The sequence below is a fragment of the Chiroxiphia lanceolata genome, chromosome 3 (assembly GCF_009829145.1).
Source record: "Chiroxiphia lanceolata isolate bChiLan1 chromosome 3, bChiLan1.pri, whole genome shotgun sequence".
NCBI classification, from domain to species: domain Eukaryota; kingdom Metazoa; phylum Chordata; class Aves; order Passeriformes; family Pipridae; genus Chiroxiphia; species Chiroxiphia lanceolata.
This window is the reverse complement of record NC_045639.1, coordinates 22,127,037-22,199,125: the sequence shown is the minus strand read 5'-3', so window position 1 is coordinate 22,199,125 and position 72,089 is coordinate 22,127,037. Positions and strand designations below refer to the sequence as shown.

Sequence of the window (72,089 nt, the reverse complement as noted above, 5' to 3'; positions counted from 1 at the left end):
AATACATACTTGTTGTTTTGTTTTAGCAATCACGATGGGCCTCACAATACTTTGCTCCTGTGTCTTTTTCCACTCCCTGCTTCTGTATCATTCTGACCAGTTCATATCGCTTATATCATTCCTTTACACCGTTCAGGCAGATCCTTGTAGCAGGAATTGGTAGTGAGATGGAAATTTGAGGGTGTCATCAGACTGGATTGAAATGGCTCTCCTTTAATGGTGTGTATGAAATAAGTGGGTGTATTCAGTTCAGTTTCTGAACGTGCCCACACTACAAACTGTTTGGTTTTATGTTTCCCACCCTGTGCAGGCCAGCAGCAGTCATGGTCTTCAGACCCAGAGCTGAGGAGGATGATGAGGCTTCTCTGTGTCTTTACACCAAGCTTTCAGGCCTGTATGGTCATGAGTGTCATGGTTCAGGGAAATGGTAAACACTGTTTCATTAGCAGGGAGCAGTATTTCACACCGTGTGTGTTGAACCAATTTCAGGGGCAAATAAAGCTGGACTGTAATACTGGACTCCAGGCTGTGCAAATGAGAGCTGTGAGGAAAGAGGCACTAGACTCAATTCAGAAACTGTGTGAAAGTCAAGGATCCTCTTGAGCTTGATGCCTTGTTCACAGCTGTTCCTTGTTTCTACCTCCTGCTAGAGGTAGATACTCTCCCACTAGGGCACTGTAAGGTGCACCTTAGTGTTTTTCCATTCTCTCCTGCAAACAGAGGGAACAGCAGCAGACACTTAAGTACTGAAATGCTCTTTATGTGGGTGCCTGTCTTGCAAGGAACTGTGCGTTATTTGAAACCTACTAGATGCTTATTTTGATGGATTTGAGCACCTGTCATGAATGATTCCATGTAGTATTAAGTCTCTGAAGCATTTGTAGCAAAAAAGAACATGTTTTTGAGGACATAAATCACATCTGCAACGTTGCTGGATAGCAAGAGAAATCAACCTTTCCAATGATGCCTGGGCATTTTGCTAGACTGGTCTGGTTCACATCTGTGAATTTAGATCCCCTCTGCTGCCACGTCATGTGTGAATTCCACAGCAGACACTTATATCTTGCAAGCTTAGCACCTTTGATTTGGTGGCAATACTTTGCATAAGCCTTTAGAGTTTGGTATCTTCATACTGTACACTCAGTAAGCCCTAATATTTGTAAGGAGGATGTGAAAGACAAATCAAATTAATTTCAAGTAACAAGAAGTCAAAAAACGTGTCTTCCCTTATTTTCTTTCCTGTTTGCCTAAGGATTATTTATTGTGTTTGCCTTGATTCCAGCCACTTAATTTTTCCAAACAGATGCAGCTGATTGATTAATGGCATTTCATGTTTAAAGTCAAAAGTGTCAGCAAGACTCTTGCACGCCTGTGTCATTCTCTCCTAGAACAATAGCTTCGGCTGAGAAGCAGGGACTTGTGCCAAGTATTCTTGAGGATAGGAGGTCACGTGCCACTTTTCTGCTAGGAGACAGATATATATAAGGACAAGGGGAGGCAGGAGTTTGGGGGCTTGGAGGGCTAACTCTGTTCTAATAATAGGTGGATCACATGGTTGCTAAGTCACCTACAACAAGGCTTAGTTTGTGGAGGTGAATCAAAGTGTCGGGAATTAAGGACATTTCTTCGACTATCCTATGACACACAAAAATAGGCCAAGGGAAATACATATGTGATGAAGAAAGCATCGACTGTCTAGGCCAAAACTCGTCAGAGGAACAGCGGGACTTCATTTCTCTCACCTGTTTTTGTGATTACTCTTCTCTTTTTTTTTAATAATCCTGCATGTGAAAATAGCATACAGGTGATCCAGGTTCTCACCTAATACATAATATTATGTATTTGCTTATAGTAGGAAAGAGACCAGGGACTTAGCTGTTGGAAACACCTATAGCTTGACTGATGCCAATTACACCAGTCAGGATCAGTCCTATCTGCTTAGCCTAGTGTGGGAACTGGGTGAAGAGTTGCAAATGGAGAATTACGTACTCATGCACCACATTGGAAACCTCTTGCGTATTCTAGTGTCAGTAATAGAAAGCTTCTATATTTATGGATCAAAATGAAACTGGCATAGGCTCTCCTTTGACAGCTGTTTCAAATATAGGGCTCATCATGTTGTAATTCTTTCCCAGTGTACGCTTAGAAACATGTAAAACAACGAGAAGCCTGAGACCCTATTGTTCTCTTCTGCGCATTCTGAGCATTCTGTGTAAATGTATCTCGGATCTTGAAGGCCAGATTCCTAGATACTGAAGTCAGAGACCAAGCTTTGTTTTTTATTGTCAATGGCATTAATCAACAAGTGGGGAGTCCCTTTTGTTTCCCTGACCTTCCGTATATTTTCCCAGCTTCATATGCTGGGGTTCAGAGGAAACTTCCTCTGAAACTATGAGCCACTAGAGGCCTCCTGAATACTTGAATTGATTTTGCTTCCAGGAAGACAGTCTCCTAAAAAGTACATCAGGCTTAGAGAAGAAAATGATTCCCAGTTTGCCAAGCCGGGCTGACACACAGTGTGGCGAGGGTGAGCAGAAGATAGCACAGCTGAAATAAAGAACAGAAATGCACTTGAAATTCAGCTCTTAAAATAAAACCCATGTAATATTGAGTCACGGTGAATTACTCATTTCTATTTAGCCTTTATCTGTTGCAACCTGATTAGAGAGAGAAACTACATTCCTTTATTCAGGCATGAGGCCAATATTCATATTAGTCATTTTTGGCCAAAATAAATTTTACAAACTTTGGTCAAAATGCTTAATCCAATAATGCAAATGTAGGGACTCTTTAAATAAACCACCCCACAGCGATCTCTCTGTTTATTTTTCGTTTACATCCTCACACCTTCTTTCTCTCTTCCTGTAGCTCTTTTTTGCTGTTGCACCAGCCTCATTTGTGTTTACCTCTTTTGCATAAGCATCCATTGCAAAACCCCCATGGATATCAGAGCTACTTCGATGACACAGTTGATGCTTCGTCTCTGAGCTATGCCAGGTTTGCCCATTGATCCAGGAGCATGTTCCTGTTCATTAATGCAAGGTCACCCCTAATTCCCTCCTTCTGCTCTTTACCTCTCAGCCCTCAGGGGGGCAGATACTTGGAGGAGAAACCCGTTTGCTTTCTGTGTCAAGAAGCTGGTTGGTAGCTTGCTGCTAATTACTTTGGCTACAATAATTCTTAACCCGATTACAGTGATACAAATTAAAGCACTCTTGGCGAAGGGCAGCTAAATCCACGTCAGACACCAGAGCCTTGGTTTATTTAGGGACATCTCATTTCTTCTGATCTTGTTACCCAGTTTTCCATCTTCTTTGGGTAATCCTGAGTAAATCTTTCTGCAGTGGAAATCAGCACCATACACATAGGCCCAGATTATTAGAAAGACCTTTGAAATTGTCTCATGAGGTTCATCCTGCAACCCTTTGGGAAGGTCAGGTCCTCCCATCCCAAAGGATGAAGAACAACTAATGATTTTGACAGCTCCCAATTGTGCATTTTTACAGGACCTAATATTCAGAGATGTTGCCTGCACCCCATCCTTAAAATCATCCTCTGCAATGTGTTTCAGTGTTGGATCACCAAAACAACTCACTCTTGCTAAAAATAGAGGGCTATGTACTTGTACAGTCTTTGGCCTTTGCTTATGCAAATTGGACAGTTGTCAGATAACCTCGTTCCCAGTACCTTGTGTGCAAAAACATTGTTTTCCTTTCTGCATTCATTGAAAAATGTGGTCTTTTTAAAGAAATGTGTGTTGGGATGTGGAAAAAATTATTTCCTTGATAAACTGGCACCATCTTCAATAGACAAACAGCTTCTTTCTGCATCCGTTTTCTTTGCTGTGGTGGGGACTCTTTTTGTTCAGTTTGTTAATGCTGGGAGGTAGGAAGTTGGACTCCTCTCTGTCATATGTTGAGCTGGGTCAGTGAAGCTGAGTTTCAGAACTGCTATGGTCAGGTGCTATAAACGATGAAGTACTTCTGCTAAAATAGTGTTTCCAGTATCCTGTGAATAACATACTGATCACTGAATTAGTTCCTTAGTGAGAAGGAAAGAAATAAGATTAAAGAGAAACCTGGGAATAGATTTAGTTCTATTTTACTTCTTTTACTCTGGCATTTATCAAGCTGAACTCCCCACAAGTCAGAACTATATAAATATTGAGTAAAGACTGCAGGATTTAACAGTCAGTTCATGTCACATAATTATTAGCCTCTGGCAGCGTCTTATTCACTTGTAAAGCCACTAACATGAATGTATTGTACCAGATAACAATATTGCCTGGTATTTTATTTAGCGGGTCTATTCTGTTGCAGCTTCTTTTCAGAACACCTCAGCTGTACAGTATGCAAAAACCAGAATATACATTTTCTTTACAGTAAGGTACTATGCTACAGTACAGTTGATCTCAGTTTGCTTAGCCATGATATAACCTTCTCTGTTCTAGTTTCACATATCTTCTGTGAAATTAAACACTGCTGTTCACACTGTATTACATAAACATAAGAATATTTTACAAGGTGGCTTGAAAAGGTCATGTAGTGTGGTGTAACCTTATACTTAGTTTTTTCCGATGAGTTTAATACAGTTCTGGACATATTTCATTGATTTATGTGCATTTTTGGGTAGAATGCGCTGTATAGCTAAGAAGGCATTGAATGCGTTTAGTGAACTGGGACTTTCAGATAAAATAAAGCTTCCTCCAAATAAGGCTGAACTTGGCATGACAGGAAGGTATCCACTGCCTTGCTGAGAGCCCGTGCTTACATCTTACATGTGTCTGGGTTAGCCCTTTGTAAACTTCCTGACTCATTTTCCACAGATTTGTGTTTCTAGGTGTTAGGAGTAGAACTGAAAAGTTGAGACCAAAATCTGTAAACTGTGTTTGAAGAATTAGATATCTAAGCCCATACCTAGTGTGTTCAAAAAAAAACCAAAACAAAACACTCCTGGTTTTTTGTGCAGCTGCTGTGCTCTCTGAAACAGAGATTCAGACACCTCTGGGAACAGGTGACTTCTACTTGCATATGTAGACATGGACTTCAAGTTTCTAATTTTAGATGTTTGAGATATTTGACTCAGCACCCCATTTGCTCTACACCAGAGCTCTCAGGACATATTCCTGTGGGCATTTGTACCCAGCCTTGGTGTGGTCGTGTTCACCTCTTCCCTCTGTTGGTTCTGCCTGACTCGTGGCTCTAGGCTCTCCTGCGATTTACAGATGCTGGTTCTGATGATGTCAGTGATTTCTTGTGACCTTGTGAAAGCCAGTAGGCTCCTGGGCAGGCCAGGATCCATCTCCCAAAGGAAAGTTGCGAGAGGTCAGATATTCCACTCCTGTCTCGCTGAGCTCATCCATCCAACTTCTTCTTTCCTTTTTTTCCCCCCCTCCTGTCCCTTTTTGTTTGGTTTGACCTTGGTCACTGATGACAAGGCTGCTTTTCCTGCCAAACCAATCAATAAGCTAAACAGAGAGAAGATGAGTATTTAGAATATGGGAAGCCAAACTCAAACACAGATAGGTTATCAGCCTAGCCCAGAGCAGACTTCTAAGCAAATATTTCATTAACAAATTTTTCATGGCAACTTGCATGTTAAAAGAAAAAAAAAAAAGAGCAACAACAGGAGAGGGAACAGTAAAGGGGATAAAGTGAAAGAACTGGGCTGGAGCCATAGGGCTTAGGCTGTTGCATTGCTGTCTTTGGTTACCAGTACTTTCCACAACACACTGCTTCTCCCTAGAGAAATGGTAAGCAGGAAGGGTGAAGACCTTGCACAAATGGAGCTTTGAAGCCTGTTCTGTGCCGCTGCACCCTCTGCTTTCCTCTCAGTGAAAGGCTCAGGGTGGGTGTGTAACGATACCATATGTTTATGGTGGAGCGACATTCTGGGCACAGGCTAGAATTTATAACTGTTTAATCCTTGGACCTCTGGCAAGGGTTGTATACATTTTCTGTTAACAAACAAGAGCCTGAGCCAGTTTATCAATAAGTTCCTGGTTAGCTTGGTGACCTGTAGAAAATATATTTGTAATATTGCAAAACCTTGTGAAAACATATCCACAGACCTCACTTCAGTGCCTCTCTCACCTCTTCCATGTGAGACTGAGCTTCCTTTTTTTTTATGTATTATTGCCCTTCATGTAAAACAATAAACACAAATTAATGCATCTTGTGCAGACTGGGATATTTTGCAGCATTCTTAGCATAGATTAAGAAACCCTCACTTTCATATGTCACAGGAATGATGAACAGAGACTTAACCATTTTTTTGTCTTGACAGCTATTTTGAAAGGTTGACTGAAGGGCAGGAAAGTTGCTAAATAACTTTACAAATATTGTAGAGGAGAAAAATATAGGTCACTAAGCAATAAACTCCCTACATCGTTCTGGCTAAGGAAGAGACTGTGAATATCCATCCACCTTTTACTAAAATGAGACCAAAATTCAAATCCAACATAAAGCATTACAGCTTTAAGTACTGAAAATATTTATTATTTTTATACCAGTAATCCAATAGCATAATCTCAAGAACATCAGTGCTCCAGGAATGTCTAGAAACACAATGGATTTGCCTTTATTCCTTTATCCAGATGTTTCTATAAAATACTCTGGATACTAGGAATCTGTAGGGGAATTAAAGATTTATTTTTAATACTTGAAAAACTTGAATTTCTAATAACTATGATCCTTTAAAATGTTTTAACTGTGGATGTAACATGCTTTGTCTCTTTGATGAGCTTTCCTTATATCTTTTAGCTTGCTCTCCAAATAATGGACAACTATTTCTCACAGGCAAGATAGTCACAGGACACAGACACTTTAGTGATATCTGTGAATATGAGAATTAAACTAAGTGTTGGCTTTCATTCAGAAATTTATCCTTATTCAGCAAAACTGATTAGATTTTGTCTGTACAGCACTGTATAGTTATACCTGAGCTAGGGAAGGAATCACCAGCATATCAAATAAATCTATTTAAGCATCTATTTAGCCATCCCTACTTATTGAGGACTATTGCAGGGTGGAAAGTCTTCCTATATTATGTTACAGTCTGTAATGTTGTAATTTTATCTCATTTATGAAATAAGATTAAACCTCTTTTTTTTTTTTTTTTTGGTTACAGATACAACACTATGAATATGATTCCTGAGCCTTGTCTGCAATAGTCTTGTAGCTTCCAGATAGGAAACAAACACCAGGACCCTTTTCAGGATCTGTGTAGTAGATGTTGAAACAATGTAATTTCTGCTGTTTATAAAGCATTATGGATTTAATGACTTGTTTAATAATAAGACAGGTGTAATAATCATGCAGCATTTTATAGGCAGACATCTTTAAAGATACAACATTTGAAATAGCAGATAAGAAGCTGATTCTCTGAGGAAATCCAATGTAGAAACTTCACTGTATGTCAATATCCAGTTTCATTTTGGAGTTTTCTATCATTTGTCTGCACCTAAAAATCTTGGACAAAAGTGGAGCACTAGCTAGTATGTTATGTAACTGTTCTAAAATACTTCTAGATTTCTAAATCTGGTGATAAAGAGATGTTTTTAATGTAAACATAATGAAGTAGGAAATAAAATCTTCACAATTTCTTCACCATATGAATACAGTTTGTGAATTTAACATCAGTTTGGGTCAGTTTTCTTTTTAATGGCAATATAGAAATTTAATAGATATGATCTAGAAATGGGATTAAAAAAATTAATCAAAAGAGATGAGTAAAAAAATCCCAAAAAATGCTGGTTGTCAGTTTAAAGGCAGTGTTCTGGCCAAAGCCATGGACTTGGTGCAGGAATTGCTGACTGAAGCACTTTGATTTCCTAAGACAGATTAGTGGCTCATGATAGTTTCTTTTGGCCTTAAAATCTGTCAATACATCAATTTGGCAGGTCATTGGCAAATGAAGAACAATTTGGTAAGGATTATGGGTGGGAGGGAGGTGGTAAAAGAAAAGAGTGTAGAGAAATTGGTTGTAAAAACACAGATACTGACAAGAGAACATGGGACACTTGATACCATTTTGGTGATCCAGTTCCTGCTACCTCAGTTTTCCTCGATGACTTTGGAAGCTTTTGTGCATGTTTGTTCCTCTCTTCTGAAAATCCTGATAAAAGGCCTACCTTAAAGTCATGGCATGTGGATGAACCAGATCAGAGCAAGACAGGAATTCCCTTTGTTTGCAGATCCTCCTGAGCAGTGTTGGTGACTAGGCTGTGTCTGTGGCTTTTTGATCTGAGGTGTTTCTGGTCAAGAGATAGGCATTTTATTTGTTGCGTTAAATACGTTTTTTTTTATGGAAGGGAGATGCCTTACTTTCATCTGCAACTGCAAAGATGAACTCTATCCTACAGCTTTAAGGTTTGACACCATTAGTTCCTTATCACAATCAAGCAATTGCTCACCACTTCAGCACATGGTGCTATTGTTTACATTAACCTTTTACAGGCAACCTTCTACCACGATGCAGTCTTAAGACATGTCTGTAAGGACCAGAGGCAGAGATGTCAGCAGGGGCATGCCTACACCTCTGCATTGCCACCTCCCCTACTCCTGGGGCAAATCAGAAAGAGGAGGGCAGTCAGCTGTAGCAAAAGCTGCTCTCTGCAGCAAGACACCAGGCTTCTCACAGTTTTCGGGGTGGAGGCAACCAAAGGCAGACAACTAAATCTTTCCTCTTTTCTCTCAGTCTACAAGAAGACTATATGGCAAATACCCAGCTGATGTGTTGAGAATGCCTCCTGAATTCACTTCAGAGTGCTTCTGTTCAAAATGCAGTAAATCATCAAATTCAAGTCTGCCACAGACCACACAGTGAATTAAGAATGCTCTGCATGTAATACTGACTTGATCTCATCTTACACATACCCCAAAGCAATAGCAAGGGGAAAATGCTGTGAAGCATTTTTTCCTTTGTTAGTGCCCTGAGGGCTCAATCTGAACTTTGTAAGAGACAAAAAAGAATAGCTAGGAAAAATGGTGAATTTCTGCATGCCATAAGGACTGGAGGAGCTTATGCTGTCATCTCTTTCTGCTGTGAGGGGGTGCACAGATGTGACAGTGAGTAGGGCTTTTCTAGCCACACTCAAGTCAAACATGACCCATATTGCATCTCTTTTAACAACCATCTTCCACAGGAGGCAGGAAGATGCCATCTCAGTTGAAGATTTTTTTTTAATGCACTTCTTAGGCTGTTAATAAGACTGAGCTGCTTTTTTTTAATTTTCCTTTTTTTTTTCTTTTACCCAGAATTGTTTATTTTGTATTATCTATTTCATTATTCAAAGGTACTCTCTGCTGAATTGTCTCTCCCCATACACAGCTGAATGGAGAATGAAGGCTTTGGGGTAGGGACCATGTTCCCTCTTGCATTTAGGTACAAGTGGCTCTCTATGTCTGGAGTTCCAAGAAAAGGGCTACTATAAACCACATCAATAAAAACAATCTTTGGGAATAGCTGCAGCATGATATCTCACATGGAAACTCTATGAAAGAAAGGGTAGGCTGCTTTCAGAAAATTATTCCTTATGAAAATCTGTATTACTTGGTAGTACACTACACTATGAATCTGAATGAAAGCTTCTGCAAATTGTTATCTGTCTGTATGAGGGTGTTTCAAGATATTACCACAAAGGGTAGGACTAGGTCTCAGAATTCAAAGCATCAGAATTTATTTGAAACCTGAAAATTTGGTTTCTCAAATTTTTCTACTTTACATAGATTTTTCTGTGGCACAGAAAAAAATAAGCCTGGGAAGAGGGATGGGAAATAATGCTGAAAATTCTGTTGATACTGTACCATCTATCATAAGAAATAGTATATAAATGTTTATATATGGTAGAAAACTTTACTGCTCTTGCAAAGATGTATGTATGTGATGAACTTCTGTTCTGAGCCATTTCACTGAACTCACAGTAAATCAAAAGGTCTGTGTTATCTGTACAGGAGGAGGGCCTTAACTGCAACACATGTTTACAAGAGTTAGAATATTGATACTCCTTGTACTCTATTTGCCAATCTATAAAACATGTAATATTCTTATATTAAGTTTTGTGGTTTAGCCCCAGCTGACAACTAAGTACCACTCAGCTGCTCATTCACTGGCTCCTCCCCTGCTGTGGCAGGGAGAAGAATCAGGAAAAAAAATTAAAACTCATGGGTTGAGATAAGAACAGTTTAATAATTGAAACAAAGTAAAATATAATAATAATAATACTATTGATAATAACAGCAACAACAATAACAGTAATGGAAAGGAAAGAAAGTGAGAAACAAAACTCAAGAGAAACAAGTGTTCTATGATACAATAGCTCACCACCCACTGACTGATGCCCAACCTGCCCCAGAGCAGCGGCCACGGGGTGTTTTGTGGTATGAAATATGCATTTGGCCAGTTCAGGTCAGCTGTCCTGTCCATGTTCCCTCCCACCATCTTGTGAACCTCCTCACTGGCATAGCATGGGAAACTGAGAAGTCCCTGACTTAAGGTAAGCGCTGCTCAACAACCACCAAACCATCCATGTGTTATCAACATTATTCTCATACCAAATCCAAAACACAGCACTGTACCAGCTACTAAGAAGAAAACTAACTCTATCACAGCTGAAACCAGGACATAAGTTTATCTTGTTAAGGATTATATGACTGAATGCTAATGAGAGTGGGTCTGCGGTGTTTGTGCAGACTCAGCAGTGCAAAGAGCACAGACCATGGCTTTTTCTTCTGTCACCTCTTTGGGGAAGAAAGCAAGATACTCCAGCCCTATCCACTGCAAAATTTACTTCTATTGGCATGTTGTTATTCTGGGTGCTGACAGGAGCATGTAGTAGAAACTGTGCTCCCTTATTCCCTGTTTCTGAGCTTACCCTTGCTGTGGGGTGCAGTACGTGGGCAGCTCACACTCTCCTCTGAGACCAGTGTTGGTCTCCAGGCATGACCTCGTTGTGGGGCAGTTGTGAAAGACAGCTTTGGCCTCAGAAGCATTGTGGTAGCCAGGGCTGTGGTTTGTACATGTGAACAGTGTTTACTAAGAGAAAATTTTATCTAAAAAGAAAAATGGTCTGTATTATACTGAAAAATACTTTATAAAGATTAAATCATTTTCATGAGAGCTAATCCATCTAATCACACACATCTATCCTGCAGGAACTGCAGACAGTGGGTGCCACTTGTTCATTAGAGGCCCTCAGGGGAGGCTCTAAGTTTTCATAGCACTACTGGGTGCTGGATATTGTATGTGGAGGCTAGAGGAGACGAGAGGAACATCACCTACAGAGACACCCTGGGTGAACTGCTGTGTGTGGAAGTCCATGCCTGCTGCCTTGTTCAGCAGTTCTCAGCTTACATAATCAAAACAGCTGCTTTCAGTGCGAGTGAATGGAGATAAAAATGTAGATTTATAATCATATAATTTTGTTTATTTTCTGCTCTAGATGTCTGGACATCACTGCTGAAAATGATGCAGACCCAAAGACATTTTGAAATGTCTTTTACATGACGTCCCGTTTCAGCTCAGACAATAGGTGATCTAAAATACAGGACAGATTGTGAACTTGCTTTTCCTCCACTTTGGTGGTGCAAACAAGACATTGAGCTAATTATCTCCTTGATAGACTATTACCCCAATGTGGTAATAGCTGATATATCACCCACTTGCCCACCTCCTCACATGTGGAGGGAGTATCAGTACAGCAGTATCAGAAAGGGCAATGCAGGGATATGCTCCAGTCTGATGATCCTCCTCTGGCTGAAGACGCCCTCAGCCTTCAAGATGCTTCCACTTCCAGTTTACTCTCTGTTGATCCTAAGCATGGGAAAGGCATGAAATTGGCTGAGAGCTTGGCGTACCCAGGGTGACTTGGTCACAATGGTGTTGCATGTGATAAGTTTTTCTTTTGAGCTTGCAGACAGTTTTCCAAAATTTCAGTCTGAGTTTCAGAAGTCTGTGGGAGGAGACGAATGAAAAGTAATGGAGAGGACAAGAACATTGATGAGAAACTGAAAATGTGCAAAACTGAAATTAGTATATACCCAAGGGCAATCCGATATGCAGGCTTGAAAGAAATACATTCACACTATGATGAACAAGCCCACCCTCAATTAATCAAGTGTAAAAAAGAGGCATATGTGAGCTATTAAACATCAAGTACAGAGGAAGACCAGAAAGATTACAATGTGAAGTTCAGAAAGTAATAAAAATTATAAGAAAAGCAAAGGTAGAGAATGAAAAAAAAGATTGCACAGGAAGTTGTGAAAAATGATGACTTTTCTCAAGTACACAAGAAAAAAGAGGCCTCAGAAAGAGACAGAAGAACCTTTAAGACATGGCAGAGAAAAATTATTGAAAGGAAAACTAGGTATTGCTTAAAATATTCAATGCATTTCTTGCTCTCATGCTCTGAAAAGAAGGTAATGGTGGCAGACACAGGTGTCAGAAACAAGCATAAATTTCCCTAGGGAGGAGAAAGAAACACTGAAGGAAATCAGGAGCATGCCAGAACAGGTTATTAAGAAATTAGAATATCTGAAGACTTGCAAAATAACTTGTTCAGATGGGAAGCAATCTGCTTTCAGTAGAAAACATCAAGAAATGTAGGATAACCTCAGGCAGGCACATTTAAGACCCTTTTTGTAGGAGAATGCCTGGCTAGGGTGAGAGCTGACAGACTACAAATTTTAGGCTTCCTTGAATCACGAGGGCTCTGTGGACTTCGTGGGAAGATTCTGGTGGCATAATGTTTGTGACCTTGCTGTGGACTGCATCAGAAGTGTTCCTATACAAAAAAAAAAAAAAGTGGCATGTAATATGGGAATTTAGCTTCTTAAAGCAGTATTTCCATTCTGGGGATTATGGACTCTGTGACAAACCGGACTTCAATTACTTGGCAGGATCCTTAGTCCTGCAGCCTTCTGGTGAAGCAGCCTGCAGTTCAATAGCAGATTTGTTTAAATTAAATTTATATAAAAGTTTACTTAATTAAGTACCTAAATGAATAAAACAATTAGTATTATTTATTTTGATACTGAAATCAATTTAATTGATGCTATTTTCCTGACGTTCACTCCCTACTTGGTTCAGTGCTGTAACGACAATGCAGAACTGCATTGTAGGAGTTGCCATGGGGAAGCTGGAGTCTTTGGCAGTTGGGTAGGGGACAGTTGGAGCTTTTGGCACCTGGGAAGGCATGGGAGGCAGTTTGGGATTGTGGAGTAAATGCATTGGCTGGATGCTTCTGCTTAAATGATCATCAGTGGAACCATTAATAATGTTGGAATTTAAATTGTCAATTTTTGTTTCAGCATTAACACATTATTGAGGGGAACAGGGCTGTCCACAACTCTCAAAGATAAGAGTTTCAAGTTATCTGCCATGTCAGATAACTATTGGTTTATGGTCCATTAATGTGTTCAAGGTTATCTTCACAAGCGTGGCGGTCGGCAAGATAGTATGTAATTTTTGTTTCAGAAACACAGTTGTGCAATAAGGGAGAGATGCTTTGGCGTATTCCACAGTACCAATATGACATGCTACAGGAAATTCAGCTAGTACTTCAAAAATATGTCTAGGGAAGATCTGGAAAATTGCATGTCTATGAATTTGATTGATTTTAGCAGTTGGAAGAGAATAAAATCATAAATCAGAGTCTAAAGGAAGGAAAAAAACCTAAGACACTCCTGATACTACTGCTGGTACCATCTGTAGGTGCATAAAAGAGATCATCTACTGAAATTTTTAAGGGAAGTCATGAAAGACTGAAGGAGGAAAGGCTTGGATGCAACTCATCTCATCCTCAAGAAACCTTTTTGATCTGATATCACACAGAAGACTGCTTCTTAGGTCGGTAGGCATGGTTCGATATGAGATACATCAGTGGATAAAGAACTGGTGTGGATATCAAAGAGGGCACTTGCAAATGGACGGAATCTAGGTGGATTAGGTAGCATAAGAAAGAGGGATAGTGGGGGGGGGGGGGGAAGAAGAGGAAATGACCAGCACTGATGTTCTAATCAGTAAGGAAGAAGGAGTCAGGATGTTACAGGGATTGTTCACAAGCCTTTAAAAATGTTGCGTGAAGAAATTTCTTGGGAAATTCAAATGCCATGATAGCCTCTTCTTCCTCCAGACCATTTCCCCTCCCTGGTGTTATCAAAAATGGGCTGAGAAACATTGTTACTGGAAGGAACAAAGTTGGAGAGGGCTCAAAACAGGCAGGAAGTGATAAGACCTACTTCTCCACACTGGAGAAAACCAGAGCATCAGCTGGACTGCTGGCAACTGCAAGACAGCAGTTTGAGTGGTTGTGGTAAAGATACCAACTCAGAGATATGTGAAAGTTCATCCATATTTGTATATCTAAATAAAACCTCACTACAAACATTTCATTTGTATTTTCTTTGTGTTTCCTCACTTTTTAAATTTGTTTCATATGTGCTTCAGACCAACCTTTAAAGAGCACAGTAGTGATTCTATGACAAAAGACATTCAGTACTTCAATATTTATCATTTTTATTACAGTAATGCTACAGATGGTATACGCTATTTTTGTATGATTACTGGCCAGAATTAGAAAATTGAACTAATATGAAAAGAAATAAACTGAAGTTTCTGGTTTTACTGGCAATTGCAAGCAATGTGTATCTAGGCTGTCCATATTTTTGGATCTCAGGAATTCTTCCTCAGGGAGTGCCATCCCCTTAGCAAAACATCAGCTGTCACCTCTGCACGCTGACAGCCCTGGCTATCGTCTTCAAGACGGGCACATAAGAATGCTAAGATAACGCCCCTGTGTACTCAGAAGTAGGACAGTGAAGTAATCTGATCTGTGACAGATTCAGTGTCAAATGTTCTGAGCCTGGACAAGTTCATTATGGGTCTTGGAGCGTGTTGGAGCTCTGTGAGTGTCGGAAGAATGACTCACTTCAATTAAGATTGCATACACAGTGTCTGGAAGTTTGAGTCTAAAAAAAGTCTCATATGTTGCTTCGTGGTGACTATTCCCTTGGTTTCTGAGATGGTTTCTCAGCTTGTGTAAGCTGGTGGGACCTTGCTGAGTTTAGTAAAACAATGCACTTTAACAGCAACCAAAGACCCGGTGTATGTTCTTCCTGTTACCTGTGAAAAGATGTTTTGGTTTAAAATGTAACAAGCAACCATGTGAAAACAGTGCCCTTGTACTCCTCACTCATTGTAGGAGCAGGAGCAGTCATCATATGTGCCAGACTGCAGGAGGACTCATGTGGCTGAATCTCCAGTGGTGTTTCAACATCCAGAGCGGCTGTGGAAGAGCAAACAAGACTCTGTTGGGCCTCCAAGTGAGCACAGATCCCAGGAAGGTCTAAACAGTGGAAACTGTACCACTGCGGAGGCTCTTAATAGCAGAGAGATGGCAGATAGATTTTTAAGTCTTAGGATGAAATGGCAGAGTTGGCAATTGCAAAAATCATCTTTGGATCTGTAAGCAGAACAGAAGCTCATATGGAAGGCACACAAAGAGAAAAAATTATACAGAATGCCTCATTATTTACATTACTGTTTTTCAGAAGGCTAGATGCACTTTATTAAGCAAAAGCTAATAAATCTATTTTAGTGTCCTAATATTGTTCAGATACCAGTTGCTATTCCTAACATTGCTGAGTAATATTTTGACTTCACTCCAGGGCTAACAAATAGTTGCTTTACAATTCTGATACACCATATCTTGAAATCTGTTATGACTGTTGCTGCTGACTGGGCTGGGAACAAAGACTATGTATGTTCATTAACTTGTGTGCTAACAGTTATTAAATCTCATACACTTCAGAAGCTACTCTGAGCAGGTGAAGTAGGGTTGGATAATGAGGGAAGGGATCAAGGGCACATTTGTCCCATTGCTGCTGGACTGGAGCACCCCAAGCTCACAAGAAGGAAATTACAGTCATGCCCCAAGACAGCTCAAAGGCTCAGCTGGCTCAGAGATGTAGAGTGCCTGGTTTTTTTCAGTTCTTAGTCCAAGCACCCTCAAAAGATAGGAAGTATTATATTAGGTCAGATGATATAAGAGATGATTTAAATATAAGATATTTCAACCCCCTCCTTTATTTCCAAAACATTTTTATCAAAAATAAAAACAACAACAAAAAAAAACCATCCAAAGAAACAAAAAAAAATTTCAAAATATTCGTTTTTTGTCTCCCATTTGAGACTCTTTGTATTAATGAATAATTTTAGTTGACTCAAAACTGTATTTCTCAGCAAACAAATTAATTAATTGAAAAATTCCATCCACTCCAAAATGACCTGAAGCTGATGTAAAATATTATTAGTAGCATAAATAATTTCATGCTTCTTGACCTGTAAAGCCATTCAGGATACTATCAATAAAGTCTTAAGTACTTCCATGTCATTATAAAGGCTAAAGGAATATATTTTGGTACTGGGGATAAGTATTAGAGGGATACTGAGAAGCTGCTAGTCTGTTTAACATCTGTCTTACAAATAAGCTTCATATGCTCTCTTTCTAAATTCTTCTCATTTAATTTGCAAAAATAATCAAGAAGGAACATTTGCTGTCTTTGGACCAAATCTTGAGGCCTTATTCAGGCAAATGCCGACTGAATAATTAGTGATCTTTCCAGCAGAAGGAATATCCGACTGACTGCAGAGTACACAGAACAGCTTGACATGGTTTAGGCTACAGCTTCATCGCCCATTGCTCTGAACACAAGGGGATCCGCTGGGTGAAAAACCACTCAAAATTAACTTACAGTTTGGCTTATTGCCTTTTAATAGGATTCTTGTGAAGTAGTAATTGAAGTAGCGGTGTCTTCCAGGGATGATTATGCAATGTCATAATATAACAAGGTTTTTTCATTAAAAAAGATACTGATTGTGAACATGGTCACCTCATGTTCCCCACAGTACTATTCAGGTCCCAAACACCTGTTGGTGGTAGGGCAAAGGCTTGTGTACTTCTTCCCTCTTGCATGAGGAGAAGTGCCAAATATTGAACCTTCTCTCAGGCTCTCCTCAGCCCTGCACCTCTGGATCTGCCAGATGGTGAATTCAGAGGGAGCAAGACCCCAGTTAATGCAGCTGCCCCTAATCTTTCTTTGGCCTTGTATCACCTCCTTCACTCCCAGCTCCCCTCTGAGTTTTTGCTCTTCTACTTGTTCTTGTTGCTTGTGCCCTGGACATCCCCAGGCTGCAGTGAGCAGCCCCCTAGAAATTTAACAGGATAAAATTCCTGTTACTTCTAAGGTACCCATGAGTCTGCATCTTTCTTGTCTCTTGTGTTTTCTTTGATTTATACTCTGGACTATGTTTGGAGGATGTGCCTGTCCCAGGCTGTAGCAGACAGGCTGATTCATGAAACTTCAACACAAAAGGATGCCAATGCCCTAAATCCACTAGATAAATACGACAAAAGACTAAGCAAAGAAAATGCATTAGGAAGTAGAGAAGAATGGATACTGCTTGCACATTTTGCCTGCTAACTTGAAACAACACAAAGAAAGAAACCGTGAAAAGAAATTCAACTCTTTTTCCTGCTTGTGCTCTTTTAATTATCCTGTCTCTTGTGTAGCTATTGTCCTTACAAATGCTTTTACTGATGTTCAAGATGTGTCCCTGAGTTCATTCTAGCTTTTGTAATTTCACCTTGGCTCTTATTTGTGTCTTTGCACTCTCTCCCTCTATTTTTCCTCTCCACCTCCACCTACGTTTTATTTTCTCCTTTCCACTCTTTTACTAAACTTCAACCAATACCAGGAAACAAAACTTTTTTTCTAAGAATCAGAGCGCACTCTGATCACTGCCACATATGAGTATCTTCCTTTCAAGAGGTTTGTTTGGCCAGGTGAACATCTGTTCCTTAGTAGTCTTATGAATAAACAGCAATAATTCTGACAGAGTGAGCTTAAGATGACAGCTTAACTACTTTCATGCAAGAACTTAATCGCTCTTTCTTATCTGACTCCCCCTCCTGGATTTGCACACAGGCACGCACACACACACACACACACACACACACACACACACACAGTTTCTTGTCTTAGCTATTAGACTGAGTTTCAATCTGGAAAGTAAATCTGCCTTTCTCTGTTCTGATTCAAATGAAATTTTCTGTTCAAATGTACAGCTTTTTTTGTTGCTTATTTATTAGGAAAAAAAGGTTTGACGTGAAAGAGATTTGGAGTGACTCCTATGTCCTCTCTCAGGTGAACTGTGTGTTTACTGGCTGCATAGTCCCTCTCCAGCCCTACCAACATGCTCTCCATACTGAGACAGCTCCTCGGCAGTGTTCAAGGGACCCCCCTCCTCGTGCCCCTCTGCTTGCTGTCTGCAGGTTTCCTACAGCTGTCCCTGCTGGTGTTTGACTCTGTTGCCTTTGCTTGGCAGAGTCATTCGGGCAGTGATTCTGAACAAGTCGCGGAGGGGGCTGACAAAGGGTATTAAAGAGGAAGTACCTGAGTTTTATCTGTGTGTCTTTCTAGGCAGAGCAGAGCCTCACCTCCCTCATTAAAATCTGGGAAGCCTGTCCACAGAAGGTACTGCGGTCAGAGTGAGGGGAACAGGTTGTGTAATGAAGAATAAGACGTGAAAAATATCGTACACTTCTGATATTACAGTTGCTGCTTCCCAATGGTCCCCATGTAGCACAAACCTGAACAGGCAGAACATCGTTGACCCTTTAGCAAGACTAGGGTTGGGCCAGGCAAGGCCCTGGCCCTCACCTTGGGGGGATCTTTGCAAATAGTGACTGCAAATGGCAGAAAGCGGACATGGCACAGGAGCCTCCTGCTTCACAGCAGGTCTGCTGCTTGTTTCCAGCTTGGCCTGTGTGCAGGGGTTGAAGAACTAATGCCTGCTACTCTGCAAAAGTGCCTCTCCTCCCTCAAGAAGCCTAAGTCATGCCTGTGCCTTGCTTCACTTAAGGTACAAGTCCTGTGAACATGTGAAAACTAGTGGGGGAAAGGAATTATTTTTAATTCAGGAAAAGGGTGTGCACAAATAAAATGCAGTTAAAAGCTGCCGACACAGGACCGCCCTTTTCTTTTGAAGACCGGGACTGGAAATGGGGAGAGCAGACAGGGAAAGGCAAGAGAGCACAAGAAACGGAGCAGGATGCAAAGTGAACGGGACGAGAGAGTTGACAAGTTGTCACTTTCGCTTGCGTCGGCTGAGGAGGAAACGCGCAGCCACCCCCTCCCCGCGCAGCACACTTGATGTATCTCAAGGCATGACAATATGGCTCTTTTTGTTCTGGTCTGGGGGGAGGGGGCCAGTATATTTTCTTAAGACTGTTAAGTCCTTCTAAGTACCACTATCGGCATTCTATGATTGAAAGTGACAAACAGAAGCAACCCTATTTAAAAACTGCCACTTTGAATTAGTGGAAGTATCAGCTTAAGTTTTACAATATTTCACTGCTCCATTTTTACACTCTTTTACATAAGGATGGCCAAATAAATATCCCAGCGACTTGCCTTTGCCAGAATTCCTCCCCACGCTCCTGCCCCATTAGCTGCTGCCTTATGAACGCTGTGCTAAACAGAAAGTGACAGCAGCTGACAGCGAAGCCAGGGCCAAATCATCAAACGTCTGAAGTTGCGCCCGTGTAGCCATGCACAGGCTCAGTCTTCCACATGCAAAGCAGATAACTGCATACATACAGGTGCTCATGCGTGTGAAGATGTTCTTGCAGGACCCCACTCCCTGAGCCATGCATGAAGGCTGTATCTAAGAGAGTTTGGTACCTGCAGGTCCTCGATGTTAGAAGAACAGATGTTTGACATGGTGAGTTGTTTTTCATAAAGAAGAAAATGGTTTTGCACAGTTTAGCTTTAAACTGTGAATTTAGTGCTTGAATTCTGAACGTAGACTGCCCAAACAGTCAACAGGGATAAAAAGAGGCTTCCAAGCAGTGCTGCCTGTAATTGTGCGAGAACTGCTGCAAGCCCAACTGAGGCACTCTGAGTTGCTCTTGTGAGTGCACAATCTGTAGGCATCCAATCTAGTTGCTTAAATTTGTAATATCCAAGCCTCGAAAAGCTTGTTCCCCACCCCAATCCCATCACTGGCACAGCTGCAGCTCCAGTTCACAAAAGCCCTGGTGGCTTTCCTGCCTGCAAGATATCAGCCTCAGAATATGAGATGCGAGTTATGTTATACTGTGCAAATGCGGTGTGATAAAAAGCTTGAGTTGCTACCTCAGATCTCCCCTTGTTTTCAGTGATGTCTGGGAATCATATTATGAACTTTTGCCATACCCTGTTTAACAGGAAATATCAATTTCTCGTAATTTGTGTGCTCCTGTGCTCCCCTTCCCTCAGGAGATGCTGCTACTTCTACCGTGCAGAAGGCTTTCCAGGTAGGCTGACAGGGTAACTTCAGGCAGGAAGAGGACTGATCCTCAGTCTTTGTGGGCTCCGTGTCTGTGAGGAAGGAGAGAATGCAGGAAGGCACAGGGAGCTGAAATACTTGTGGAGCTTTCATCTGCTGCAGCGGGCCAAGGTGCAGTGTGAGTCAAGCCTGTACATAGAAGCCTTCCCCGTTGTTAGAATGGAGTAAGGCATTTTGGCTTTCAAAATAAAGCTGCTTTTGAAATCTTTGATCTTTCTTTTCTATTCTTCGTTTTTCATAAGGAAAGACACAGACAAAATAATGCAGACAAAGCAGGTTATTTGTAAGCCAGCTTGAGTACCCATTAAATCTTAAAGGCTGTATTATTCTGACTTTCAATACCAATGCACAAATAGCTATTCTTTTTTTCCCATGGATCTTCCATATGGCCAGATGAACAGGCTGGCTGCATGGTGAGCAGCAAAAAGAACAGCTGACGTATAGTTTGCAACCACGCTGCAACATCTGGGCAGAGTTTGGTCAACTTGATGCCTGATAATAGTTTTTACATTCAGGCAGAGAGATTCCTTTTTAAGGGATCGTGTAAAGTAGCAGAGAAAATATTAATATCAGCTTTGAAGTGTACAATGAGTTGTCTGTTGTAGCAGCAAAGCAATCAAGCCTATGTGCTACAATACACAGAACACTGAATTGGAAGGTAAGAAAAGAGTCTTATCTCTGGCTCTTTTAGTACCTTTCTCTGGGATCTTAAATAAACCATTTACTCCTGCTTTTTAGCCTCTCTTTCTCCTCCTCCTCTGCCTCTTCTCTGTGCTTGTGTTTATTTTGTTTACCTTGCTACTTAGTCTGTATACTCCTCCATGAGCAGTTGATTGTTGTCATTCACAATTATGGCACACACTCACCATTATGGCCCAAAAAGGCATTTGTACCTCGGTGGTCAAAGCATATAGTTTTCTCTTTGCTATTCACCATTGCAGATAGCACAAAAAAGATACCTTAGGTTGTTACTTGTGGAGATCAAGAAAAGCAATTGCTAAAGGTCACTAACATAGCACTTCTGGTGGGACTACTGCAAGAATATGGGACCACAGAGAGTGGAAAAGAAATACACAGATGAGGCACAGCTGGAGACACACGTGTGCTAATATAGAGAAAAGACAGTCCATTGAGCAACCTCTCCTCTTTGAGCAACCATCCAGATGAAGAAAAACACTGTGGCAAATGTCACTGAGAACTCTCACTTTCTGTCCGAATGCTGCAAGTTCAGCAGCATTTCAGCAGCATCAATTAAGGCTTCCAGTGTATCTGATGTGTAACTTGGGAAGGTGAACTTGCCATTTCCCCTCACTTTTATTAAATATGAGGAAGGCGACTGGTGCATGGAGCTATTTCTGAGAGTCTCTTCCAAGGCTGGCTTGTGCCTAGTTAGATGAAGGAATATCCCAAAGTACCACAGATGCCTTTTGAGGTGCGGTTTCACAGCCCCAGCTGAATCAGCGTTCAGCTATGCTGGTTTGCACATGGAGGAAGGCTCCATATGGTGTGTGAATGGCATTCCAGCGCAGCCCCTCCTACCCAGGTGTAGAGCCCAAAGCCAGGAGGTGGTGGTGGGGAGGCGGGTGGTCTGCAGAGGAGGGGATTATGCCAGGGAGACAGCACTACCCCGTCTGTGCTCCTTGGGCCAGGATCCACAGATCCTGGCTCCCCTCTGCCTCTTCTAGCATTTGGCCCAATGTTTTGTCCTCATTTTGCTTGTTCTGTAGCAACAGTTTCTTAGCAAACACCATTCTCAGAGTGGTGCTGATATTAATTGATGAGGCTGGTGCTCAGAGTTGTCTTGGCATGGTAAGGCACTATCTAAGTAGAAAAATAAACAGCCATGTTCACTCCAGTTCCTTTCGGAAAATGGAAAAATAAATCATTGCCTTCCAGATGGAAATGCACAAAGTCATCAGCAGAAAAATATCTTAAAGCTCCTAAGAAAGCTCTGAGAAAGGAGGATGAATAGCCCTAGTTTGCTGGGGATTTTGTTTCCATTAAACAAAGAACTACTACTTCTCTGATGTTGTGCTGTGAACAGAGGAGTTTAGGGCTTCAGATAAGACATAACATTTTAGGAATTTAATATCCTTTCAGAAAGACAATCACTGTCTGCTGTGGAAAAATGATGATTTGTCTTGCAAATGATTGGTTTTTCTTTGAAAATGCAACAATGGGATATTTTGTCTCAAATTTAAATGATTCTTTCATTCCCTTTTACAGACTTGACATTAAACACTTCACTTTTAACAAGTCTGTTGCCACTGGCTCAGGCTGCATGAGGGACACAATTCTTAATGTAATGGAGGGGACAATTAGATTGGGTTCAGCTTTGACAACAATAAAAGTAACACTTGGGATGAGAAGTTTCCTGAGGAAACATTTACTAGATAACATTATTGCTAATATTGACCAATGTGGTTTAGACGCTTTTTTTTTTTTTAACTATAGGAACTCTTCCAAATTAATTTTATGAGTTTAAAAAAGATACACTATTTCCTTAAATTCAGCCTAGATGAACTACTTTTCCAGTGTATGACAATAAATATGAGCAATGCATTTTAGAATTAGTACCTAAATGATCAATAAAAAAGAGCAAACCAAAACCATAACCCGAAACGCAAAGATTTGAGCTTTCTTTGAGACTTGTTACGTTTATTTTTCCCTTTCATGTCTGAAGTGAAAATGAATTGTTTTAAAAGACCTTGAGGACCTGATATAGTAAGCTTTGAAATCATGGACTGCATATTCATTTTAAAGAAACTCAGTAGCAGTTTTATAGGGGTCTTCAAAGTAGAGTTTATAAATATTTCATGCTTTGGTTTTCTATGACATTTCGTTAAATAATAATGTAGAAGACCCTTCACTCTTCCTTTTTGTTTCAAGGATATAATTTCTTTAGTTTCAAATGCTGTCCCCTAAAAAAGATGCCACTGCTATTTTCACTGAGCATTTCCCTGTTAATTTAACATTCTCTGACAACTAGGATAAGGTTCCTTCTGTGAAACATGGGCCATCATTTGTTCGGACTCAGAGGAAGCACCTGATTCAAGTTTGGGGAAAAAATGGGATGCAACTCAAGGCTAGCACAAGTGGTTGGTCTTCATGATTTTTCATAATAGTTCTCTAGGGAAGAGAACGGGTGCAATTCTCAGGATCGACTATCTACTCACTATGGATAACCCATAGTGAACAGTGTGTGTGTACAACTGAAGAAGCGCCAGGCTGAGAAGTGGAAACTGAGACAATAGAGTCAACACATTCTCAGAAATCCAGTGATTTCAGGTAGTGAGATGACATATCAACAAAACCTGTGCAGTATATTTAAGAGTACAAAGTGTCCAACAGTTACGGTGTCTTTCCTGGCAATTAACAGGTATCTCTCTTTTGCCGCTCTTTTAGAGGCATCAGCATCAAGGTAAAGTACAAAGTAGTAGGTGTTGTACATGCCCTGATAAAAGTTCAGAACAATTTTGTAATGTAAAATGTAAGAAATTGTTAGAATAAGTGTTATGGAAATTGCCCTTTGTTACATTATTTGACTATAATTAAAAGAGAAGCCAAGTGCTGATAGCTTAGCAGAGAAAATATTTTCATACTTATCTAATCTGTGGTTTTAAGTAGGGACAGACAAACTCATTTTGCCTAGTTTCAAACCCACTTGAACACTATTCAGCAAAGCACTTATGGTCATATTTTCAAAGCTTGAGATCTTTTCTTTCCCCTACAATGGTATCACTGCTGCTATTCCTTCAGTGAGAAAGTTCACATGGTTTTACAAATGAATATCAGGAGCATCTGAGTCTAAAAGCTCTATGAAAGTCTGAATTATAACTCTCTGGTTGTCTCTTTTCATCCCTGAGCCTGTCCTTTCCTCTCCTTAAAGCAATTGGCATACAGGTTGTTAGTGAGTTGTCTATCCAGCACAAAAAGTGCATGGAGTGAGAAGAACATAGGCTGCTCCTGGATATCCCATAGAGTCTCTGTCTAGCCAATTTTTTCAGACAAATCTCTGTGCTCGGCTTGGGTTTCTCGGTACCCTTTTTTGTTCAAGATGAAGTTAAGATTGGTTGGATGTCTGAGAAGCTGCAGGATTTTGAGATACAGAGTGGGAAATACAAGACCCTTGCCCTCTAAGGCTTTTCCTGTCAGGCTGAAAGCGGACTTCAGCATGCTAAACTGCTTTGTTTTAACTGACTTTAATAGACCAAGAGCAGTGGCCAGTAAAAAAGCCCAAAAGCTGTGAAAGCCCTAATTAGTTCTAACATCTGGTAAGTATGACCTCAAATGTATGGAGGTACTATTTGTATCAGCTACTTGTATGCATGAACTGGGGACCAGACTGGGTTTTAGCTGCAAAACAGCTAAGACGTGTGATAAGAGTCAGTATCTATTTATTATTATGAGGTAGAAGATAGGATTAATAGAGTCAAAATATGGTTTGTTCCATATCACTGTTTGGTTTTGAAGAGTTGGTATATAAGTTAGTATATATACCCTGCTTTTATTTTTGACTCCTCTTTAAGCTCATATGCCAACATAGAGGGCAGGTGAAAAGAGAGGAAAAGCAAAAATAACTCTCTTCTGCCCTTTTGGGGATGCTCGAAGGCTGTTCTGTCCCTTTTCATACTTGCAAATTGCTCTTTAGTTGATACCGGTATAAATACAGTCGTGTGATACTGTGAACTGACAGACAAAAGCAAGCTTTGCTTTCCAGTCATTTGTCCTTCTTAGCTCAAACAAGACAGAAAATTAGAGTGAAAGAAGGCCAATCGGAAGACAAAGATCTGAAAAACTGTTGCATGACTGCACAGTGAGACCAGATGGCTGTATGAACTGTCTCTCCGTACATGAGCACATGGATAATGAAATAAGATCCACACTCATCATCTCTCTACAACGTCCACTGTGTCACACGGAGCCCGTGACCAAGTATTAAAGATCAAATAGATGCCTTTTGTCAGAATGATGATTAACACACAAGCTTTGCTCAGTCCTGTTCCTCCTACACATAGCTTTGGAAATCTATCATGATTTGTCCCAAAACGAATTGTCTGTTGATGACCCATGTTAGCTGTAAGTCAGGAGTGCTAAAGAGATTGGCACACACAGTTTTCTGTGGGAAGAGTTCCGTGCAATCTCTGTCATCCAAACCAACACTGGAGACTTTTTGGCTGTTTTCTCATACCTTCTGTTACAACTTTATGTCTGTTGCTACCGCATTATTTTCCCCGGAGTCTAAGGCAGCTGTAGCTACTTCTACTACACTTTCATTTCATTCTCTGTTCACATTTTTTCACTCACATAAAAGCAACCACTTCATATCTAATCCAAAGTAAAATAGAAATGAACTACTAGAACTGAGAAGTACTTTGGCATTCTTGGTTCTGGGAAATTGCTTTACAGCAGCTTGTTCTTGGCGGAGACAGGACTGAGACAAGAAATGAGAAACAATGATGGGACTATGAAGGATTTAATGAACTGTTTAGCCAATATTCAATTCTTGCAAACATTTCCTCATCTGACAGTATTTTTCTGCCCTATTACTTGAGTTTGTACTGCTACCGTGTAGCATTCCCTGGAGCAACATGGTGCTTCCAGGCCTGGTTTCATGTTATTAACCAGTGAGTCTTTCCATCCCTGTACCTTCAAAGTACACCTAGCAGTGCTGGTAGTCTGAAAAATCAGATAGCCAGTGGCTGAAGTTCCACGGTGTTTTCTTCGTGCAGAAACTTCAGACTGCCACTTTTAGAAGTCATGTTTTAGCATCTCGAGTTCTCAGAAGTCTTTTAAGCAAAGTATTTGGCAAAGTATAAGAGTGAGACACAAGTTACTGACATTGTTTGCTCTACAAGAGTGCTTATGCAATTGTGAGTGGACACCTCAGCTCCTATCAATATGTGTTGTGTTGACATTAGTTATAAGGAGATATTCCCTAAGTCCCTATCTCTGCTCTATCTATTCCAAAACCTTGACTAGGACTCTGATATGACCAGGGAATTTTAAAATCATGCTCCTTTATTCCTCTGGCCAGGTGAATATCAGTGTCTTCCAGATGTAGTGAAACAGCTTTAACAGAATATTCACAGCATCCTGGCCTGCTTTATGGACCACTGGTTAGCACAAATCTGTGGAAATGAAAATGTATAGGTTCAAGTCACTGCAAGCAGATGGAAGATGTGAGGTCCCATCTTTCATACACCGAACTGACTTCTCTACTTAGGCATTTACCTCCCCTCACGACTCTAGATATTGGAGTGCAACAAATACTTGAGCTACTGCAATCTTCAGTACTAAAGTGGGTTTCTCCCCCCCCTTTTTTTTTTTTTTTAATTCATTGTTATCCAATCTGTGTCCTCCCACACTCTCTTTCTGGATAGTTTTTAAAATCAGAACAGGAGTCTCATCACATACTTTCTCCTTCCTGAGAAGGTATTGCCTCAAGCAAACCCAAAATCCTCTGATTGTGGGAAAAACAGGTTAACAGGAGAAGTGGATGCATAATGCTGGAATGAAAGTTTTCAGCTCAATTTAGCATTCCCTCCAGGGTTTACAGAGACTAGTCGTTTGAGATCTCTGGCACCCAGATGAGTTATGTGGTTTATTCTTTATATGTGGAAATGAAGTATGACAGTATTATACAATGGAGTATTTAAAAAATGCAGAACTAAATGTCCAGCTACCTATGTTTAATTATATATGTTGTTGCACAGAAAAAAAGTCAGTAGATGAGCTAAGATGGCTACGCTGCATATTTCTTCACAGCAAAACAGAAAAAGCAATTAAATTGTTTAACAGTCAATTCCACCCATCAGCTCTTCCCTTCCACCACCCACAGCCTACACATTTCTATCTTTTCCCTGAGCCATCAGTCCTATCAGTGTGCATCAGTTGTAGATGCACTATTGGGTGAATGTTGCTGCAGGGAGGTTATTTCCTTAAATTACAAGAAGCTCAGCTGTGTCTTCAACTTTGAAGGGAAAGTGAGGTAGAGTAACAACTTGGAATGACAAAAGGTAAGCTTTTCTGTAACATGCAGGGAAGCATAAAAGTGTAGGAAGATGGACGAAGAAGCGAAGAACTGTAATGCTGCTATTAATTCTTGGTAAAGAGCATGCCCCTTAAATCTGTGTACACGCGTGAATTGATCAACTGGATTTCTGGGAGGTATATGACTGTGCCTTGTTTCTTAAGTGTGGAAGCAGTAGACTGGGAGATCACAGTGTCTTGCAATGTCCCTAAGACATTAGTGCCATGCTTGAAAGACATTGAGATCCTTGCTCATCCCTGCTGTAGTGTGACAGAAAATGAGGACAATCCCTGGAGAGATTCACTGAGAAGCAAGGTTGTTTTCTGGTAACGTGAGAACAGTACAGAGATAGTCTTGACCCCAGTCAGCAGAAGGCCCTATTTCACTCAGCGATGGCTGGGCCTGAGCCAAACAAGTATTCAGGGTACTAGAGCTGGTTCAGTTTCTGGCATGCTCAGCCTTTGAGGGAGGGAGTGAATTGCAACTACAGAAAAGAATCAGTTCCCAAATCTCTTGTTGTTCATTTTAACTTGGCTGGTGAGTTGTGAAAGTGCCCTTGGCACAACTTGTTACAGCACATCTCCCTGTGTTTTTCCTTGTGTGCCCATTATAGTACATAACTGAGCCTGGAGACAAAGGTGCAAGTATTGCCTCCCCCACAATAACATTGTGCTTCAATAGGCATTTAAACACAGGGGTGAAATTCAGCTGCTTAAACCTAGCCTTGTTCTGCCATTTGAGACACCCATGTTTGTTCCTTATAGGGCAAGTTTTTTTTCTTCTAATTTTTGTAGATGAATTAGCAGGGTCACAGGTATGGGTTAAAACCAAGGTTCAAGAAAAAGTAAGAAAAGGCACAGATGTGGAAAGCAAGGGCTTTGGGTATTACAATATGCCCCTTCTTTCCATTACTCAACTGCAAATGCATATTGCCATAATGATGGAATTTGACAAAGATTAACTGATCATATGTTTTAATCAGTTTTGGCATTTTGAGGGAAAAAAAGGTGAACTCAGACAAGATATCCGAGATTTAAAAAACAATCAGCCACTGTTCATGTGCAGTAAATATCTTCTGCCAAAAATGTCACAGGAATTTTTTTTTGCAGAGGGATATAATGTTCATATGCAACAGGCAGGCTGACGCAGAAGAACTTTGCAATGATTACAAACAGACCCATGAGGTTTGATGTGAGCTGTATTGCCTTGTAGATTTTAATCTGATGTCATCAGATTGTTGTAAGGAAATTATGAGACTGCAGCTTGATTTAGCAGCAGGTGAAAGAAGACAAGTCATATTTTCATAGATTTTTTTTTGTTTTAAAAACATAAATGTTTTTGTGCAGTCCAAGAACAGAGGTCACCACCATCCTAGAGTCTGATTGATTTTGGCAGAACTGTACACATAAAGTAGAGGACCTTACTGCATGCTTTAAGAGAAATAGATCCAAGAAACCAGAAAGTCTGGATGCTGCTTTCAGCCAGCCTGATTTCCCTGTTGATCAGTCTGGGATTGAGTTAGTAGAACAAGTACAGTTTGGATCTAAGCATTAGCTATTAGGAGAGCTCCAAAGAAATAAATCCCTGTAAACCATGTAACAGTAGTAGCTCCTTCTGTTTTTACTTAAGTTGTGGAAGGATGGACCTCATAGTAACTGGATATTAGTATTATGATTGTTGATTTTGTTTCTTGCACCGCTGTGGCTACTAGCACTAGCCATGAGGCAGGTTCCACTGAACTGGGCTCTTTGAAAACACGGGACAAGAGCTAACAGTCGAAAGGTGAGAGGACCAAAGGTGGAGTTAGAAAAGAGTTGGAGATGGTATCAAAAGAGAATGGATCCATATCAGTCAGAGAGAGAAAGGAGAGTGCACAGCTCTGTTTCTGTACCCCACCCTGTGCAGCACTGCATGCTAGAAGGGAAAAGAAGCTCTGTAAGTCAATCCAGCACCGTCTCTAGGAGCTGTAGTGCTTGACTGAGCACCACACCTCATAAATGCAACTCCTCAATAACCAGGGATGTTTCATGTTATTTTTAGGTTCTCCTTTCTTCATTGTTTCACGAAATAATGTGCAATTTGTTTGTTGCTGTCTGTAACTGAATTGCAGTCATCCTCTACTTGTCCTGGTTTCAAAACCAAAAAGCTAAAAAGATTTATTTTTCAGCTGCTGTGTGTATTGAACGTGGGCAATAGAAAAAAAAGGCAGAACAATATTCTCTGTGTGTGCATGTGCACATGCATGTACATGCACTGCCAGTTGCTGTGGCACTAAGAAACTGGAGAGTGGAATTAGAAAGATAGGTTGATGTACTGGGGAAGATCAATGAATATTAGAGGTTCACTGATGACAGATGGCTGGTTTCATACTCCGAAGGAGTGACAGAGGAGGAGGAGAACCAGCTGTGAGCGAGTTGCAGGATGAATGCATTGGAAGCACAGCCTTGTGCAGGAGAAGCAGCCCTGTTCCAGCAGAAGCAGGAGGATATAAAGGACAGTGGCTGGGTAACTAAGAAGAGGTAGTAAAGCAGGGAAGAAGTGTAATACAGAGAGGGGGACTTGTACCAGTGCCCAGAACATTTTCCAGGGTTTTAACGATTCAGAAGACATGATGTCACAAGATGATGAAATGGGCATAGGGAAATCTACAGCACAATTAGATCAGAGAAGTGTTGATGGCAGAGTTGGTGTTGCAGGCAGGTCGTTTAAGACACCAAATCCTCACACAAATGCACACGACTCAAATGCTTCCAGAAGAAGGGGTAGAGGATTTTTGGTCACTGGGCTATGACAGATAAAATAGCCTTAAAAAGAATCTAGCATAATGGATGGTGATTTTTCTAAATTATGTAGAGGGATAACATACAGGTATTTGTAAAGAGAAAGCCTTACATGCCTCAACTAGCCAGTGGAAGAAGAAGGCAGCCTAATAGTGTTTTCCAGTATGCAATTGGTTAATTGGGGGGGGGGGGGGGAGGAAGAGCATCAGCGTGGTAAGAGGTAATGCGATACTTTGGGGTGTCATAAAAAACAAAAGAGGGAAAGCAAGATGACAAAGGAGAGATGGCCTGTATTATTCCACACCCTATGGGAGCAAACAGATTGCCCACTAATAAGGAAAAGATCTACCCATTTTTTTAGATTAGTGGTGTGGGAGGAGAAGAATTTAAAGGAGGGAATGCATGGATCTCTTGGTAATGTATCCACTGGTTGTCGTTGTAGGAGATAATGAGAATGTAAAGCAAAGGTGGGAGGAGAAAATAGCTTCTATACAAATGCTGTGAGCATATTAATAAGGTCACCAATTGAAAACATGCATTTCCAAGGCTAAGTGTGATATTCCTGGAATGTGTGAGCTAGAAGGGACTGAAAACAGAGTAGGGCGATGCAAAGTTTATTAAAGGGGACAGGCTGTGTTCTTCAATCACAGCAGAGATAGCAGTATATATCCATATCCAGGGCAGGAAACACTACAAATGTTTTGCCTGTCAGAGCAAAGACTGTTTGGGCAGAAGCTGAGAAAGGACAATGAATGCAGTCATGCTATTCCTGGATGTTGCTACAGAACCCCAGGGCAGGCAAGGAAAGTAGGTTGGGAAATGTTTTTACAGATAAGAGAAGTCTGTAAAACAGCTAGAACATTGATCACGAGGGATTTTAATTACTCAGCTATTGATTGGAACAGCTACGATGCAGAAGTGAAGTGGAGGACTGGGTTTCCAGAAGTAATGCAAGATTGCCATCTCACCCGGCCAGCTGAACAGCCAAGCTTGTGTAGTCTGAGGCTACTCAGGTCCTAATTCTAGGAAGCATGCCAAGTACGATCAATTAAGTTGAAGTTGGGGAGTAGTTAGGATCCAGTGACATGGTCTATCACCAGAAAGAAAATGCTCAAGAGGAGGCAACACAAACACATAAGACACAGGAAGAAATTTAAGCAAATGGAAGTTATACTAATGAAATTTGACTGGAATATTGTAATGTGTTGGAAATGGGATATGGGATATTTCTTGAAAGAGGCTATAATGACAGAAAGGAAGGGAATGGAGCAGTAATTGAAATTCATCCTAATTCAGCCTAGTGAGGGAATACAGCGGCAGAGGCTAATAGTTGCAATGATCCTTGGCTAATGGGGAGTTCAGTGGGGGTCATGAACACCTGCATATTTTAGAACAGCCCTGACACTGCTCTAAATTATGTGTCTGTCTCTGGCTGTCTCTGGCAGCTCTATTAATACCTTTACACCTTGGCCCTCTCAGGTATATCAATTGATGCTGCAGAGCTTCTAAACTGTAGCCTTCCATTTCTTATGGCATGAGTAGTCTGAAGAAATAAGTGTCTCTATGGCAAAAGTAGAAACCCCAAAGGAAACTAATGTTTATCCTAAAAGGCAAGAATGAAGGAGAAATTAATCAGGCTAGGAAACAATGGCATTAAGAGAGAGATGAGCTATTCCTTTTCTTTTAGCAGCTGTAGATGAGGGAAAAATACCTTACTTGATGATAAATACTAAAACCCACCAAATCTCACAACTGATATGACAAGCCTCTGGCATGGAAAACAGTAAGCTTCTTTTCAGTTAAAGGAAATTATTTGACAGTACCTGGTTGCCCATGAAGCCTTCTAGGGGGGTGTGGAAATTAGTATATATAACCCCAACGTGAAAAATGAAGTGGTAACTACTATATGAGCACATGACCTGATGTGGACTTACTAGAGGATGAGTTGACATGTATGAAGTATATCATTCACCTCAGATTAAAAGAAAGAGAAAAGCAAGCAGAAGAGCAGACCAGAACATGGCATTGCCTTGAAAATTCATAGTGTATTGTGAAAGCAACCTGCACACAACAGAGAAGGGTAGATGATGTTGGAATACTGCAGCAGCAAGCACCTGGAAAAGGCAGCCCACTGACCCAGATGGGTGACCATACCTATCTGTAGGTGGTGGGATGACCTTATTTACCTTTCCTCCTCAAACTGTTTCATTTTGTGAAGTTGACCGAGTGCCCAGAGGGGTTCTTTCTCAGCTTCAGGGTGTGCAGGGTAGACCTCTCTGACTGATTCACTCCCTCTGGCTTCACTTACAGTTAATGGAGAGCAACAGTCTACTTAGGGCTTAAATAACATGTGCTAAAAATTCCTGCTTCTCTCCAGCAACCATAATGCAGTATGGATGATGAGCTCAGATGTAGAAGCCTGTATTGAAGGCATCTATAAGGGGCCAGATGAAGCTTACACTCAGCCTGCAGTAGCAGAGTAACAAGTCCCTGATTACATTAGGCAAAGCAGGGATTCAGACTGTCTCCTACCTCCTTCACTACTGCCATATTCACTGGGTTTTTGGCTGTCTTGACTGTTCCCTTGCATTCTGTTTCAGTACCTTTCAATAGAGTGACAGTGTTGATGAAAGGCTTTGCTCCAACTAGATCATTTAATTGATAGGTTCACAGTGAATTCTAGTAAGAAGTCCTGTGCTTGCAATTTTGTTCCCTTTTGTCACTCACTGATCAATGGGAAGGAAGATCTAGCAAATGAGTATCCTAAGACACACATATATATGAACATAAAATATAAAATTATCCGTTGCTTTCTGATAAAGTATTGCCAAGAGCATCCTGTAGTTCTTGAAAATGAATCAGTGACTGATGGTGTATCTTGGTTTACACAGAGAAAACTCTACTTACCTTAGTGATTTCTAATCTAGCAACCAAGTCGAAGACTTTTTCCAAATTCACAAGAAATAAGAGAATTAGAAAATACAGCATGGAAAGTTTGTTCACACATTAGCAGTATTGGCTTGAGCAGCTGCCCTTTTCTGTGAGTACTGAAAGACATATCAGTGCTTAATGTTGTCAGAGGAGTTATATTTAGTATACTCCCTCATGCTTTGGAATACGTGTTTAGTTCTCATTAGTCTTCAGCAGCTTGGCTGGTTACAAAGCTTAGTGTCTGCAAGTTTGGCATGAATACTTGGAAAATAACCTTTCTTCCTATGTATTGGGCGCTCTAGTTCTAGTACACCAACAGAATCCCGTGTGTGAATTCAGGCGGTAGCTCAGCCTGTGTATTTCCACGTGTCCCTATCTCTACTTTTGTGCTGAATTATACCTACTTTTCCCACCTATATGAAGAGATGGGGAAGTAGGAAAAGACCAGCAATGAGGAGATATAAGGTAGGGACCAAAACCCAAAGTAAAAAAAAAAACCAACCAACTACCCACAAAAAATCCCCAAACCCCCAAACCAAACAAAAGATTGTAAAGCCTAGAAAAAGAGTTTATTGTAAGAGACCTAGAATATTGTCCTGAGGCAATACCCACACACTACAGGAACCTGGCAGACAGTTTTCAGCATGGAAACTCATATTCATATATTTTCATTATTTATTTTCATTTCTTTTGTTCCTGGAAAGTTGTTTTTTGGTTGAGGAGTGTAAGCTTATGATCAGCTTGAGTTCAGATGAAAACTTTGGTATTAACATTGATAGATATTTTTAGAAAGAATGAAAGATAGAGACATCTATGACTAAGCTCCAAAAAGGAAACAAGCGAAGAAAACCACTTTTCCTCCAAGACCAATGATTAAGGAACAAATATATAAAAAATGTAAGAAGTGCTGCATGTGAGATTATTATAGAGGTTCTGAGCATGACTGCAAAATGAGACAGTAAACAATGATAAGGCAAGAACTGGTAAAAATGCAGTAAGATTACAGAGAAGGTTAACATAAATAATAAGAAAGTGCTCAGGTATGTAAGGAACAGGGGGTCAGTGAAGGAGATGTGGTGAACATGATTTATTGACAGCATAGGTAGACATAGACAGAAACATTAATGGATGCACCTCTTCAGTGTGTTCACATAAGAAGATGGGGAACCGATACAGAAAATAATTTCCTGGGATTTTGGTGCTGAGGGCTGAGAAGTAAGAAAACCAAATAGTACAGAAAATGGGAAATATCCCACCAGCTTGCTCTGTGTCAGAACACATTTTCAAAAGAATACCTTATAATTAGAACTGAAGCAAGACATGCCTTTCCTGTAAAGGTAAATAATGCACATTTGGCAATTTACTATACAAATTGTTTTGGTGGAAGCAAGAAATAGAAAAGGTGGTCACATAGGGATAAAGTAGTGACAAAGAGGATACACACATTTGTAGGCTAAACTAGATGAGCATGGTGCCTGAGAGTACTCAATCCCAGTAATAAACTCACCAGGAAGTAAAACCAAAATAAAGAAAAAAGAAAGCTTATGTGGACCAACAGAGGAAGGTGGGAAATAAAGGTTTCTGATAGGGTACAGTGTACAGAGGGAACAGAGTGACTGAATCAGCTGCAGAAACTCAAGTCTGTTTTTGTTTCACTTGAAACTCTAGTGCTTTGCAGCAGTCCTGAGACCCTGGGCTGATCTTCCCAGCAATGGCCGCCTGACAGAACCAGGAGATTGACCACTCCATCCTACCTCCTGGGGTCTTCATTTTGGCTCTTTCTGCTCCATACTGTGGAAATGCTTCAGTGAAATGTCTGGGAGAGGGCATGGAAGCAGGACATGCTGCCATCCTTCCACCTGCCTGGGCAGATGTTTCACCTCGATGTGAAGAGATGAGGCAGTGAGCTTCAAATGTGATGATGATCTCAGGGGTAACAGCTATTGTGTACTAAAGCATAGGAATTACTCAAATCAATGAAAGCCAGTGCCAGGTATCCCCTGGCATAGGGTTCCCTGAGAAGGACAAAGGAAGGCTTGAGGAAACAGAACAAACAGAACAAATGAGAGACAAGACAAAGTGTTTCAGAGCATCAAAAGCACAATGCTTTCACCTTCTGATTCAGAAGCAAGGTTCACACCAAAATGACAATCTCATCTACGAGGCTGAAGCTTTGACTTTTTTGCTAAATTTGTTCTTTTTGTTATTGGCTCATCCCACCCATTTTTGTTATTCACACAGAGGTTATTTCCTGACTGATTGTTGACTGACTGTTTTCTGGGGGCAAAGGCTGTCTCCCCTTGTCACTCAGCCCTTCAGCGTCACATGGGCCCTGATCTGTAACTGAAACTTTTAGATCCCACCATCACCTAAGTATTAATTGCGAAAGAAGCAGCTAAGCCTGAGCATCTGCCCTGGATCTGCATGACTGCAATGTAGGCAGAAGGCTTCAAAAAGACAGTCCCTATCAGACAGGAGGTGTGTCGTGTAGTTGTGGGGTGAGCAATAGGAGAGTGTGGGGGTGATGATGGTGGGGAAGGCAGCAGGGCACACCAGGAAATAGCACTCGACTGGCCTTGCTGGCACTGGTCCAGCATCTGTTTGCTGAAAGATTTGGGACGAGAGGTGTTTTAAGAAATAAGCTGAAGTCCAAGGGTTCTTCTTATGCAAACCCTCAGCAGCTGGCAGCACGGAGGAAATGACTAACATTGTGTTTGTTGTTTCCATGTGGCACTTGTGTGTGCTGAGCCTGTGGGAGGGGGAGAGGGGGATTTTCTCAAACCGTGTCTGTAAACAGACCCTGCTGATAGCTTTCCTTTCACTGCTTGCAGCTTGGAGAGGGAAAAGGGCTCGTCCTGGTCAGCTTCACTTCACACGGGGAGAGAGGTGCATTTTCCCGGGGAAATGACCGAGGCAGTAACTGGAGGGAGGAATCTAGAGTAAGATGGGTGATGACTAGTGCTCCAAGTGCTCACCACCTTCCTTGCAGAGTTAATAAAGAAGTTCAAAATCCTTTGGGTTCAGAACCATTCCTCACCTGCTGCACCACCACCAGTCACACGTGGGTAATACACACAGTCAATCTGGGACTCCTGAAATTATGCCATGTTAAAACTCTCCCTCACTTCTTAACTTCGAGTTCCTCCTTAGAGCAGGAGCCGTCAATGTCAATGTTGACATTTTACCTCCCAGATGTCTGTGTAGGAGGTTACCACATCTAATCCTACAGGGAGAAGAGACAAAGAAATGAGTGAGGTGGAAGGAGACTCCTCTCTTGCTTACTGTGCAGCAGTACTGTCCTCAACAGAGGCACACAGACACTTTCCATTGACTTCCAGGGGCTTGCAACATGGCCCAGAAGACAACCTGTAGGTGCACGTTTCTAAGGTGAGCACAAAGAAATACTCCCAGGTTGCCTGAGAACTGCATCAAATGCAATGATAAGAAGAAATGAACACTGGAGGGGGGTTTTTGTGTTTTGTTTGGTTTTTTCTTGTTTGGCTTTTGGTGCTTTTTGTTTGTTTGTTTAGAGGTTTTTTTGGGGTTTTTTTTTGTTTAGTTTGGTTTGTGCATTTTTGTTTGTTTCTTTGTTTTGGTTTTGGTTTTTTGTTTGTTTGGTGGTTTTTTTGTTGTTGGTTGTTTGGTTGGTTTGGTTTGGTTTTGTTGTTGTTGATTTTTTTTTAAAGCCAGTCTTATCCCATGCAAGGAACAGCTGAACACAAGGGAAGAGGAAATTCTGATAAATACATCAGGGTCCCTATGGCAACATATTGGTTTTACTAAGTCAGCCCTTGCTGCAAGCTGATGTCCACTCAGGCAGAGTCCTTATGAACAAACATAGAGAAGCTGGAATGCACTCAGACAAGCAGAGGTCAAATGTTTCTGTTGATGGGAATATATTCTCCTCAATGCTTGGGGCATTTGGGGCAGTTATTTGCTGTTGTTGTTGCTGCAAATCTGACAGAAGTTCAAAAATTGAAAGTTGACAGTTTCTGTCACAGAAAATACCTGGTCTTGAATGAGACACCAAACCAAACTAAAACGAAATTTTGGGTTTTGCTTTTTCTATTGTCACTATATAATTATTTTCAAATAAATGCCTAAGGACTTTTTTTGTTGTTATTTTTAACCCTAAGTGCTTTGAGGCCACAAGCCCCATTGGTTCAACTGTTCTGTAAAACCTTTATTTCAAGTAATTTAAGAATATGCTAAAGAAGAATGCTATCCTACCTGCTTTCAGAAAGGGCATGGAAGGAAAATGTGTTTAGCAAGAACTGGTGGATCATTAAGTGGTTTTATCTGCACTTGACATCTCTCTGTAAATAAGTCAAGGTTTGTTGCAACCTTGTGCAAGTGCTGGCAAAATTTAAAGCCTTAAACAGTGAACTGCTTTGAAGAAAGCTTATCTTCCTAATGGAAACAAATTGTGCCTATTATTTATATATGTGGTAAAGATTGATTAAAACATAATGGGGTGGCTTTAGTTTCCCTTCCTAAATATGTTGATTATTTAACATCAAACTTAAGCCTTGGATTGTGGCATATTGATAGAATATGAACCATAAACCATAATAAAAGAAAATAAACTTGTTCTTTATGTACTAAGAGTAATGTTTCAGAACACAGATGTGAGCTCAGAATTATCCATTAAGGAAAGTAATACAGCCCCAAGAGCAGCTTGGAGGAATGCTTATAGAAGTCAATGGGGTAATCTTAGTTGTGCTCCTTGAGTGTTGGATCATACCCTTGTTGAATTAGATGTATCTGACACATGTACCACTGCTCTGCAATAAAGTATACTGTCATCACGGAGAAATAAATACAGCAGAGGCTTCTTACTACCACCACAGTATTTCATAGGTTTTTTTGATATGCAAGATAAAAACTGGAAAAAGAAGCAGTTTTGCTTGCTTTGAATTATTTAAGCTTTTGAATAATTATTCTTAATTTTTTTTTTTTTAATTCTGCATTTCTCTGTCAGGAAAGGTTAGTCTTGATAATTACAGCTTTCAGTTACAGATCTATATTTGACTCTCACAGAAATGTGAAGATTTGTGATATTAGGATTTCCACTTCTTCAACTGAGTAGAAGTAGCCCTCTATTTTTTTTCTTTAAAAATAGACACAACACAACTGGATTATGTTTATAGTTAGGTTGGATAACTGAAAAACCTTTTTTCACTGTATATATATATATATATATATATATATACATATATGTCCTTTTAGGTTTGAGGTGTTCAGAACTGACATCAACATTTCAGTTTAAGATCTGCCTCTACAGTTTTAGGAAGGCTATTGCAGTGCAAAGGACCTATATGAAAGTAAACATATTTGAGTTCATGCTGAGTAATACTTAAGCATTAAACTAGCTTTCTCCCAAGATTTGAAAGTTGAAATAAGTTTCAAAGCCCTTAATGGCAGAAGGAGAGCCACTGGATTATCTGATGTGCTTCCTAGTGCATCCCTAAGTTGCACTCCTAGTTTGTGGTTTGGGTAAGAACTAAGGGGGCTCAAGCATTGCCCTGTAGAGCCTCTCTTTCCAGCACAAGGGTATTGCTCTCTGACAGCCTCATTGCAATGTCTTCACTATGCACAGCTCATCCTGCCCAAGCCGTTCCAGTGGCAAGACACAAGATCCAGGCTCTTCTCCACAGGAGAGTCGAGGAGCCAGGAGATTCAGCATGCATGGTGGGTGCTCCAGAGCTGCTGGCACTGGGAGCCCCAGCACAGCTGGAGGGGATGGTCAGCCTTTCCAATTTTGTTTGCAGCTGTCAGCATCCCAGGGAGTCTATTGAATCTGGAAACACAAGATATCAGATGTCAAGAACTGCATTTATTTTGCACTAGATTTTGTAAAAAAAAAAATAAAATTCAATTTCAAAATTAAGACAAGAAAAGACATTGGTACAGCCAAAAAAAATCTCACAAGTGTCCCTTCCTTCCACCCACAGTATTGTAAGCCAACATCTTTGAAATGTCACATTCCCTGGATAGGGCAACTTCATCTCCTGCCTCCCATGTAGGTACAGTTCCTTAGCCTTTGTCCTGTTGTCCATTTCTGGGAAAGATGGTTGAAGGTGAGGTATATTTTGTGCTGTACAGTGAGAGCTTTGCCATGTAGGGACCCACACATCCAAAAATAAGTGTTTTGGTACTTGTTTTGTCCCTGGGCTAGAGTCCATAGGGACTGTATAATCTTGCTATATTTGTTCCTTTGACAAACACCAACACACCTAGAAAGGAAGAATCCTCTCACTGGGTGGAGAATGAAGGCAGAGAGAGAGTGAGGGACAGACACTTTAAGCATGTAGCTCAAAAGCTTCTCTGGGCAGCAGCGGCTGGGCTCCCAGTCATGAAGGAAAGTAGAACAGGGAGTTGGAACCCATCTCTGAAATTGCATAACCCCAGGCATGGGAGTATTTTGCCTTCCTTTTAACTTTGCTTCCAGACTGATACAGGAGAACAGAGAGAATACTGTTATTAGATGCAACATGAAGTAACAAACAAAAGCGTATCTCTCAAAATGTTGAAAAATAAGTTTGGTCAGAAGTACTTTGTTGACCTTACTGAAATCACTCCTTCTCTGACCCAGATACAGCATGTGTAATCCACTTTGTAATGTCACTACAATGCTCATCAAGATTTCTACCTTGATATGACATCTGTAGATCTGGCATTCATTGTTCTGATCAGCAGCGTTCTCGTGGTTGTGTTGCTACCTGGGCAGCTGCTGACACCAAAGAGACTTTGGCTGTATAAGATCATTTGAAATTTGCAGCAGCAGAGCATTTAGGATTTGCAGACAAAACCATTAAAGTATGGGCAGGATAGTTTTCTTTCCCTCTAAATATGAAGGAAGAGGACATAGGGATGACACTTTATTTAATTTGGATTAAAAGAATGCTGTGAGGTTTCATTTTTTTGGAAAGGTGAGTTTTGATGTTACCTTAAACTGGTAAAAAAAATATATGAAAGTTCTGGCTGAAACTGTTTCCTCTGGAGTTTATTTCTAAAATCAAAACGCCTCTCTGATTTGAAGTTCTGAAACCCACTGCTGTGAATAAAAATGTGCAGCTATTTCATTTATTCATTTTGGAAGAATGAAAGCAGCAATGAGTAAAACTGCAGTGGGGTGAGGAAAACCTGCTGATCAGAATGAAGGTTACTTATATTACAATAAACATGTGTTGGTCTTGGCTAATATTGGTTTAAGTCACAGTCTCATTTGAACTCAAAGTGCCTTTTGCTTTGGCTGCTCAAAGGACACAATTGTCATCAAGGAAGTAAAATCTCTTCTGTTCCCCCAGCTGGAAGAAAAGAGATTGGAGGCGGCAGTGGAAGGGACAGGGCACAAGAAAGAAAAGGAAAGGAAGGCAGACGCTCACACATAACTTCTTACAATGGCTCCAGCATGCCCTTCCATTGGCAGGAATCCTTTTGATCAAATCCTTGCCCTGGGCTGAAAGCGTTTTAATGAGCATACAGACACCGTCTTTTTTTTCTGGGTCTATTTTGTGTTCTTAAGGATAGCTAAGTAAAGTGTGCACTTAAATGATCATGTCTGTACTCCTTAAATGTGCTCTAGAGGAAACGCATACTGCTTGAATGTGGAGGCTGAGCAGCGCCAGCCTGAAGGACAGAAGGAAAATAGCAGAGGAGGAAACAAGTTTTCTTTAACATTTTTTTCTTGGGGAGGAGGGGCATACAACCTTCAGAGAGATGGGTATTTTGGGGTCGGGTGGTGTTTTGTGGAGACCCATATGTTTTACTAAGCATCCCCAGGACTGGTTTCTTTGAAATTCCCATCAAGGCTACCGTAGTTCACCCAGCTCCTTCTACATGCACCCAGGGGGACTTGCGTGGTGTCCTGCCAGATGATAGTGCCCAGATACTGTGGGAGGATGCCCTGCACAGCTCCTTGTGGGAGTTTACTCCTTGAACTCGGTCCTAGACCTCTGCTGTTAATTCCACTGCTGGGAAGGACTTACTTGATTTGGTCTGCAGTGGTGATCCATCAGTTCCTGCTCTCCCCACCATGTTGAGGGCAGGTATGGGACCACATGGATGAACTCTTTTTGGCAGCAGTCTGTGTACAGTGGATTTGTGGAGCTGAAGAAAACTTCACTTGCCTGGGCTGCCAACATGGGTCTTCCCATGAGCTCTAATACACATTAAACACAGAATTAAAAAAAAAGAAATTAAAAAAAGATTATGCTTGACAAAAGGCAAATGCAGTTTAATTTGACACATCTCATTATTTTGAGGCATTTGTGAGAAAAGATAAACTTTGTTGGTGTGTCACAGAGTACTAACAGCTACTGCAAAGCAATGCAGGGGCCTGTTCACCTTGGAACAAACACTTCCCACTAACTTTCAATTTACCTGTTAGATTTCAAAGATGAGGGTGCAAGAGGGTGAGAGACAAGACCTTGTTCAGAAGAAGCAAAGTCTTCCCTGAATAGGATGGTGAGAGCTGAAAGGAAGTTTTGCCTTCACAGCAGCTGGCAAAATCAAAACCTTTTTCAAGTTTTTTTGATGTGAATCACAGGAGGTGCAATGACTGGGATTTGCATCCAAACAGGAACCCTGCAGATTTCTTCAAATCCTGGCGACAAAGGTATGACATTTATGATTTGAGACCCTTGTTCCAGATGTGTGAATTACCAAAACAAAGCTTTCAAAAAGGCAACTGTTATTTGTGACTGATGCAGTTTGTAAATAAGAAAGTGCCAACGCTGAAGCGTTGTCTGGTTTAGCTCAGGGTACCAAATGCTGCCCAGGTAGAGCTGCTGCCCAGAGCTGATTGCCCCAACCATGTTAGCAATGCTCTTTCAGTAAGAGAAGTATCACTGCATGACTTTGGTGTGGCTAACAGGTATATGTGAACTAACTGTATACTTTTAGAGGTGTGGCACTGGATAAACAGTGGAAATTTATGTCACAGGAAATAATTTTGACAAGCCCATAGTTAGGTATTTTGCCTCCAATGATGGTACAACAGCACTGGAAAAAAGGTAAGTCACCAAATATGGATACCAAGTAAAAAAAAAATCCCTCATTTATAATATTTGTAACTGCTGATAGTAATTCAGCTCATGTCATCATTATTCCCATTGCTGCCTTTTTAGTCATCTCCTTGGTTATTTTTGTCAATAATATTCTCCAACAATGACTGTTTCACAAGTTCAATATATGATATATAAAACATTTGTGCTTCTGGTTTTAATTTTACTGCATTACTTTATTTAAGAGTCTCAGATTTATCCCATGTAGAATATTCATCAATTCACTCCTGCTCTTCATGTGAACTAAGCTGCAGTGCAGAAAGAAGAAGGCCCATGCATCAAATAACTTTTGTTTCCTTTCTTGGCAATGATTCTTTCTGCTGCATCTTTTTCAGAGAGGTGACCAGGTCTGTGACACTAGCTAAGAGATACCTCTTTTTCTTTGTTTTGTTGTTTCCTTGTTTTTTTCTTTACCAATACAATACCTTTAGAGTCATTCTCTTTCACTTAACACACCTTTACAATTCAAAATATGTTCCACCGGATAAGATTTAATTTTAAAATTTTCATTAGTTTAAGGATTTATTAATTTTTCTGTTAGTTTTACCCGTCTAAATTTGGGGTGATTTTCTTTATCCAAAAATAATAACTGCAACTGACATTCTACATGTGCACACACATGCATGCATATATATTTATAGATCTACATATCTCTACATTTGTGTATGTATATGTTTGTGTATGTATGTGTTTGTGTATATACACTCTCACACATTAACTGGCTCTGCTTATTTCAGCCTGCTTTTCAAAGAACCCTCCCTTCATGCTTCCTGACTACAAGCTGTATTGGCACAGGGCAATTTAGAAAATAATTAATTCATTAACTAATCTCAAGGATCCCTGAAGAAAATACCAAAACTGACAGAAACGAAAACTTTGGGGGCTTCATCTGTTAGAATGAACATATAGAGAATTCAAATAGTATGCAAGTAACTCAGAAAATGTTTATGTGGAAAATTGTCCATGCATTTTATTACTTGTTCACAAAAAATCTCAGTGCACAACTTAGCTAAATTACCGGCAAAGTTAAATTAGGCATGCACACTTAGAATTAAAAACACCCCTTCTGCCTGCCACACAGAGTCTGTGAGTTCATAGCGAATGGGAACATAGAAATACCTGCTCTTCAGTCTGTCAGAAGATGGTCTGCCTGGATAGCCACAGAACAAATTCTTAGTAGAAAAAAGGGGCTTACACAGCAATGTTAAAAAATTATAACAGTATGCATTTCTGCTAAGTATTTTTATATGAATCACACAAAAGCACCAATTCTCTTACCAAAATAATGCAATAGTCACTACTGATAATGTTGTAGTGTCCAATTTGTATGTGTCAGCATTTTGGAAACATATCCTACGACTGAGTATTTGAAATATTTCCGTGCTTAAAAGCAGTGGCCTGTGTGAATTTTTTTTGTTTCCTGATATTTGCTGTTCTGTCAGACAGGATTTTCTATTTGTTTATATATACATATGCATGCATATATATGTGTGTGTGTATACACACACACACACGCATATGTATATATAAATAAATATACATATATATATATGTACACACACACAACCATGCACATATATGTATGTGTGTGTGTGTGTGTGTGTGTGTGTGTGTGTGTGTGTGTGTGTGCGTGCCAGCCTCTTTCATGTAGAAATCATCAAAACTGTGTATTTACAAACTAATTGAATTAGTCAGATTGCTGGGCTATATCCATAGCCCAAACAGAGCTCAGCTGTGCCAGGATGCATGGAGGGAAAACTCTGTGCCTTCAAAGGGCAAAAGGTCCAGCACACCAGGGGTTGGGATGCTGGAGAGACTGTGACACCAGGCTTGTGGTGCATTACTAGGCAAGCTTCTCAGGAACAATTTGTGACACTCCTTGGAAGTGACTGCCATTTTTTGTAAGATTGAGGTGGAATCATATGATGGTTTCATTCAAGGCAGAGCTATGTGACAAATATTTGTGTGAATTTCTATGCTTTCATGCTAATAAATGATATTTAAAGTGCCCAGGGGCAGAGAGTGGGAAAAAAAGGGTTTATATTTCTGTTTTCCTTTCTTTAAGCAGCTTGCTGCCAGCCAGGCTTGCATAGGTATTTGGGTACTGGAAGATGCAATAAGTGTCTCATAGACCTTCCAGACCTTTTTGTAACAGTAACGATGTATGGTCATGACAGAGGCTGCAGAAGCTAACAGAGGATTTTGAAAGATCTAGCAAAGGAGCTCTCTGAACCATTAATGATGATTTTCAACAAATCTTGGTGCCCTGGGGAGGATCCAGAAGGCTAGAAGAAAGCTTATATAGAGCCAACATTTATAAAGGTTAAACGGGATGACTTGAGTAATTATAGGCCTGTCAACCTGACATTGATCCCAGGCAAAATACTGGAACAGCTGATATGAGACTTGATTAATAAGGAATTAAAGGAAGGTAATATAATTAATGCCTTTCAACATGGGTTTATGGAAAATAGATCTTGTCAAACTGGCTTGATATCATTTTTATGAGATTACAAGCTTGGTTGAGAAAGGTAATGGCACTGATGTAATGTACTTAGATATCTGTAAGGCATTTGACTGGGTACCACCTGACATTTTGGTTAATAAAAGCAAATGCTACAAAATCATTGTAGCAAACATCAAATGGATTAAAAAATAGCTAATTGGTACATCTCAATATGTAATTGTAAATGGGGAAAATTCACTGAGCATGTATGTCACCACTGGAATCCTGCAGAGAATGGTTCTGGATCCAAAGCTGTTTAACATTTCTAACCATGTTTTGAAAAGAAAAAAAAAAAAGAAAAAAAGTAGTCACTGTAGATTGTATAGATTATACCTACAGACCACACAAAACACTAGGAGGGTAGACAGTAGTAAAATGAATGTGTTGCTGGTAAGGAACGAGCCAGAAGTTTTAAACAAAATCTGAAGTTTTCTGTCTAGAAACAGCAAAAGGCAGCTTTACAGGACCTTTCCTGTAGTAGATGTGACTTTTAAAAAGACTTAGAACTCATTACAGGTGGATAATCACAACTTCCAGTGCAGTGTGGTACCTAAAAGGGGTCATAATTGAATGTGCAGCAGGGAATATCAGGTCTGAGCAGGATGTGCTACTACTAATATTGGCACCACCATCACCCTTTTGAGAGGATGAGGTCCTGTTCTGAATCCCAGCTCAAGGGAAATGTTGATAAGCTGAGGAGCTGAGAGAAGACTACCAAGAGCTTGCAAGGAACTGGAAGAGATGATTTATCATTAAGAGCTCAATGAATTCAATGTTTCCTCCAGAAAACAGAGGACTAATGAGGTGATCTGATCCCAAAATTATGAGATTTGTTTTGCCCAAATTTCTGCATGTGAAAGACAGGACTAGGGTTTAAACTCACTGCTTTGTACCCCTTATTCAGTCAGCGCAGAAATCAGATAACTCTAGTGGGCAACTAATGCTGTACAGAGATAGCTGCAATGAAATTCCTTTGGGTAGTGCCTGTTTCTCTCAATTGGTTACAGAAGAATCCCCGAACACTGGGTGAGACAAGATGCTTCATTTTTGCATGGTTTAAGTTAAGTGAGATAATCCCACACTAATTGCCTCCATTGGGAATGTAATTTTTAAAATGAAGCCTCTTCAGTCTGTTAAACAGCAGGCTCTGAAGGCTGAAAGTTTTATAGGGACAAATTCAGGTTGAAAATCAGGTGCACATTTTTCTCAGGGAGTGCAATTAACCTTTGGAACAAATCGCCAAGGGTTGTGGCACTTTCTACACCAGTGGAAATTTTAAAATTAAGATGGAATGTTTTTCTGAAAGATTTGCTCTACTTAAAATGCACTGATTTGGCAAAGTTAAGTGGCCTGCGTTGTACAAGAAGTCAGAGAAGATCATTGCTTTTGTCCTTTCTGGACTAATGATATGTGTCTGTACATCTTGTGATGCTAGAACACCTTTAAAAAAATCGTTCCTTAAGTCTCTCTCCATTCCTAATTTTCCTTCCTGCTAACAACAATTAGAATTCCCTTTCTTGGAGAACAAAGGCCTTAAGGACTTGGGTGTGTAAATATCCTGGAAACTAAAGACTTCTAAGAATTTGGGGTAGCTGAAGAAACATAGGTGATTAGATAGAGTTTGGAGAACATTCACTGCCCAAGTGTTAATTCCGTGTTAGTCTTGTTGGGGATGGGTGCTGACTGGTTACCATTGCAAGCTTCCATGTGATTAGGGCACAAGTGTCTTGAAAAAGACACAGTGTGTTTTCAAAAGTATTCCACAAAATGCCCCACGATTTCCTTTCTGCAACAGACACTGGAGCAAGGCCAGATCCACCCTGCTCTTGGCCTCCACACCCTGATGGTTCATGGTTCAGACTAGCAAGGTCACACTGCTGATGTGGGGTTAAGTGAACAGGAAAGCCATTAAAATTTATGTGATTTTGGCAACATGCTGTATTTTCCCTGTCTCAATCCTATGATTGTTGTCTGGATTAAAAAAAAAAGAAAAAAAAAGAAAAAGAAGATAAAAAGTAGTAGAAGAATAAGTAGAAAGGAAAGAAAAAAAGAAAAAAAAGAACCAAGAAGAGAAACAGGGAAAGATTAGAGTGATTTGGAGAAAGTTTTCTTCAGTCTGACTTTGACTTGACCACCTAGATTTAATTCTAAGTCCCCATTACCAAGGGTTGAGGGGCTGATGGAGATAGTACACCTCAGAAGCATTCAAATAATAGAAAGGATTGAACAATGTCTGCAGCTGGTTACAAAGTTTCCATATACATTGTTTTGGATGACCAATTGGTTTTTACGCTTCATGAAAATTATCTACTGTGGAATTTTTCACATTTTCTCTTTAAATATATGCAAAAATACAAGAGAAAGGTTTTTAGTTTTAGTCCGATAATTATCAGGAGCCCATATTTTAAAAGCCACCATGTTGGCTGCTAGAAATTGTATTTCAGATACCTTAATTTCTTATTTTTTTATGTGGGCCAGGTTTCTGCCTATGTTTCCCAAGATACACTGTAAGCTGAGATCAGAGCATCCATTCTAGATCATACATATATAACATATTCTTATACATAAAATGTGTTTTGCAGTTTCTCAGTGGGACTGGAGAATCATGGAGCCAAGGAGCTAGCAGAATGTCAAGCTGACTGGGAAACACGTGAGCTACAAGCCCATGAAGTACTATGACATTTTAAAATAAAAACTCATAACCTTTTGATGAACATTTGGAAAAAACCCCCAAAAATATGAACACTGAGTAAAAATGAGTATTCTATGAAGCTACAGGAACATTCAAACACATAAGTAAGGAAGAGCACATAAAAAATATATGGGCAGGATAAACTGAGAGCAAACTGAGAAAATGATATCATTTTGTGTGAGTCCTGAAGCAAATTATTTTGGACCAAAACAATTTTAACTAGTGTGTGCCTTATATCCACAGATCCTGAAAAATATTCCTTGATGTGAGAACAAGATTTTGTTACTAAAAATTGTGATGTCCATCCTTCAACAAAATTCTGAGATGTAGGTCTCAGGATCAGGGATCAGGCAATGTTCATACGACTGCCTTCAGGTTTCATTCCCACCTGCAGCACAGGAACCTACAGGCCACACAACCATTGTCATGAAGCTCCTGATGCTTCCATGTAAATAGAGACCAGCAGAAACCTGACAAAGTTGTGGGCTTCACCACTCTGCAAAACGGAGTCACTGGCATGGAGGTGGCCCAGCACCTTCTGCCTCCCATTTTTACACGCTTTGGCAATGTTTTTAAAAAAACTTTAAACGTGTTTGGAAGGAGGGGAGATTTTGAAAGTTCTTGGGCTTTATGGTCAAATCTGCTCCAGACTCCTTTGGAATTACATTGTTAGTGCATATGTTGGGCTTTGCTTTCCTTTACATTTGAGTTGGAGACACTTAGACCCTTGGCTGGAAATGCTGAATACTTAGAGGGGTAAAAAATTTGCAGTCAGCCTAGGTGGATGCACAAGTGTGGCTGAGCATCTTCTGAAAAGAAGATCAGCAGTGGTTCACCAGGGGGTTTCTCCACCTGAAATGCAGGGAAATTGCACCTTGGTGACTGTAACTTATCCTGCCTGTGTAGAGGCTCATGCCTGCCCCTGTCACTCAGCAAGCAGTTGGGCAAATATTACCTGGTAAATTCAAAACAAACCCAACCCAAGAGTCATAGCCAGGCCTTGCTTCCCACCTTTTGCTTTCCATGAAGATTTTCTGCCTGAATACATATAAAAGGAAGTAAATGGGAATTCAAATTCTGTTACAACTCATTATAGTTTTTTTCTGCTTCAGTAACCTTATCGATTACAGAAAAGACTGATTGAATGTATGCTTCATATTTTTCCCCCAACACTTTCAATAAATCTCCTTTATGTGCACCAAAAATAAATAAATAAGTAAAGTGTGTCTTCCTGACAGCTGGCTGTAGAGTAAACTTAGAGCACCTGCTTTCTTCCCTTTTGTTCATTTTTTACTGCTGGATGAATAACACTTAACACTAAATAAAGAAGGAGGGTGACCATGACTACTGAAAAAGATTCAAAGGCAGCCTGTACGTTGCTTATAAAGAACTGATTGCAAACATGTAGTGTATGGCAGATAACAGTATTCCTGCACAATAATCTAGCAGTAATTCACATTGTGGTTTAAGTGCCAGATCCTCATGAAGCCACGGAATAATCTAAGGCAACTCTACTCTGTCAGGTGCCGCACATTTCTTTGGCAAATTTAACCGATAATGCATTTAAAGGTGCTGCTAGGACAGCCAGTGTCCTTGAAAGCTGGCAGGAGGGGACACAAGCAACTTTACCTTATTTTGGCCTCAACTGTAGGAGGGTTTGGGGAAAAAAAAACCCCAACCTTCTTGAGGTCTTGATTATTTTGTTTGTAAATAACCATCTGCTTCTTTCTGATCAAGAGCCAGCATAGTAAGGTATGACCCCAGGGAAAGCTGTGATTGATACTCCGCCACCTCTGTTAGCAGGGGTGCCACACAAAAGATAGCGTTAGGCTCACCAGTGGCCCATGATGAAAAAGAATACACTTTCTTTAAAAATGTAAATGATCTGATGTTCTAAAGGGATGCAGGTGGCATAGGGGAAAAGCCCAGCCATCAAACACCTCATTTCTGTCATACCTACCTACCCTCCCCTCTCCCACTCGTTTATCAGTCCAGCTGCTGATCTTCGCTCCAGAGAGAGAGGCTGCACCGCCGGGGCCGGGCCAGGCAGGCATGGCATCACTCCCGTCTGCTCGGAGTCACGTCTTTGTCACCGGCTCTCCACTGGCTCTGAGTGTGACCTTGGGCAAGTCCCCTAAGCTCTCTGTGCGTCAGTTTATCTACTGGTGAACTAGATATAATACTTTTACTGGGGATTATGGCAATTAAATGCTGTTTGTAAAGCACGCCGAGATCCTCCGTGCTCCAGAAATGAATATTCTGGCTCTGAGTTTGCTGTGCTGATCTAACACAGCATAGCAGCGAGAGCTGCTACTAAGTTCCTGTGCTGTCTTCCATGTTTCCAAAGACTTTGAGGACCTGTCCTGGGGAGCAGGAACGCTTAAGAGATCAAGAGTTTTTTTACGGATCAAAATGGCTTGGGTTGCTGTTGTTCTGTCACTTGTGGTAGTCCTTGTACGTTCTGTGTTTAAAAAAAAAATAATAAAAAATTAGCTGCTGAGAAATGTTCTGACTATTCAACATTTGAAAAATCAGCTGCTGAGAATTGTTTCTGGCTATTCAGTGTTCACATCCTTCCCTGCAATCCAGTATTTGCACTGGTAGAGAGCTAGTTTTATCGAGCAGAAGCTGGTCGGCTAAACTGTTCAATGAATTTGAGAGGAAAAAAAAAAGCGAGGGGGGGGGAAATAGGTTATAAAACTGTCTGGTGGATTTTTTCACTTAGGTATTTCAGCCTAATATGCTTTTAGTGGAAAGGTTCCAAAATGTACAACCAGGAAAAAAAAAGGGGGGGGGGGAAATTCCCAGGCAAAATAACTAGAGGTAAATTCAGTGTTTTTCCACTCCAGTGACCACAACCTTTGCTTTTATTCTGATGCAAACAGCTGCAGGTGCCTCAAGTCAGCCAGTTCTATCTATCTGCAATGTCATCCATGTTTACTTGCAGCACTGGACTTTCGATTCTGTCAGAGTGCCAATCCAACGGGCCGCCAGGCACTGCAGCTGACAGTCAAATCTGTAATACTGAATCCTTCTTCTGGAAAAAAGGGCTAAAGAGGTTAATACACTCAAGTAAGGATAAACACACCAGCTGTTATAGTTTCTAATATTTAATGTCATTATCAAATAAAATAACTCCTAAGAAACAAAAAAAATATGTAGCCTCCAAATCATTCTTCTTTGTTAGTATTAATAAATTATCTAAAAAGCCTACACTATAAAATAATAATAGAGAGCATACAAGTAAAGTCATATTTGCTCTTCTGCTCTGCTGGTGTTGCTCTGTGCCGATACCATTACCTTTTGGTGTTTCATCAATACTGATGTCATGCACTGCACAGTATCTATAGGATAATCAGGAATGGATTATTGGAATGTAGAGAACTATAATTTAACTTCTTTTTTTTATTACTTTATTTCAAGGTGCTTGTTGAAATATTTTCTCTATCTGATTTACTGAACATTATTAACATTATTATTCAAAGATTTAATGACTCTTGGTCTTTCTTTTTTACAAAAATCTGCTTAGGATCATAAGAATAATGAGTCCTGTAACAGCGAGAGTGCTTTTGTGTGTGTTTGTGTGTGAGATCTTAAAGGATCCCCCCCCCCCATTACTGAGGTTAAATACTTTTTAGAGTCGGGAAGTGAATATCTGCTTTCCTCCTGGCATTATAGTTACAGTTTCTACTGCTGTTCGTCAGTGTGGAATAAACAGGAGATAACTTGAACGCATTCAGAGAGGTAGAGAAATACACACAAATACACAATGGCAGGCGCTTCACAGCCCGCAAAACAGCCTACAATGAACTCAGCTTCTAGTTTATGGTCTGTGTTATAGCAAGACACACTCACTGCCTTGCACTTAAAGGTCTATGACCAGTTCCATGAAAATCCTTGAATTTTACAATTTATTAGCCAGCCATTTCAAATTGCATCAGACTGAACTTGACAATGCATTCATGCTTACTTTTTGGTTTTCCAAGATTTGATCAAAATTTGTTTCTCTGGTTATTGCTTAACTGTGGGCAAAGGCACAGAGTTGGTGGGGGCTTTCGGGTATGACTTTGTCAGCAAAGGTGGTGCTGCTGCTTGACACGGGATCACTGGTACCACCAGCTACTTTGGGCACAAAAGGAGATATTTATCCTTGTTCTGTGACTTATCCAAAGTGTGACTAATGTTGTTCTTTTGCTGGCCACACAGGTGCATTTATTTCCTGCACTGTGCTTCTTACTAATACATGGATTATGGAAAAAAAGAATAGAATTTTTTTTCCTTACTGGTATAGTACCAGGTGTAAGACAGCCGGTTCAAACACAGAAATACCTTCTCATGACAAAACGGTCATTTTGAAATTATCCCTCTCCATTCTCCCCTCGAACTGGGAGATTTTTAATTTTGCTTTAAAACTTCCCCCCCTCCCTCCCACCAGTAAATGCTCTCCAGAAAAAACAAAAATCTCTTCTAGGGGAAGCAAACTGGAGTTTCTTGGGGCTTGCCAGCTGCCTGACAAAAAGGGAGAGCGGCAGGAGCCTTGTCGGCAGGCTGCTGCAGGCTGGCCACCCCATGCCTGCCTCTCCTCCTCCTCCTCCTCCTTCTCCTCGCCTTCCCCCTAGCCTGGCTGCTGGGGAGGCAGCTGGGCTGCAGGGCCGGCAAAGCGCCAGGGCACTCAACCTCCCCTCCTCCCTCTTCCAGACCTGCTGCATCTCCCCAGCTGCCTGCCTGGAAGACTATTGTCAATTTTGCTCTCTCCCTGCAGACGACAACAAAATCGACAGGGGCCTTCCAGCCAAGCAGCCATGAAGCCATCAGTCTGCTTTTTCCTAATAGAAGATCAGAAATTTCTGGCAAAATTGAAATTTTCCCAGAAAAGAAATCCCGATTTTATAAAAGGCATATTTTTTTCCCAGAAATTAATTCCGAAAGAACATTCCCAGCTTCTGTAGTTTGAGAGACTTTTGAATTAAAATCTATAGAAAGAACTGCTTGTGTGCTTGGCTGTGAAATAAGGGTGGGTGAACAGAGTCAAATAAAAATAGGACCTGCCTGGGAACCAACATGCAGGGTCCCATCATCTAAGGATCAGGCCCACAGTATTTACTTGACCTTAAAGGAGTTAAAAGGGGTGGTATCTTTCCTATAAAGTACTAGAGATGATAATTAAGACTTATGTATCAAGGTTATGTCTCTTTTGAATAATTTACACAGTTCTGAACTCTCGTGAGAATGATTCCCATCTCTCAATTACTATAAAAATCGTTCAGAAAAGTATTCAAGCTTTTGTGGCCACATCAGAACAGAAACCTTTTCAGCAGTGGCACATCAGACACTGCAAGAAAGAGGGTAAAAAAATGCATTTTCACTCAGGGTAGTGCTACAATGTCACCTTTGTCTCTGTTTTATCTACCTGCTCTTGGGGGCAATTCTCTCAGTGGTAAACAGTCTGGTGGTCCTACCTGTGTCATCCACATCTATGGGTTTCCAAGGGGAGTTGCCCAGGTGCCAGCAATATCAGAGAATCTCAATGCATGACCTGAGCACACCTTTCAAAGGGATGTGAGATGAGAAGCTGCAGACACTCAGGACTACTGTCCCATGCAGGTTTTCCTCTGTGTGGAGACCAAGTCTGTGCTGAACACATCATCCTTCCTTCCAGATGCAGGACTGCAGATTGGACTATTGGACTATCTTCCACTTCCACTTTTGTGGTTTTCCCCTAGCTAGGACATCTCAGTTGGGTCAAGTGCCAGAGTGGAGTAGGGAGATCTGTGCTTGAGGATCCAGGTGGTTAGTGCCTGAGTAGGGCTGTAGAAGCAAATTTGAAAATATTTCCTTGTGATCGACACTACCTTTTTCCCGGCGACCTTGTAGCTGCACGGACATGCAGATAGCATAGTCTACACTCAGACAAACCTCCCACTGAAGTCATCTGGAGCTTCAGCTGAACAAGAGCTGTAAGAAGGTCAGGTGTAGCTCCATTTGTGCTCCTTAGTTGTGCGAGGCCTTGTGCAGGTGAGTTTCTGCCCAATGGGAACAGCTTTTCACAAAACAGCACGGGAGCCTTTTACACACTCTGGAAGTGTTTTCCAAGTAAAGTACCATTAAGCAATCAAAGTGCAATACAAAATAAGCTTATCAGATGTTTAAGTGGGAATAAAAGTGGTAAAACCCAGAGCGAACCCATGGGGACATGGAGAGGTGAAACCCCCCTGCCTGGTACCCAGCAGGCAGAGTGCCTTGCCATGGGGCTGCAGAATCGACGCCCTGTGGAGGCTACATGCTGCACCTCCTATGGTATTGATTATATTCCACTGGAGACGCTTGTAATACGGAGGCACAGCAGGGTGAGCTAAAGGATGGAGTGGTAGCTTCCTTTCTGAATGCACCAGCCTTCACAGATATAAACCGAACCCTTTATTTGCATGTAAATATTTGCAATTAATTCTTGATAGTTTTGTTTTTGAATGTTCATTAAAACTTCTCTCCCCTATATTTTATTCATATAGATCAGTCTTTGGCCAACATCTTTCATAAAGTGCTGAAATTTGCCCTTGAGGCATCAGATGGAGTAGTCAGATTGTCAAATAAGTCTCCTAATTGAAGTTAACACTGGCACAATATTTGTCTTTTGAAAATAAACATTGCCAGCAAAGTTGCAGGTCCACCACTCTGTGTGTGTTCTGGCAGTGTGGGAGAGCCATGGAGGGTATAGTAGAAAAAGGGGAGTTTGATATGAGGAATTGCTCAGAAATGGGTATTATTAGCATATTGTTTCAGTGAAATACCAAACATGCCATTTATCAAAACAAATCCAGCAAAAGCTGCTTTTTGTGTTGAAGTCACATGTTAGCAGGTGCAAGGAATAAATAAATATTCTCTTTTAGCAATGTATTTGCATTTTTATATCTTAAAGGGTCAGAAGCAGACATGGGAAATCAATAGTTCTCCTTGCGCTGCATGAAATTAATCAGTAACTTTGGAGACACTCTGTATTTAAGAAAACAAACGGAAAGAACATCACATGGCTTTTAAAGACGTCCTCATGTGACATTCCCAGTGGGTTTCAGGTGATAAAGGACTGAGTATTTTCCAGCGTAGGGCTTACAAGAAAACCAGAACCAGAACACAAGACAAGGCACCGTTTGACGATGTCTCCTCTAAGATGAATCGGAAAGTGCTAGTGCATTCATAAGAAGCCTGCTAAAGTGTTGTGCCAGTTAGCTGTTTCTGAGGGAAAAGGTCATAGACCTGAGTTTTGCCACTCACCTTGAGTGCTGATTTACCTCTCCATTGCAAATCTGGCAGCTGGATTCAGCATAGTGCTTAAAATGACTGCTCTCCCAAAGCACACGATTGGCTTGAGTGGAAGTGGGGTGGGTGCTTTGGTGTGGGTTGGGACTTCTGTGGCAGTGCCAGTGATCAGGCAGAACCACTTCAGATACCAAGTGATGCGTAAATGTAGCAGAACAGGGCACATAATGAAGCCTCTAAAGCCTGGGTTTCTCTTTTTCCCATTCATAGAGTTTACAATTAAATGCTGGTTTGTATTTGCTGTTTGCCATTATTTTGAATAAGAATCTTTCAGGAATGGTTCACCATAAATGCAGAACTCATGCTTTGTAATAACCAGTTAGGTACACCACCCAATCCTGTCTCTGCTCACGAGCTATTTATGTTATAAATCCAGAAACGATATAGGAATGTGTCGCATTTGCTACTGAGGTTCATATGACTGGCAGGTTTCTGCACTCATGGTAGGTGATAATTCACATACCTGGACTGAAAATTCAACTCCATCCACAGCAAGAGGGCTATTAGATAAACTGAGCCATTAGCAGCTCTTGATCATACAGAGAGCTCCTGCCTTAAGTCTCTGCCCTGTCTTGTAAGCTCCTTGGGTTCTCTATCTTCATCCCCAGGGACCTTCTGCTAGGCAACCCCATTCCTAACCTGAGCGAATCCAAATGACCTAAGAGTGAAGTGAAACAACTTCATTTTAAATGACTGTGTACAATGGCTGTGCTGGTGGTAGTGGTGAGCTGTCCTTGATGCATCTCCTGCTGCCCAGTGAGTGCAGCTGCTCTGTACTGCATACCCTGCTGGTTTCAACCCAGCCCAGCACGGGGTTGCTGCAAAGATGGTGATAATCCTTGTGCAAGCAGGGCCTGAAAGGGCTCCAGACAAGCCTGAGACTGCAGTATGGGGAGCAGAAAGATGACGTAAAATTGTCTGTATCCCTTGGTCTCCCCAGCCGAAAAGCACTTCAGAGCTGAGTGCTCTTATACACGCTATAGTAAGGACAGAGCGCTTGCAATGAGGTTGAGTGGCTCTGAGCCGTGTGAATCGAGTCTGGGAGCTTCAATTTAAAGCACTAATACCCTAACAGAGCTCCCACTAATAAAACAAAGCCCACTGACTTTGAGATGAGCAGAATGAGGCTTTTGTATCAGTGTAATACAAAACATGAATTGCTTGATGGGAGTGAAGACTCACTGATAGCATGGGAGCAATAAAGAGCTGATCCTACTTCCATTAACTTTATTGGGAGCAGCTCCAAAATATTTAAGTGGAGATTGGCATATCACATATATCTAATCTAAAGTATCTCAGGATTTACGTTATGGTATCAGCCCTGAGACAGACAGATGAAATATTACTCCTACTACATTTAATTTATAATCTTCATCTCACTAAACCTGCACCTACCTACTTACATGGACCCCATTACTAAAGTAGCTGAGTGGCTGCCAATTATTTAGACATATAAATAAAATAGCAGAGATTATTTTGTTCTCTGCCTCCCTACTTCTCTGTAGTTTGTAAGATTTCCCATAACATTAGCCCTTGTTCTGTGTAAGGTTTCATGTGTAAGTGAGTGCAACTGGGAATCTCCAGGTTTGTTTGAAGCCTTTTGACGAAAACAGGTATGTCACAAAGGAACGAACAATTATTTCTGAATATATTGAGATCAATGACTGTCTGAAAGCGTAAAAGCAAATAATGCAGTCTAACTGTGAGAGAGCCGAGAGAATTTCATTGCCTAAGCTCACAAAATTCTCCTGTTGGTTCACAGTCCAGATTGTTCCCATCAAATGTCATGGGAGGTCGTGTTGGTGGAAGGAGATGTGGTATCTCAGGAAGCAAAGTCCAATACCCTGAATGGCTTTGACTATTGAGACAGAAACACTGGTCAAACCAAAGAAATTTGTGCCTCTGAGTAAATGGATTGATGTGTTTGGAAGTTTCCAGAGCTTCCACGGGGCTTGTGGCTTCATTCCTAGGTGTGATAAACTGCCGCAGCAAAGCTTCAAAGTCAAACAGCACACAGGTGGCCAATCTGTATCTTCTAGGGGTGGCTACATACTTTCAGCTGGTCAGTCACAGACAGAAAATTGATTACCAAGGACTGAGTAAAGATGTGCACTTACCTTTTTTATAACAACATCTCTCCAGCCCTGAGCATGCAGCACTGCAGCTACCAGCTCTTCAGAGAGGTGCTTTTAGAGAATGTGGTGGTGATTGGGGTTTAGAACAAGACAAGACATGCAGGACCAAACTTACCATCTCTTTGGGATAAGTACTCAGCCCAGTCCTCACCCATGGCAATCAGCGGCTGCATCTTGGAAGGGTTCAATACGGAGCAACAGTTGCTCTGAAACTGGCCCAAAAGGAGGAACACGAGATATTTCAAGATGTTTCCTCCAAAGCCTCTCTTCTATTTGTGGCTGCTGCTTGAACTCTGCCAATGGATAAACAGATAGCCCTGGACACTTTTCATAATTGTTTCTGGATATATCCTTCGTCAATCTTATTCTGAACAAAATTTCTTGAATAGCTCATTTAAGGAGAAAACACTTGAAAAGTATATTAGTAAACTCTTTCAGTGGGGTAAAACCATCAATATGGAAAATGCAAGTTTTCAAGAGAGCCATTAAGTGTGATTAAACCTTTAAAAAGGGAGAACAATGAATGCAGCCTTGTATTTAGCAATTTCATATCTTTAATTGTACAAAGATTTTCTTTAAAAGCACAAGCCTGAAAGGAAGTTGAATGTTACAGTATTTACTGAAGGAAGGCAATGAGAGAAGGCCTGTTCACTAGCTAATGGAGTGAAGCCCAGAAATAATGACAAAAAAGCGGTAACAACCGCTCTCCAACACAACATATATAAAAGAGGGAGCCATAAAAAGGCAACAATTCTTGACTTAGCTTTGAGTTTCACAATTACTGTGATTACAGATAGCAAGTGGAAGAGCATATAAGCCATGATGAAATCTGGTTGGCTTTGCAATTGAGATTCAAGTGAAAGAAAGCAAGAGGGACATAGAATTTCTGCAGCACAAATTTTGGATGGGGTATGAGAAATGGAAAGAAAGGAAGAAAGAGCAAGGCCATCAAAGAGTTCAGCAGAAAATGAATATATTCTCATCCATTCCATCTAATAATAAACACAGCAGGGGCCAGATCCTCAGCTGAACTGAACTAGTAATGCCAGTGATTGAGCTAGTTTGCTGCTCCTATAGATGTGACTATCATACAGTCAGACACATCCTGGCATAATGTAGCCTGTGCCATCTTGCATCAGCTTTCGCATGCAGAGAAAACTTTGACTATCAGGAGCTTGAATAAAAATAAAAAAGGGGAGAGAGGCTAAAATCAAGTTGATTAAGGCATACAATAATTATATTTATGAAACATTTAATGTTAATTATTAGTGTTACTTTAACAGAAAATATTTTGATACATTAATGACATGTTAATTATCAACTTTATTTTTCTTGATCAATATTTTTAAAAAGCGGTGTTAACATCTGATCTGCGATAACATGCATGCATGGCTTTCTTCATATATGTATTACTAAGATTATATGTACAGGTACTTTTCCATGACACAGATATGCTACCTCAGTTACAACCTTAGGTGCACTTTAAAGATTAGTGGGCATCTAGTGCTTTTCCTAAAGGTTTCCCTCCGCATATCTAAGAACATCTTGAAAGTGTAACTTTTATTCACTCATATATTTAGAAAAGTTTTTTTATACTTGTGATTCTAGAGAAATTAAAAAACGAAATAACAAAAACTCAACCAGTTCTGAACCTTAAAGGTACAAAGTCCAGAATACAGATGAATCTCAACCTTATGACTAGCAACAGGAGAGCCCCAGTCCAGCGCTGGTGGTTCCTGGGCAGGGGAAATGTCATACAGCACACGACAAACACATCATGCAGTGGGTGAGCAATTGCCTCACGGGTCAAGCACAAAGGGTAATAGTGAATGGGGTAACATCAGATCAGTGACCTGTCACTAGTGAGGTTCCACAGGACTCCATCTTGGGCCCCGTGCTCTTCAGCATCTTCATAAGTGACTTGGATGTAGGATTGGAAGGGATATGAAGCAACTTTGCAGATAACACAAAACTGGGAGGCTCTACAGAGAGACCTCAACAAATTAGAAGACTGGGCAATCATCTACCAAAAGAAAATACTGGATTCTACACCTGGGATGGGGCAAGCCTGGATGCTCGTACAGGTTAGGGAATGAGATGCTGGAAAGCAGTGCTGCGAAAAGGAACCTGGGGGTCCTGGTTGATGGCAAGCTGAATATGAGTCAGCAGTGCCCTGGCAGCCAGGAAGGCCAACCCTGTCCTGGGGAGCATCAGGCAAAGCATCGCCAGCCAGTCGAGGGAGGTGATTGTCCCACTCTGCTCTGCACTGAGGCAGCCTCACCTTGAATATTGTGGCAGTTTTGGGCACCACAATATAAGAAAGACATTAAATTATTAGAGAGTGTCCAGAGGAGGGCAGCGAAGATGGTGAAGGGCCTTGAGGGGAAGCCATATGAGGAGTGGCTGAGGTCATTTGGCCTATTCAATCTGGAGAAGAGGAGGCTGAGGGCAGACCTCATTGCAGTTACAACTTCCTCATGAGGGGAAGAGGAGGGGCAGAAACTGATCTCTTCTCTCTGATGACCAGTGACAGGACCCAAGGGAATGGCCTGAAGTTGTATGAGGGAAGGTTTAGGCTGGATATTAGAAAAAGGTTCTTCACTCAGAGGGTAGCTGGGCACTCGCACAGGCTTCCCAGGAAAGTGGTCACAGCACCAAGCCTGACAGAGTTCAAGAAGCGCTTGGATGATACTCTCGGACACGTGGTGTGACTCTTGGGGATGGTCCTGTGCAGGGCTAAGGATTGGACTCAATGATCCTTGTGGGTCCCTTCCAACTCAGCATATTCTGTGATATATAAAGGTTGAGCAGAACCGTGTTAGCTCTCTGAGGAGTTTGTCTACCAAAGTTTATTGCACTTAGGAGCTGTAAGCTTGTTTAAAGTCATGGTTACTTGCATGAGCAATGACGTAAGTAGTCAGTGAAGAATGGAGGGGTAATGTACAGGTGGCAGCATGTCAGTAGGCAGAAGGACAGTGAAAATGGATATGATTCCAAAGACTGCAAAAGCTAGTGAGACACACTCTCAGTGGGGAGCTGGACTAGAGACTTCGCAAGAATCCTTCAATCAGCTTTTCAGTGCCTGTGGCATGATATCCCATCCCCAGTTAGGTGGGTGTTAGGCAGACACCCACTCTTTGGGTTTGGCATCTATCGTCCCTAGTGAATATACACCTCTTCTTTGGTATTTCATTTACTTTTATGTTGTAACAAATAAATAGAAATGTTCCTGGAAAAATTGTCTTGTTTTTTTTGGCCCTGGTACTGAATTAGAGCATGTGTCTGAAGCTGGAGGTTCCTTGCTTTGAGAAATGGCTCTGCCACTGAGACTTATTTAGTAAGTGGGCAGAGCAGTCAGAGGGGTCCATCATCCCTCCAGGTTTGATTATTGATTTTTGAGCACTTGTATTTTTAATTATGAAGATGGTTCAACTGCGATTGAGGACTCCTGGTAGCTCTGAAAACAACATCCAAATTTGAGATAAAATTGTCATTGGATGCACTGAAAATAGTTGTAAAACAATGTACTGATACTTCCTGTAGTCCCATCAAATCTGGAAAATGTTGGCTGGAGACATCATTGCAAACCTCTTGCCTGACAAATGAAGAAGAGGGCAATGTCTGTAATTTAGATTTTGCAGTCTGCCATCAATGAAGTTGTATGAAAATCACTAGACTGGAAAGGGGTTTTGAGTGGGAAAGATGAATGAAAGAGCTCCCCATGGACTACGTACACTGAGGTTTTGCTAATGAAGAAGTAGTGCAAATGCAGAGTTCCACTGTCTAAAATAAAAGCAGACTAATCATAATTTCTCTGTGACATAGCCCTTAGCAATGGTAGTAACACGCATTTAAGCAAGATGATATTCTGTAATTATAATAGAAAAATTACAACCTTACAGAAATGAAATTATTCATTTATTTGTAAATGTTACAATCCTGACACTCCCAGGACTGTGGAACTTTTTTCCAATGGAACGCTTAAGCAATTACTCCTTATGGATAAGGCAGGAGCATCTGGATATACAATAGTTTATGTATTAGTAAAGTTGCTGTGATATAGTCTGTTTGCATCTACTGCTGGTGACCGGAAGCCATTATTTCCAACAGATACAATGGCAACCAGAAACATTATGCTCACAATACTGAAGAGTGCAAATGCATTAGCTCATGACCTCCGAGGAAATGGTATGTGACACTGCTGTTCAAAAAGTTTTGAAACTGGTTTGCAATGTACTTATACCTACTTGCTCATAGAAAATGACTCCTTTCATTCATTTTGCTTTGACCTGCAAGGAGAATGAATGATTCACATATATGATCTTTAAAAACATGTCCACATCAAGAAAAGGAGGGCTGGGAGTGAACAGGTTGAGGAAGCACAAGAGAAGTGAGTTATTGTGGATGGGGAGCGAAATAAAAACTTGGTCACATGGCAAAAATAGCAAACAAGGCAGCAACGCTGTTGAAGAGATTTTTTGGTTCCTGAAGGGTCAAGAATGGTTAAACAAAGGTGTTTTCAGAAGTGTATCACCAGGCCTTCGCTAGCCATTCACCAGCTGTGGTCCATCAGATCTTGTCCTTGTGCAGACCAGGGCTATCTGGCACCCTCCGGGAAGGTGTATTTGCATAATCTAATCCTGATTTTGGCCCAGAACTGCAAGGAAGAAAGATGTGCTACTGGAAAACCACAATGAGAAGCATACACTGGAAGCCAAGGACTGCAAGGATAAAAAAATATCCTGGATAGATTAGCCTACCAATATCAAATGATAATTGTACCCTGTTTCCCTAGCTGTATTACCCCACAGTTGTGAGTGATACATTTTGGTGATCATGACCAAAACTTAGTTCAAGCTGACACTTGCTTCATTTTTTTAACCCTTGTTTTCTTACTCATTATTTTACTGTGATGAAATGTCTCCATACCTTAACTATGTATTTCTCATGCTGGCAAGCTGGTAAAAAAAATTTGACTTTTAGGCCTTTTTTTGGGGGGGGGGGGGGTGTTACTGAAGCACTTGGTTTCCTAGCTTTGATTTGTAATGCTTGTTTTTGCCTTTGGTTTCCTCTCTCTCTCTCTTGCGCACACACACTCTCACATCCTCCACCCCCCCCTCACCCATGTGTGCATGCTTCCATTTCTACTTTTATGTGATTTCCCTCTCCTAGAACTATTTTCCAAGGAAGTTCTAAAGATGACAATGAAATCCTCTTTTGAAATTATTGCTACTGTCACTGTTAACTAGTAGCACAAAAAAAAATTCTGCAGGTTGTTGCCTTTTAGAAAAATGCAACCAAAATTGGAGCTTTCTTGCTTATTGCTGAATTGTGTTCTCTGATATCTTGTTGTTCCCTAATCCAAAGTGTTTGTTGGGCTGCCTGTGGAATATTCTGGGATGACCAGTGCAACCACTCAAGAAGTCACTATCTGTCTCTTGCTTTTCCTAATGCTTGGGAGAAGGACAAATTGTGTCAGGCGGACACCTGATACGGCACATGCTGCTGGACAGACAGGCATGGCTGTACCACCAGCTGCACTGAGGGGGCCAGGCAGAAACTCCACCAGCACCAGGGTAGGGGGACACAGCATCCCTGTGTACAGCATCCCTGTCTACAGCATCTCTACATACTGCCCCTGCACTGGGAGAAGAACAGCATGCTGGCACACAGGGAGTACGGAGAAGAAAACATCTCCCATTCCCTTGCTCCTTTGAGAAAGGGAATGGAGGGAGGGACCCACTTTCTGGTTGCGGGAAAATAGCAGCTTGTAGGACCAAGCGCCTTGTGCAGAAGTGCGTTGCCCTCACTGTTACACTGTTGCAAAGCTAGCACGCATTTTCTGCGAGGGAGTGCAAAAGAAAGGGTGTGAGCTAGATTAAGTCAAATGTGTTTAAAAATCCCAATGAAAGTTTAGAGACGTGCGTGAGTCCCTGAACTCAGTGACTCACGCTTTCTTAAACTGCCTGCTGGAGTGCCGGCTATTGGGACTGTTAGAAATGTCTTTAGGGGAATGCAGAAATGAGTGTGTCTGTAATGATACGTGGATTTAAAAATACACCTGATTCCTGTGAGGCCCTCTATTTGAGTATTTCTAAACTGCAGACAACACAAGCTGCATGAGTGGTCTGCAGGAACGAAACTCCTTCGAGGCTCATCAGGGGTAACCCAGTCCCACATTTAGGAAAACCATCACCATGCATGGCTAGTTTCAGGGATTGCACTGTTTCCCTGGAGATGAGAAGTAACAATGGTCAGTGTGATTCTGATTTGGGAAGGTATTACTAGAAAACTAGCCTTTAAGGAGGGAAACTAGCCTTTAAGTTTCTGAAAAACTATCGCCATTGTGGAAATGTTCTATTTCTCATGACGGCTTCCACATTTTTTTAATCTGTATTTCCACACAGATGAGGATGAGCATATTGGGGAAAAAATAGTTATTACGCAAATCAGGAAATAGTAGCAAGCTGATTCTGCAAAAGGGGAACATTTCCCCATCTTTAAACTTCTCTCCTCACCTGACTGAAGCTGGCTGCATGCACAAAAATTTTGTTGGACCAAGACTCTTGACCCTGGGATACCAGGTCAGCCCACTCCTCAGCCAGTCCACTGGTGCACTAAACTTGAATGAAAAGATGCTGGAAACTCCATAAGGTAGAACCACACTTATAAGCAAAGTGACAGTAATTTATTCTTTTCTCACAAATTTAACATCACTTCCAGGTACAAAGGGTAAACCTATCTGTGTTCACTTTCTTTAAAATAACAGGAATACTTTATTGTATTTCATTAAGTTTTACTTTGATTTTTTTAAGGACAAAGATGTGGTTTCTACCGCACCTGTGAGAACCTAATGCCCACCATTAAGGGCCAAAATGGTCCGAGTGCAGCCACTGACTGACTTGTCATTTCCATGATTATGTTGAGTTTCCAATGTGGCTCATTGGTGGTGCCTGTGAGAACTGGTGGGGAGTACAATGGCTGACAAAGAAATAATTGCCAAGGTGTTTTCAGAAAATTATGAGAGTTTTCAAGAAAATTATGAAAGATGCAAACAGGAATTTGACATGAGAAAGGATGGGAAGGTCGGAGTTGGAAGCATTTCTGGCATTTAGGCAGGACCTTTTTGTCATTGTTGGGTTTGGGAGATTTTTTACCCCTTTATGGAAGGATAATGCAGTATGTGGTTGGATAGTAGTGAATGTAAGTGGCTTGAAAACAAAATAAGAAAGCCCTTGACCAAGACACTGTGAGTACAATTGCTTATCCAATCCAATGGAGATGGGTTTCACAAGGGCCCCCTCTTGTCTGAAACATTTTATTCTCCTTGTTAAAAGGCATTTAAAAACACAAAATACTTTTATTAAAAATGCTTTTCAGGGCTATATGACGCTAAAAGCACTTTCTATAGCTTGCATTGCTATTTAGGAGAGCATGTTATTTCTTTTTAATTTGCTCACTCATTCCTGAATAACTTTTCATAGGACTCCAGACACTGCAGTGTGACAGCTAAACCAAGGAGCATCGGATGCGATGGAATTGCTCTACAAGCAACCTTGCCAAAGGCCCTTTTGCTGCACAAAGCTGGCTCTATCTTTGTATATTGAGGGAGCTAAATCAATGTTAAATGCTTGGCTCTTTTCACAGGACAATGACCAGGACCTAAGCTGCGTCCTTCCTTTTTGATTGACACTTGAAACGTTGAGTTGGAATCAGCCAGAGGCACTGCTACAAGCTTGAAGCCTCTGCTGGGGATAACAACTGGTGACATCTGCAGAAAGGCCGACAAAAGGCAGTTGAAAGCCGTGTTTGTTGCTTTCCCCTCTCAGATCTCCTCTCTTTCATGGAGCTCCTTACTTGCTTTAATATTATGATTCAGCACCTGGCTCTTTTGAACCTTGCTTTAAACTTCAAAAGGCGAGGTGGTATTAACAAACATGAAACGAAAAAGTGGCAGTAGTTTGATTTACTGTTGTCGTCTTATCAAGGGGGTTTTTTGTCACCAGCTGCCACTTTCTGTCATCTTTGGAACCATTATCATTTCTCTAAAATCTAAAAGACTCCACTTAATAACAGCTTTGAATACAGGAAGGATCAGTAACCTATACAGTTCTGGGATGACAGAACCGTCAAATGAAAAGAAAGATGTTACAAAAAAAAAATCCTTAAGAAAAAAAACCAGTAAAACAAATAAAAGCTGTAGTACTTCTAAGTGACCTTGATTTCAGAATTAAACAAATCAAGCACAATTCCATTGTTCTTTTTGGATTCATTCTGCACTTTCCTTACAACATTTCTTTTTTGTTCTCAGGACTAAGCAAAAACAAAGCCAAGGCTTCCAGGACAACTGCTCAGTGCAGAACGAGCACTTGGTATCACATGAGCCCTGTAAGCTCCTCACTTGTAAAAGCGCCAGTGGTAATTGCCAGTCTCGTTTCGCTGCTGTCCTAGTGCAGCAACTCTCATTCAGGCTGAGATGGAGCCTTGAAATATGCCTTTCTAGGGCAGCCTCACTGGTCAAAAATCTATTTAACTCTCACTTTTATAGCACCTTTCTATGTTTCCTTGCCATCTTTCCCAATAGTGCTATGCTGTCCTTTGGCCATCAGTGCAAAACCTGAAATGCCTTGTCAGGCCGGTTTGCCCATCAAAGGTTTCCAGGTTCAGTTAAGGGTAATCAAATAAATGAAAAAAATTTCTGACCAAAACCCTGCTGCACTTTCTTATTTGTCGCTTCACTGTCCTCTACAGAAAACTCATCCTTATCCCTTTTGTTTGTTGATTTATAATGCTATCCACAATGGACCTACTTGGAAGGGGAAATTTCTCCTGGTGTCTTCTAAATTCCTGAACTATATCATAGACACACCGCTACCAGTGGTGACATTTATTTCACATAGATTTGAACCTGCCCTTCTGCCCCTGTGCATTTTGATAGTTATTTCCACCTATACGAAAAGAGTAAAATCACCAAAAGGATCCTCTCTCCTGTCCCCGATGAAGTGTTTTACTACCCACGTACAACATGAGGAAATGGGGAAATGGCTGCTACAAAATGTTTTCCCCCAACATCTTAGCAGCTGATCTCCCTGCCGCTGGCCATCGACCCCTTTCCAGGCCCTTTTCATCACACGAATCTGGGACGGTTTAGTTTCAGCATCTCTTGGTAAAATGGAGATGAAAAAAACAAAGTGAAAATCCTCTGGAATGTGAAAATGCTGATGTTCTGACTGATTGAAAACCAGGATTGCCAGAATCAAAAGTTGATTATGGTTTTTTTTTTGGATTGGGATATGACAAACTCATACAAAAGTGAGACGGGGGTTGCTAAAAATACCTATTATCTTCTGACAGAAGGCTCACTGTGTAATCACACTGAGGTTTTCTCACGGAGCATGTCCACATTTGAAATTTTAGTCATTTTAACAAGTGTTAATTACCACATGCTAACTAGCAGAAGTGTGTGTGTGGGAGATGTTGTATATTTATTTGTTCCAGACTTGGAACATATTAGAATGTAGGCTTTATTCCAGTTTACTGTCCTATGAATGAATGTGTTACCCAATTGCAAATTGCAAATGAAAGATACCACAAGAAAAATAAGTTAGGATCTTTTCCTGATATGTTCTTTTGATGAGGAAACCCAGAATATGTTTACCATATTGGGATAACTGGAAATCTTATCTTCAGCCTGTTAAAAGTGCCTGTGACACAGAGGAACAGAAGCAATGTGCCTGTGCAGGGTGGAGAATAATGGAGAGGTGGCTTTTTACTTTTCCCAGGAAAAAACGAAGAAATTCTGAGAGAAAGAACAGAAAAAGCATGGGAAAATATTGGTGCAATCAGACTGATGCTCCTGGAAGAATGAGGATGAATGCAGGAGAAGAGCTGATGGCCATATTATACATATACATACATATATGACTATACGTATAATTTCTTTGTTTAATTCATCCACTATTTGTTCAGTATATTCAACTATATATATGTTCAATATATTCATAATAATAGAAGTGTAGATATATATTGAACATATAGGAGCTGAATTTTGGCTTCATCATTTCTTTGACAGATTTTGGAAATGAGAAAACTGAAACCAGTCTTTTCTTAAAATCACTGACCACATAATCCAAGATAAATATCTGACAAGCTAAGAAAACTCAGAGTGTCTGAAGAACTTGGAGATGCAATCCCCACACCTGATGCATACCTTTATAGTCTCTACAAGCTGCCTAGTATAAATTCCCAGAAAGAGAATGATGCACTAAAATAGTCCCACAGTCTCTATCAGGAGGTCTCCAGTGATGGCAGAACAAGCCAAAAAAGGGAGCTGGAGAAGTACATGATGTCTGTGATTCAAGATAAAAGCTACTGATGTTGGAGGAATACTTTCAGAAGGAGCATCTCTCTGTGTGGAAAGAGATGCAAAAGGGAAATGGGGTGGCAATGTTCCCATAGCCTACATTTATTTCTAGATTGAAAACAAAAACCAACAAACAGAAGCACTGCAAGGATTTAGTCAGGTCCAGCAACTCTGATGCAATTTTACAAGTAGTTTAATGAACATGCCACCACTTCCCAGGCAAATAGAATGAGAAAGAAATAATAAATACCAATCTGTATGAATCAGCTTTCTACATCGTCTGCTCCGTACTTGTTTTTCAGAAAAACTGTGAATGGATATTTTTTTCTTCTGAAAGAATAAGGCTGTAGATCTGCTGCAAACTGATGGCATGATATAAGGTATTTTAGAAAGAAATTGCTAGAGTGAATATCCTATAATACTGTTTGAATGTGCAGTAAATGTAATAAGGAATGAGACTAACAACTGAGTTCATATATATATATATATCTCCAGAAATATTTATAAATTCTTTAGAGAGAATTCATGGACACAAACCTGTCAGAGCTTTTAAAGAAGACTGCTAACATAGGGATTAGGATAATCTGATCATTATTTAGTGGGTTTTCAAAACCCTGTTGTAACATTCCTCGCTATAAACTTTTAAAGAAATTTAAGAAACACCTATTATTTAATAAGTGACTAACAGGTATAAAATAAAGATTAGGAATAAGTAGAAATCATATTTTAATAATGAAGTTGAGTTTATTGATGTGGTTTTAAAGGGCCTCTGCAGTTCTGGACATCCACTGGGGAAAGGTGTGAGCTCTGAAATGGCAATGTTTTTGACAGACAATTATACTGGAGAGTTGCAGCAAAACCTGACTCTGAAAACTGCCAAGGAAATTCACAAATGAAATGGTGGGATGAAAGAATGGAAAGTGAAATTAAGTGTTTGTATTTATAAAGAAAATAAGACAGGAAAAAATAACTCTAAATCATTATTGCCATTCATAAATGAGAACTTTGAGTCATTATAGATATTGTAGAGTCATTCTTTGAAAAACCTCACTGACAGTCTGAGAGAAAACATGAATGTAAAGAATCATTGAGGAATAGAAGTGAGACAAATACCAGCAACATCCCAAGCTGAGTGCAGCTTTGCTCACTCCTCCTCCTTCAAAATATAAAATAGAAAATTAAAATAAAAGATAAAAGATAAAAAATAAAAAATATTCAATTGCACAAGTGCAGAAACAGAAAAGTGTGAGAAAAGGCAACCAGAGAATAGAGAAATTAATGAAGACTCTTTGTCTCGGAAAATATATAGGTTTAGAAAATCCTAAAAAATGTGGAGAAGGTGACTTGAGGGTAATTGTGATTATTTGTTGTTTCTCAGGACACAAGAATTAAGACAACCTGATGAAATGAGCAGGCAGCAGAATTAAAAGAAATTACTTTTACTCTGCTGCCCTGTTAAATTTTACAACTTATTCCCAAGTGACACTGTAGAAGCCCAGGGTACAAATGGCTTCAAAAAGTAACTACACAGAAAGATCCCTAAAGTGAAGACCCTTTTTTTTTAACTAAGCAGTTATCTTTGGATAGTTAATTTGTCTTATATAAATATACCTTTAAAAATTTATGAGTGTTAATATGCTAAACTGCACTACTTTTATCATCTGTGATCTCTCCTGTGTCTATATCTCATGCCGCAACAACCCTTCCCCTCTGTCAAAATTTTCTTACAGAAGTTTAACGTTCATCTGTATGTATGAGGGTTAAATTAAGTCATCCTTTCAAAAATGGACACATCTAGCTTTAATTGAGCAGCATGGGTGTTCTTAAACTGTCTAATTTTCAGTAGATGGAGGACATAAGTAGCACATTTTAAAGTTCTTCTGACACCAGTTAAGTGTTTGCAGGGTTAAATTAGAAATATCTATGTACAATAGCAGCAATAAAATGCTGACGTGTCTACTTTTTTCAGCTGCCTATGGCCAGCTATGCAGGGGACACTTTTCCTTCTGCATATATCACCACCTTAGTGAAACACTGACACCGATTGCTCCTTCACTAAGTTTCCAGGCTGCTGCAGACATGGTAGGGCTAGATCAAATGAAAGGTTTAGATACCAGCAAGTCAGGAGTTTTAAAAACAGCTCATGGCAGTGCACTGAGAGGTCACTACTCCAGGAAAATGCTCTAAAACTCCTGCTCATAAAAGTATGAAGCATGTGTTTGTCTGAACTCTAGTGCCACCTCTGCAGTTTAGTATCTCCTTATTTCAAGACTCAGCCCCTAGGTCCCCTTCTAGATGTAGATGCCTTCACAATTTCATGACAAACATCTGACCAAGAAATGTAAGAGTTCTGTTCAGTGCTTTACCAAAGTGAGTTCACTTCCTTATTCTGGGAAAGGGACATGGGAACCACTTTACAAGCTAATGTCAGCATCCCCCTTATGGAAAGTGTGCCATCATGAAGAAGGGAAAGCAAGATTCATGGATTTAGAGATAAGTCATGAATCCTAAGACCTCATGACTCTCCTTCCAAATTACCCAGACTGCAGGGAAGAAAAGAGCTATTCTGGATTTTCTAACACTGTTAATTGATTTAAATTCATGGTTTAATGCAAGAGCAAAAAATCTAGAAGGCTCACCATGTACCAACCCCACACTTCACCCAAGGTGTGATATTTGTTATCTCTGCTCATTTTTCTGGCTCTGTAGTGACCCCATGTACTATTTCGAGCGTGGTGACCCCAGCCTGAAAGCAGGGAGACAACACTAGTGTTGGTTACTCATTCACCACTACAGTATGATGATAGAGGTCTCTTTTGGCAGATCGATCCAGTGGGTTAAATCCCAACATACCAGAGAGGGAACTGTAGATTACTACAGAAAAGGTGCATAAACCTGCCTGGTATGTGGTCACCTCCCCCTCAGCAGACCTATCACAGCTCTTGGGGAAGCAAGGTGACAGCTCTTCTGTTCTAGTGGGTGTGGGCTGGGTGCCTCACTGTTGACATCAAGACAGGTCTGTACACGCAGGGGTGGGTTGGCAGACCTTGGGCAGCCCACGGTGAGGCAGCAGGAGGGCTGATCTGCTCAGGTGTTTGTGAGGTTAGGCAGCTGCTGAGTGCAGAGGTTCGTGATGCATGGTGCCTCTGCATGTCTTGCTGCAGCACTGATTCATGTGTGTGTGGTATTTGGTTTGGATCAGACTCCTGGTTTCTTTCCTAGTACTGCACTTTGGGGTCTTTGAGCAGCACCACACTATGTATAACAAGTTTTAAGAGATGCACATTAAAGGACAAAATCAATTAGCACCCTCAAAACCAAACAGCACTTTCTCATTTCTGGGCACAGCACATGAGTAGTGACATTGGAGACTAGGAGGTGGCTAGTTTGTTAGTGGGAGCTGCTTTGGACTCCTGGTCAGCATTAGTGCTAGCCAACTTAAGATATCTTTTGTTTTTATTCATATCCATTATGCACAGCTAATCTCACACTGAGATGAACTCCACAGTGTGCTGAAATCATGCGTTTCATCTGGAAAACTCCCTCATGCACGTGCTTATTCCTCCAGCTATAAATATCCCAAAGCAAAACCTCCGAAATGGCACCCTCCTCTGGCTCAGCCGCACCCACAGCCAAACACACTTATCTGACAATCACAGCAGCTCCAACAGAGCTGAAAACTGCAGGAAACTTCATAACAAAACAAATAGGACTGTGACGAATGCCTGCAAAGCTCTGGAGATCCCAATTCCTGTCACTCGACTGCAGCATGTCAAGAACCAGCAGCTACAGAGTGGTGCCCATCCTGCACGCCTTCCCTTGGCCAGGTGGGAGCCATGCATGTTGCCCTGGTGTTCCTTCCATCACAGCAATGAAAGCCGTTCCAAGACAGGACTGAAAAATTTCCTTTGCAGAGCATATATTCTGTGGAGGTAATCCTCTGCACGTGGAGGCTTCCAGTAGGCCCATGATTTCCGTAGAGAGTGCCATGAAACAACAGAGTGCAGGATTTGGCTCTCTCTGCTGTAAAAAGGTAAAGCACATTGCATTTCAGAAATTTGTGCATATATACATCAAGATTTCGCTGTTCTGAGTTCACTCACTGTGTGTCACTTTCTAGCAGAGATGGGAGGCTCAAAGTCTCCTTGAAATTTCAACAAGTGCTTGTTCTATGTAATAATTGAGGGCCAAAAGATGCAAGCACATGCTGCAAGGCATTTGAAACAAAACTCTGCCAGTCTTCATGACACACCTCTTGTTCATGTCCACATAGATACTTTTATGCATTTAGAAAAATCCACACCCAAAGAAGTTCCCAGAAGCCTCAGTTTTGCCTTTCATTGTAGCCTTCATCAGGAAATGGAGCTTCCCTAGAAGTTGCTGAGACCCTTTGTTGAGTAGACACAGCTTATAAGGCACATTGTGACTCGTCTTCAGGATAGATCAGGTTTTTTTCCACATTCACATGCGATTGCGATCACATGCACGCTAGCACCAGTCCACTTGCTGACTGAGGTTGAAGGCTTTGAGAAGCACTGGCAGATGGTGATAGCTCATAGTCACACTCACCTGCCCCTGTTTCCAAAACTTTCAAAAGGTAGCTCTAGATCTGGCCCAGCGGAGCTGATGCACCCTGATGCAGCTCCTGATGTACCCATGTGCTTTTTGTGGCACCTGAAAACAGAAGTAAGAAGAGTTTTGTAGGAAAGAGGCCAAAGAAGAACTTGCTTGTCCTGCAAGCTCCCATTGTGATTCATGTGCCTGGCAGGAGGTGTAATGCATGCTTCGTACTACCTTGTGAGATGGTGTGACCAGGGAGCTGACTGACTTTGGCTCTACTGAATTATTTTTTTCAGTAATGTCCCAAACTTGTTGAGTT

General features: G+C 40.8%; 1 long non-coding RNA gene across 1 annotated transcript; it reads left to right on the top strand.

Moving 5' to 3' along the window:
* Nucleotides 1-35,510: 35,510 nt before the first annotated feature.
* On the top strand, nt 35,511-61,029 carry LOC116784587. The gene is made up of 4 exons (XR_004356157.1): nt 35,511-35,610; nt 36,362-36,519; nt 41,684-41,752; nt 60,958-61,029. It is a non-coding gene; the product is annotated as an uncharacterized LOC116784587 (long non-coding RNA).
* Nucleotides 61,030-72,089: the final 11,060 nt, after the last annotated feature.